This window comes from Ranitomeya variabilis, chromosome 5 (genome assembly GCF_051348905.1).
Source record: "Ranitomeya variabilis isolate aRanVar5 chromosome 5, aRanVar5.hap1, whole genome shotgun sequence".
Lineage (NCBI taxonomy): Eukaryota > Metazoa > Chordata > Amphibia > Anura > Dendrobatidae > Ranitomeya > Ranitomeya variabilis.
Window position 1 is genome coordinate 85,118,292 of NC_135236.1, and position 72,089 is coordinate 85,190,380.

The following is a 72,089-nucleotide window of genomic DNA, read 5'->3' on the forward strand; positions in this document are numbered from 1 at the left end:
CGTTTCACTGTTCTGTCCTCACTAAATGAGACAGGCCCAAGTAGCTATCCAGTCAGCTAAACCGCTATACCGGGGTCCAATAAGGAGACTGTGGTTGAGTCTGTGCTTTATTAAACGTATTGGTATATTGATGCGGTGAAACTGTGAACAATGATATACATAGAATCAGTGCATGGTAGGGAACAAATACATACTACACATGATAAACGTTATGCATTACATTTAGAAGGCTAGTAACTGAACTAGGAGTACAACTGGTTAGGCTAGGCTAATATAGAGCAGGAATTATCTAGAGAAAAACATAAAGACATACCGGCAATGCAATCGCAAGGGGAATCAAGTGTAAGCGTCTTCCCTGGAAGGCAAACTAGAGGAAGTGAATGAAAACTGGAGGGAAATGTGGGCTGAGCTACCATAATGCATTGCAAAGGAGGATCAGACATAAAAAATACATAGCAGAAAAATAGAACAGTCAACATGTCTCTGACCGCTAGAGGGAGCCAAAAGCACTACAGATAAAGGTATGAATATATCAAGTCCTGTATACTGGCTGAGAAACTGCAAATTATACAAACAGATAATGGAGGTAACAATTTAGATGGCGGAGACAGAACACAAACATAAAATGACTTTGATTAGTTAACGTGATAGGCCGCTCTGAACAAATGTGTTTTGAGCGAGCACCTAAAACTATGCAAGTTGTGGATGGTTCTAATATCTTGAGGTAGAGCATTCCAGAGGATTGGTGCAGCTCGGGAGAAATCTTGGAGTCGGGAGAGGGAGGTACGGATTAGTGCAGAGGTTAGTCGAAAGTCATTTACAGAGCGCAGTGGTCGGCTAGGCCGATAGACCGAAATGAGGGAGGAGATATAAGGGGGTGCCACACTGTGGAGAGCTTTGTGGGTGAGAACAAGTACTTTGAATTGGATCCTGTAATGAATGGGCAGCCAGTGTAATGACTGGCGAAGAGCGGATGCATCTGAGTAACGATTAGCCAGATGGACAACCCTGGCTGCCACATTAAGGATAGACTGGAGAGGGGAAAGTCAAGTAAGGGGGAAGCCAATTAATAGAGCATTGCAGTAGTCCAGGCGGGAGTGGATTAGGGCGACAGTGAGGGTTTTTGTTGTCTCCATGGTGAGAAAAGGGCGGATTCTAGAGATGTTCTTTAGCTGTAAGCGGCACGAGCGGGCAAGAGATTGTATGTGGGAGGTGAAGGAGAGATCGGAGTCAAACATAACACCCAGACAGCGCACCTACTGCCGGGGTGTTATTATGGTGCCACCCACGGAGAGGGAAATGTCAGATTTAGGGAGGTTATTAGAAGGCGGGAGCAGAAGAAGTTCAGTTTTGGAGAGGTTGAGTTTCAGATAGAGAGCGGACATGATGTTGGAGACTGCAGACAGACAGTCAGTGGCGTTCTGTAGTACAGCGGGGGTAAGGTCAGGGGATGATGTGTATAGTTGTGTGTCATCAGCATAAAGATGGTACATAAAGCCAAATCTGCTGATGGTCTGTCCAATTGAGGCTTTGTAGAGGGAGAAGAGAAGGGGGCCAAGGACTGAGCCCTGAGGTACCCCAACAGTGAGCGGAAGAGGAGATGAAGTGGAGCCAGAGAACAGAACACTGAAGGAGCGGTCAGAAAGGTAGGAGGAGAACCAGGAAAGAGCAGTGTCCTTAATGCCTCGTGGCTGGAGCCTAGAGAGTAGGAGAAGGTGGTCAACAGTGTCGAAAGCTGCAGAAAGGTCGAGGAGAATGAGCAGAGAGTGGTCACCATTACATTTTGCAGTCAGAAGGTCATTGGTCACCTTGATGAGTGCAGTTTCTGTCGAATGCAGGGGGCGGAAACCGGACTGTAAAGGGTCTAGGAGGGAATGAGTGGAGAGGTAACAGATAAGGCAGAAGTAGATCAGGCGCTCCAAGAGTTTTGAGATGAAGGGGAGATTGGAGACCGGTCTATAGTTCTTTGTGCAGGATGGGTCAAGGGTGGGGTTTTTTAGTAATAGAGTAATGATAGTGTTTGAAGGAGAAGGGGAAAATGCCAGAGGAGAGGGAGAGATTAAAAATTGTAGTTAGGTGAGTTGTGACGACTGGAGAGAGAGACTGGAGGAGGTGTGAGGGAATGGGGTCGGTGGTGCATGTAGTCGGATGAGAAGAGGAGAGGAGCTTGGAGACTTCTTCTTCTGTGATGGGATCGAATGTGGAGAGTGAGCCAGGGGAGCTGCAGGGAGGGATGGGAGTCACTGCACTTGGTGTCTGGGAATGGATTTCCTGATGGATATTATCTATTTTTCCTATAAAGTGGGAGGCCAGGTCATCAGCACAAATGTCTGTGATAGGGGCTTGTGCTTTTGGCCTGAGGAGGGAGTGAAAGGTGTTAAAAAGTTTCTTGGGGTTGTTGGATAGTGAGGAGATCAGGGTGGTGTAGTAGGTCTGTTTGGTAAGGTGAAGGGCAGAGTTCTAGGTCCTTAACATAAATTTGAAGTGTATGAAGTCTTCTGGTGTGTGAGTTTTCCTCCATAAGTGTTCAGCAAACCTAGAGCATCGCTGGAGAAATCGGGTTTGTGATGTGAGCCAGGGCTGTTTCACTCTGTGTTTGGAGGTTCTGAGGGTGAGGGGAGCTACTTGGTCAATGGTGCTTCTAAGAGTGTCATTGTAGTGATGTACAGCCAGATCAGGACAGGAAAAATAAGAGATTGGGGACAATGATGAGTGTAGGGAGTCTGAAAGTGTATGAGGGTTAATGGTATGTAGATTTCTGAATGTGTAGTAGGTAGGAGAGTACTAGGGTGAGCGAGGATTTGTGAGCATGAAGGAGAGAATGTTGTGGTCAGAGAGGGGAAGCGTTGAGTTATCTGGGTAGGAGATTGAACAGAGCTGGACTCTAGTATCTAGAGTGGCCACAGTCATGGATATACATCAAACAGTGAGAAAATCGTACAATGCAACTGCAGCGCCCCAGAGTTCTGGTCGTTGCAGTACTGTGGCTCCGCCACTATGGGGAGCTATGGTACGTCTGATTGCACTAACGGAGTTTCTCTGACCAGGTAACACCTCACTACACTTCACACTCCGGCCACCAGGGGGGTGGTTCTATCTACTAGGCCACTCCTCACATTCTGGTAAAACTGGGGGTTGGACAGGAAGACGGGGAGAAGTAGCTGGGAAGAGCTAGTGAGAGGACCTGTCAGGGATGGGATCCTGGCAGACTCCTCAGAGCAGGACTAACCAGTGCACAACGGGAATACAGTAAAGAGGAATTGGGACCAGAAGGAGTCGTGCTGTTAGACCGAGGCAACATCCTTCTGAGGCGCAAACAGTCGGTGGCCGGAACGCCGAGCAAGTAAGAGACTTTAAGTACTACTGCAAACCACGGCCGGACAGCCAATTACAGGTTGGCTGTCTCACTTAACACCTAAGCAGACAACGGAGGCAGCTGTGGGAGAGGGGCGACTCTAGGGTCCCGGAAGAACTCCAGGCCTACCCCGTCATACGGGTGCGTCCTACCATATCACCTGGAGGACGGAGAGAACGAACATTAGAGAAAGACAGAACCAGTTGTGAGGACTATCCCGGGAGCTCAGCAGGGAAGGACTACAACACCCAGCGCTAGAAGGTAGACACTGATCCCCACCTGTAAAGAGAACTCCTGATGTGCCTTTGGACCGGCCGGTCTCTGACAACCCTGTTAACAGCGCTCTGGACTGAGGACTCTAAAACCTTCAGTAAAGAGGTAAAGAGACTACAACCTGGTGTCCTCATTATTTACCGCGACCTGCACCCCACAACCGCACCATTATCACCACTTATTGCACCGGACGTCCCCCACTGATAGACAGGGCCACGGACCGGGTCTAGCCACCATGACCACTCCAGGACTGAGACTCAGAGGCCCGGTACCGGGTACCCCTCGGCCCTGCGGCGGTGTGGGGGCGCTCCACAACCAATGAATTATACTAATCATTAAGCAGGTGCAGCGCCCCAGAGACCTGGTCGTTGCAGTACTGTCGCTCCGCCACTAAGGGGAGTGATGGTACGTCTGATGGCACTAAAGGAGTTCACCTGACCAGGTATCACAGTCACACATTATGCAGCGCCCCAGAGTCCTGGTCGTTGCAGTACTGAAGCTCTGCCGCTAAGGGGAGCTATGGTACGTCTGATGGCACTGAAGGAGTTCATCTGACCAGGTATCACATACACCAATACATTTCACAGTCGGGCCTCCAGGGGGAGCTAAGGGTGCTATTTATTAGGCCACTCCTCACCATTGTGGGTAAACTGGGGGTCAGGCAGGAAGTTAGGACAGAAAGCTGACTGGGTTGGAACCAGGCAACACCTTGTGGCAGCGGGTGTTGTGGGGGAAGATTCGGTAGGGTCTCTGTCAGGTTTGGGACCCTGACAGAGGCCTGGCAACAAGGAAGAACGTCACGGGACCGTGCCTGCTCAGCATAGCGGCGGTGCCCTAAGAAAGGATCAGAAGCGAGATATATTGTGCTGAGTGAGAAACGAGATCAAAGCAACAAGGAGAATACCAGTAGAAGTCGTGCTGTAAGACCGAGGCAACATCCTACTGAGGCGCACAACCGGCGGCCGGAACGCCGAGGAAGTATTTATATATCTAGCTCCAAGCAATACTTCAAACCAACGGCAGGACAGTCAGTCATAGGCGGGCTGTCTCACTTAAATCACCTAAGAAGACATAGGGGGCAACTTGTGGAGAGGGGCGACTCTAGGGTCCCGGAAGAGCTCCGAGCCTACCCGTCATACGGGTGCGTCCCTACCATAACACCGGTAGGGATGGAGGATTAGCAGAACATCATCTAATCGAGTTGTGAGGGAACATGAGAAACAGACACAACAGTTGTGGGGACTTTCCGTAAGCACAGCAGGGAAGGACCACAACACATAGCGCTAGCAGGAAGGCACAGTTTTCCACCTGCAAAGAGGACTCTGGAGGTGCCATTGGACCGGCCGGACTTGCGCAGCCTGGTTAACCGTATTCCGGACTGAGGACCCAGAGATCTTCAGTAAAGAGGTAAAGAGACTGCAACCTGGTGTCTTCGTTATTTACTGCGATCGGCACTTCACAACTACACCATCATTCACCACTCTTTCACCGGACGTCCCCCTGACAGGCAGGGCCATGGACCGGGCCTAGCCACCGTGACAACCCCCCAGAACAGGGACTCTGAGGCCCGGTACCGGGTACCCCTCGGCCCTGCGGCAGTGGGGCGCTCCATTTTGGCGTCACGAACAGGATCTACTTAAGCCTGAAGAATCGGGTCATGTGTGCCTTGAAACTGTGATTTATCGTGCTTGGACTGTGCTTTATTGAGAGGACTGTGTACTGCTGCTTGCCGCCAGAGGTTCCCGCCAAAATCGCCGCCATTGCAGCGCCACGGGGAGCGCAGAGGAAGAAGGAGGGCGTGCCATGGGAGGAGACTACCAAAGCGGCGCCAAAAATGGCGACCGCCCCCTCCGACTCCTGCTGCGAGATGATGACCTGCCCAGCAGTGGAGGAGAACGGCCCCTTGATTTGCAACCGCGGGAACGAGGTGAAGAAGAAGCTCGCCCCCGGAGAAATGGCGGAGCCCGGTGCATGCATTGCCACCGGATGTCGGACAGCGATGATGACCAGCAAGTGCCCGAGGGACGACGAAGTGATCCCGGCTTGCCCTCACCCACCAGAGGCGGACCCGCGGCCGCCGCAGCGGGAGAATCTGAACTCCTTGGAGCCGGCGACAGGGGAGCTGAGCCCACCTATCCCGACATCGGAGCCAGCAGAGGAGGAGCCATGGGGAGCGGAGCCGCATCCGGAGGCCGCAGAGGAAGAGCCGCGGTCCGGGCTGCAGCCGACTCCAGCGTCCTCGTCAACGGACCGGATCGACATCGGTGGAATCACATCAGGCGCAGGTATGGAAGGCGCCCCTGCTCCCCCGCTCGATCCCGCTCCCGCGACCGACCCTCACCCCAACAGTAACCGCTTATTCACGGTTGAGCGGGTGGTCCTCACCCCCGACCTAATGGGGAGGCTGGTACCGCCACTGCCGACCAAGATGGGAGAACCCATAGATGTGGGCCCAGACGGGGTGATCCTCCGGTGGGACACCCCCTGGATTGAGCCGGATGGGGCTCCGGGGGATGGCCTCACCCTTGCTGTACTTACCTGGGAACAGTATAAGCAATGTTTGATCCAACACTGGAAAAATCGAGACAAGACCGAACAACAGGATACACAACGTAGGAAGTCTGCGCATGGCAGGAAAGACGTGGTAAAGCGGGGAACTGTGCTGGCCTACCACCCGAAGAGGGGATGGGGCTCCATACAGGAACCGGGACTACCAACTGATGTCTTTGTTACTAGTTACAACGTGAAAACTCCCTGCTGCAGCCGAGATGGGGATCCATTGCAAAAAGGGGATCAGGTGACCTACACCCGTCATCGGAATGCACAAGGATGGTGCGCCCGGAATGTCCGACGGTGTGAGCCTGAGGGGGCGCCATCTGTTGCCCCGATCATGATTGATCCAGATTTGCCAGATCTTGTTACTATCACCACCGTACGCCTTGTAGCGGCTACTGAACTTGCAAGCAGGGTTAGCCTTCAAATCCAGACGCCAGGTGATCTGATTGCACCTGAGGGACCAACCACCGGTACTGACATTGCATCGGCCGGGGATCAGAGGCCATCCCCTGCACCACAAGAGTAAGATCTTAAAACTCTGCATAACATGTAAATAGTTCTTCAAACTGTTTTCTGCTACGTTGCTGCTAAAACCCGTCTAGGGTTAACTCTTAAAGGGATCCCTTTGTTGACCCGGGATCCCTATTGCTTTTTGGTTGTTTTTTCTACTTTTTGTTTCCTGTTGAAAAGAACTGCTGGAATCATGAACGATGCATGATACAAACTGCTTGTAAATAGTTGCACCTTCTTAAAGGTGCTCCTTACTGGTTTTACATAAAAGAAGGACTCTTTGCGAAGATACCGCACCGGAGTCCTTACTGTGTACGGACTGGTAGCTGAAGAAGCTGCGCTACCTCATAAAGACTTGGTCCCCTCTTAAAGGGGATGTTCACACGTTGCACTTAGGAATGGTATTGCCTTAAGACAGCTAGAGGGCAATAATGTCTTAGAAGAAAGAAAGTAATAATGTTGATATGTAAACGTTAAATGTAACCAACTAGTTAATTGTGAAAAATGTTTGATAATGTTGATGGAAGAATGAGGACAGAAAGTGAACCCGGACGGGGTTGGTTGGTGAGTCCTCCTAGGAGCCATATAGAGATGGCCCATTGATCCTAAACTGAAGGAAAAATGATATGTTCTATACTGTGTATAGTGGTGGAAGGGCAGTAGGCCCGGGCTGAACGGGGCGGTCCTGCATAGAAAGGAGAGGCAGTAGGTCTGGAGCCGTTAGGACAGGCGGTCCTGCAGACTTAAAGAAGGAGAATGAAGTTAATTGCCTTATAATGTGATTATAAGAAGGTCTTTTGTGGATGCAGAGTGTACGTCCTTAAAGGCAATGTTAAATTATTGTTCGAGAATTTGCACTAAGTAGAATACCCGGTTGGGTAAGAAGAGTTATTTATACTAAGTTATTCAAAGTATTTAATCAAGTTTGTAACGTTCAAGTGTCCTCACCTCCCATAAAGGGAAGCTCTGTTAAAGTTTACTTGTTATTGCACTCGCAAAAATTGTATGTCTTTTTGCTAACCTGTATTGTTGTTTTCTTCCCAGTCCAGGAGTACTGGATTTAACCGGGGGGGAGTGCAGCGCCCCAGAGTCCTGGTCGTTGCAGTACTGAAGCTCTGCCGCTAAGGGGAGCTATGGTACGTCTGATGGCACTGAAGGAGTTCATCTGACCAGGTATCACATACACCAATACATTTCACAGTCGGGCCTCCAGGGGGAGCTAAGGGTGCTATTTATTAGGCCACTCCTCACCATTGTGGGTAAACTGGGGGTCAGGCAGGAAGTTAGGACAGAAAGCTGACTGGGTTGGAACCAGGCAACACCTTGTGGCAGCGGGTGTTGTGGGGGAAGATTCGGTAGGGTCTCTGTCAGGTTTGGGACCCTGACAGAGGCCTGGCAACAAGGAAGAACGTCACGGGACCGTGCCTGCTCAGCATAGCGGCCGTGCCCTAAGAAAGGATCAGAAGCGAGATATATTGTGCTGAGTGAGAAACGAGATCAAAGCAACAAGGAGAATACCAGTAGGAGTCGTGCTGTAAGACGGAGGCAACATCCTACTGAGGCGCACAACCGGCGGCCGGAACGCCGAGGAAGTATTTATATATCTAGCTCCAAGCAATACTTCAAACCAACGGCAGGACAGTCAGTCATAGGCGAGGTGTCTCACTTAAATCACCTAAGAAGACATAGGGGGCAACTTGTGGAGAGGGGCGACTCTAGGGTCCCGGAAGAGCTCCGAGCCTACCCGTCATACGGGTGCGTCCCAACCATAACACCGGGAGGGACGGAGGATTAGCAGAACATCATCTAATCGAGTTGTGAGGGAACATGAGAAACAGACACAACAGTTGTGGGGACTTTCCGTAAGCACAGCAGGGAAGGACCACAACACATAGCGCTAGCAGGAAGGCACAGATTTCCACCTGCAAAGAGGACTCTGGAGGTGCCATTGGACCGGCCGGACTTGCGCAGCCTGGATAACCGTATTCCGGACTGAGGACCCAGAGATCTTCAGTAAAGAGGTAAAGAGACTGCAACCTGGTGTCTTCGTTATTTACTGCGACCGGCACTTCACAACTACACCATCATTCACCACTCTTTCACCGGACGTCCCCCTGACAGGCAGGGCCACGGACCGGGCCTAGCCACCGTGACAACCCCCCAGAACAGAGACTCTGAGGCCCGGTACCGGGTACCCCTTGGCCCTGCGGCAGTGGGGGCGCTCCACATTACACTTCACACTCTGGCCACCAGGGGGAGCAAAGGTTTCTATGTATTAGGCCACTCCTCACACTTTGGTAAAACTGGGGGTTGGATAGGAAGTTAGGGAGAAGCTGACTGGGTTTTGCCCAGGTAACATCTAGTGAGAGAAGAGCATTGCTTGGGAAGATTCAGGGGGGTCTCTGTCAGGTGTGGGATCCTGACAGAGGCCTAGCGAAAAGGACAGATCGTTACGGAGCTGCGCCTGCACTTCATTGCGGCGGCATCTTAAGAAAGGACACGAAGCGAGGTATATTGTGGAGAAGTGAGAAATGAGATCACAGCATAAAGGTGATAGAACCAGTAGGAGTCGTGCCCCGAGATCGGCAACATCCTACTGAGGCGCGTAGCCGGTGGCCGGAACTCTGAGGAAGTATTGGGCTCTACGCATTACTTCAAACCAACGGCAGGGCAGTTAATTTTAGGTTGGCTGCCTCACCTTAATCACCTAATGAAGACAACGGAGGCAATTGCGGGAGAGGGGCGTCTCTAGGGTCCCTATAAAATAACTACAGGCCTACCCCGTCATACGGGTGCGTCCTATCCATATCATCTGGGGGACGGAGGGAAAGAGCAGAAACATACACGACAGTTGTGAGGACTATGCCGTGGTGCTCAGCAGGGAAGTACTACAACACCCAGGCGCTAGTAGGTAGGCAACTGATTTCCACCTGCAAAGGGAACTCTGGGTGTGCCTTCGGACCGGCCGGTCTCAGCCAGCCCTGTTAGCAGTGCTCTGGACTGCGGATGCCGAAGCCTTTAGTAAAGAGGTAAAGAGACTGCAATCTTGTGTCCTCGTCATTTACTGCGACCTACATCTGCACCCACATCTTTAATTGGACGCCCCTTAGCAGGGCCACGGACCGGGTCAGGCCACCGTGACATCCACAGCACCTAGAGATAGACCCAGTACCGAGTACCCTTCTGCCCTGCGTCTGGGGGCCGCTCCACAGGCACATTAAAATATGTTGCTAGATGGTAGAGTGGCAGATGACAGACAGCAGACAGGAAGCAGAGGGAGTTTATACCATTAGAGTCTATTGCAGCAGATGAGACAGCTATCAGAGGTAGGAAGTTGCACCATTTGAATGTGGAGCGCCCCCACGTCAGGGCAATGGGGTACTCGGCACCAGGTCCTTCGGTTCGGGGGAATGTCACGGTGGCCCGACCCGGGCCGTGGCCCTTTGAGGGGCGTCCAATTAAAGGTGTAGGTTTGTACGGTGTTCGTGACGCCACCTGTGGTACTCGGTCAGGATGACAGACGCTGCTTAGGGGTCCACTGGGGTGATGTTATGGCAGCTAGATGGTATACCTTCCCACAGGTGAAGTGTATCCCCAGGGCTTCCCTGAAGTGTAGATGGTGATGGTAGAAGATGTAAGGCGCAGTGAATAACGAGGACACAAAGTTGCAGTCTCTTTACCTTTTACTGGAAGCTTCAGCATCCGCAGTCCAGCGTACAGACCACAGGGTAGGCAGAGTCCGGCCGGTCCGAAGGCAAATCCAGAGTTCCCTTATCCAGGTGGAAATCAGTAGCCTTCCTACTAGTGCCTGTGTGTTGGAGTACCTCCCTGCTGAGCAACTCGGTAAGGTCCTCACAACTTTCGTGGATGTTTCTGATGTCTTCCTCTCTGTCCCCCACACAGTTCTCTTCGTGTCCTTTCTTAGGATGCTGCCGCACGTGGGGCAGGCGCAGCTCCGTAGATTTCTATCCCGCTAGGCCTCTGTCAGGATCCCACCCCTGACAGGGACCCTCTGTCTGCAGCTCAGATGTTCCTCCGTCTCCCCCTGTCTGCCTGACAGGTACTTACTGGGTCAAACCCAGGTAGCCTCTGACTAACTTTCTATCCAAACCACCAGTTTTACCCTTCTGTGAGGAGTGCCCTACTAGATAGGAGCGTAGCTCCCCCTGGTGGATTGGAGTGTGAAGTGTGGTGTATGTTTGGTGGTACCTGGAAGGATGAACTCTTTTATTACCTTCGGACGTAATATCACTCCCCCTGGTGGAAGAATGACATTACTGCAACGACCAGGACTCTGGGGCGCTGCAAATGTACTGCAGGAGACAGAAAGCAGAGGGAGTTTATACCATTAGAGTCTATTGCAGCAGATGAGACAGCTATCAGAGGTAGGAAGTTGCACCATTTGAATGTATTGCAGGAGACAGAAAGCAGAGGGAGTTTATACCTGTGTGAAGAGAGAAGATGGATGTTAGTTCTGTGCCATGGAATAACTGCTGTATCACGACGCCTATCTTCGTGACGCTTTGCTTCTGTGATGCGTGCACCCCCACATGCGTTACATACAGTACAAAGGCCCCACAAAGTGCTCCATACTGTATAATGAGCCTCACATAGTGCTCCTTAAAGTATAATGGGTCCCCTCCATACAGCATAATGGCCCCACATAGTGTTCCGTACAGTATAATGGCCCCACATACTGCTCCTTATAGTATAATGGCCATATATAGTACTCTGTTTCATAATGGCCCCCACATAGTGCTCCATACATTATAATGGGCCCCCACCATACAGCGTAATGGCCCCACATACTGCTCCATACAATATAATGTGCCCTGCATAGAGCTCAAAGAAGCATACTAGCCTCCACATAGTGCTCCATACAGAATAATAGCCCAACATTAATAAAATAATAAATACTCACCTTTCCTTGTTTCCAACTGCTCCCGTCTCTGAAGCGCATCTTCTGATCTTCTGCACTGCTCAGCACAGCAGTTTACTGTTTTACTTGACTCTATTAACCCCGTTTACTCCCTGCGAGGAGAATTTTACCCCTGTTAATAAATCCCCTTCAACAGTTGGTCTGTCTGTTCCGTGGTGACATACGCAACCCTGCACTCTATTACACCCGCATCAAAGCGGGGCTTCTGACCTCGAACGTACTATCCCGTCCGAGGTCAAAAAGGGGTTAAAGGGAATCTGTCACCAGTTTTTTGCTATCTGATCTGAGATCTGCAGGGTGAAATGGCAGAGACCCTGATCCCAGCAATATATCACACACTTGGATGGTTGCTGCAATCTTGATAGAATCACAGTTTTATCTGCTGCAGATCTAGTAGTTTTCTGAATGCTGAGCTCTGTATAACCCCGCCCACACCCGATTGGCAGCTTTCTGTGTACACTGTGCATAGACAGAAAGCTGTCAATCGATGGTGTGGGGGGGTTATACATAGCTTATTAATATGGAGGACTAAACGGCAGCCAGTTTACCAGCCCTCTAGTGATGATCTCCTGCTGATTAAACCATGATTTTATCAAAACAATAGCAAGCAATCTATTAAGTGACACATTGCTGGAATCAGGGTCTTTTGTCTCTACATTTTGCAGCTGTCAAATCTGCTGTCAAAAACCTGATGACAGATTCCCTCACTACCTTCTTGGCCCTCTTGTGGAGTTCAGCATGTGAACATAATCCTCACTATATACTCTAATACTATTCAGGGGTAGAATCCACCTGGCTTTCCTCTCCAAGAGATGCTTCCTCTAATTGCCCCTTCTTACAGGAAATTTAAGGGGAACATATCAGGAGAATTTTACATCTCAAACTAATGACATGTATGTACAGGCGCTTTGATATTTATTAAATCCATACTTTGTTTGTAGAAATCTGTTTTGACGTTTCTTAGCAATCCAACATTGAATTCTTGAATGCGTCGCTAGTGCTTCGGGTTGGACATTGCACTTGCAGTTCATCTGCACTCCCTCCCTATTCCCCGGTCGCCACCTGCTTCCTGTCAGAATGATGGGTTACTCTGGTACATCTGCCTCCCTTAACTGAGATCTCTCCAAAGTGCTGTCAGTGCTTTGGGCGTCACAAGTGTGACACAGGTAATTGGATGCAGTGACACAGCGGCACACAGCAAGGGTTAATAGGGGAAACACAATTACTGGTTTGTTACAGGGATAGACCTCCTCGCAGGGAGCAACAGGGAATAAATCAGGTGAATGCCGAGGGACACAAAAGGGAGGAACAACTCAAGGGGCAGTTTTTTAAATATCAGCTTCACTTAGCGTGGCTCGGGTGCCTGTCTCTTCTGCTGGGTTGGGTGGCTGGCTGCCGGCTGAGGCCGGTGTTGAATTCTTCCGCCTTCCCTGCCTAACAATTCGATCTTCTTCTGGCGGCAGCGGGCGGTCACCGGTCTGACCCGCTGAGCCCCTAGTACGTTATGCTGCTGCGCAGCCAAGAGTAGTCCGTGGCAATTCTCCTCTCTGCATGCGCTTCTCTGCACGAGGTCTGGGAGTCCATGCTGCACCCGACCTTTATCGCTGCCGAGTGGCCTATCACTACCCGCGGCTCAGCGCCGGTCCTCACTGACTCTTCTCTCTGGCGGGAAGCCCTTCTCTTTCTTCCCGCGCAAACCCTCTTATCCTTCGATGGTTCACCATGCCCCCTCTACACAGGTCAAGGGTCTGCGTTGTCCTCAATCTCCTTCCCCCTGCAACAGTAGGCCCGGCCCCAGCAGTTACAAACTCAGAGCCCTGTCAGCACCCACAGCCTGGTCTCCTCTACACCAGCGCAGATCTACTCGCTGATCCTAGTGACGTCATGAGGTTCTCACTGCCAGAATCACTATTTTTTTCTTCAACCTTTGGGTGGTGCAACTCACATATAGTCGGCTTCAACAAGTGTGCATAAGTACGTAATATGGTGAGTATCAAAATTAATAATTTAATCTCACCAAGAGCTTCATGACTCAGGTTTCCATGGCATTCATGCCTTACATCACCAAGCACAAATACCAAGTGTTTGATAGAGTGGTGTAAAGCCGCAACCACTGGTCTCTGGAGCAGTGGAAATGTGTTCTGTGCGGTGATATGTAGTATCCCTGGAGTGCAGCGTGGATGGAAACCCTCCAGTACACCGGGTATGGATTGGATCTCCTCTATGTGGTCCCTGGTCACAAGGTCAGTGATGGCCGTGCGCATGCATGCAGGTGCGCAGGGACTAAACGTTGTTGCTACTGTCCCCGTCTGCTGATGCGTGATGTGTTCGACGTTCCCCATGGTGTTTGGTGCAAAGGGAGACAGTAGGAGAGAGAGATATGAAGCCAGGAGACTTTAGTAATGGTGAAATGGATGGGAAGCTTTTACTTGTACACAGCACAGAGGTTTAACAGCCAGAGGTGGAAGAGTCAAATCAAACAGGTGCAGATGACAAAGGTTCCATTTCACAGACAGCATTTGGAGGCAGAGAGACGGTACAATTGAGGAGTGATATCAGTAAGTCCCTCCAGTGTCTAAAGCTGGTGTCCAGTACTGATGCTATGGAACTATCTTCCACCCGTTCAGGGCCTGGTGACCCCATGATGGCCTCCTTGTCCCACCCTCACTAATCTTCATTGACGTGTGGGTCACTTTAGTGTACGTTATCCCCATAGTCTCTATGAGTAACCACTACTGGCTGAATGTTCTCCCTTACTTCTGGGCACACTTGCAACCACAGTAGACCTATGTGCTCTGCTGAATCTGGGCATCACTCCCCCAGTAGCGTACATTTGCATTCCCTCGCGCTTTCTCCTAATTGCTCCAACACGGCCTGGATGGAACAAGGGAGACATTCCCTCACAAGTTTGGCTTGTAGCTGTTCCTGTAGCTCACGGACCTTCTCTAGACTCCCATTCTGGACTCTCACCCAATTCGGATAATATTATTTCTTCTGATCTGACTGTCCAGACTAAGTTCATGTAAACTATATTTTTCTGTCTGTAAGACTACACCCACCAAACTTTGGACGCAGCAAAAATACGCTGCGTCCAAAGCGCTGACGGTTCCGGATCGTCGGCACATACCCTAACTGTTTCTCTAGCAACTAGTGTAATAAGTGCTGCCTCATACTGACATTAATATAATAACTTCATATACAATACATAACCTACAGTTTATAGAGTTTAACTAGTAATACAACTCTGGGGCATTACACATGGATCACTCTTCTCTATCTGGCAAGTCTGGGTTTGGCAGTGTGCCAGTTGTAAAAAAAAGAAAAATAGACAAAAAAATATGAAAATTCAATAATGAATCAGGCCCTTGATTTAACAGGAAATTGTGAATTAAATGAGCATTTGCATCACACTACAATCTGTGGCGGCCTGAGGCGGCGCACGCTTTGCTGGTCATCAAGGACCCAGCCAAAATGATCTGTTTCAGCATTTTTAGTGTTAAAACTGATGCCCAAAGTGTCACATATTGTAGGTACAAGCAAAAAATTACCTCATCATTGAGGATCGCTAGTCCACAGCGCTCAGGCAGCATTTAAATTAAAAGAATACCAGGGGGCGCCGTAACAAGCAGCAGCTTTTTATGGTTATTCCAGTAAAAGAAATGGCGTGCAAGGAAAAAATATCAAGGGAGCTCGACCGCAAATGACAATCGGCGTTATTACTTGTTATATAGACTTTTCTGAGCGTTCGCATTAAAGTCAGTGATGTCCGGATCTGCCACTTTACTGGTCTAAGGGAACCTAGTGGATCTTTTCTCTTTCAGTATTTTAGAAGTTGACGTCAGTGGGGAGCACAAGGCACAACTGAAGCACAGTGTCATTGTGTGTGGTGGTCTTTGTGGTATGGTGGGAAGTCTAAGGCTGTCCCCACGATGAGCTCTTGACGTTGTGGATTTTCTGCACCCATTAATTGTAATAGGCTACTTACATTTATATTAAAAAATGCGCAGCGTAAAAAAAAAAAAAAAAAAAAAAATCACCAAAAACTCATCATGTTAATGTAGCTTAGAGTCATTGGCATTTTTTTCATGTCACTTTTCTTTTAAAGTCTCGTGCTATTCTTCTAACCCGTGCATGTGTGTTCATGAATTCTGTACAAAATAGAAATTCTCTTTATTTTTGTCTTTAACCTTTTAGCACATAAAATCAATTGTTCTGCTAAAATACTGCAAGAAGGGAAAAGGTGTCTGTATGTGTGGGGGGGATGGATTATTGCACATTTGTAAAAAAAAAAAAAAAAGTTCCAATCTGGAAGCCCCAAACCTTGCCTATCAAGGCAAACAAACAAACAAAAAACGAAAGTAATAAACAGGCAAAACCATAAAAAAAGAAGACTTTAAAAAAAGGCAAAGTAAAAAGTATAATTAAAAAAACACTAAAAAAAAACTTGCACAAATACAATAATGATTTGGACTCTTAGTGCTTTGTGATATGGTAGGAAGTCTTCGTTGTCTCTGCCATAGGAAAATATTGGATTTTTCTTTTCTTTTTATAGAAATTTGATGTTCCTAAAACAAAATTGATTATATAACAATATTACAGAGGGATTTCAATGTCCTGGGGATGTTACTTACCGGTAAGTCCAACAACCTTTCTACATACAACCATGAGATAGGTGTAAGAGATGAACATCTCATGTAGAACCTCTTTGTCACAGCGCCCCTTCAGTCTGGGAGGTGAATTGGTCTCTGAACTTCTCATGTGAAAACTAGTGCAAAGCCACAGATAAGGGGGACAAAAACCCTGAACCATATATACATATACAACAAAAAAACCTCAAGGTAAAAATGTCTACAAATATTTTTTATTTATAGAAAAACATTTTTGTATCACAAAAACAGGAATTTTCCCAGTTGGGGATCATTTACAGTGTTCCTTTCCATGACAGTTTCTAAGGTCCACAAATAGACCTCATTTATTACAACTAGAGCATTGTATTGAGTTCATATTACCAAAAAAAAATCACAAGTCAAATCTCACATTTCAACTGTCAGAAAAAAACACAACAAAAAAACAAATAAAGAAATAATAATAATCAGGCACTAGAGTCCCAAAATGGTCCTTGCCCCATGTGAATGACACATGATAGCTGGGATGCATCAGATTGTCCATCAGGAGCTTCAAGTAACACCTCCGCCCATAATGGACGCCCTGCCTGACCAGATTAGAGTGGTTCTACAGTATTTTAGAGTCAAAAAAATATCCATAAGTTTTAGATATGTGAGCATGATAAGTTCAGAAGCAGATTTTATTCCATGTACATCATTTTCTACAGCAATCTTTACGTGCCTTATGCTAGTCTATGGTTTTCATTGTCGGGATACATAGAAGTCATTGGAAACCAACACTAATAAGTGTCCAGACCTTTCTATTGACTTCTAGGGGAGAGAGAAAAAAAACAAAACAACACAAATATAAAATTTGTGTCAAAACAATAATTAAAATTCTGAAAATAAAATTACCTAGCACTAAGGCAGAGTTAGACAGTGATTTAAGCCAAGGGATAACGGACACAGGTCAGACACAAGTCTTAAAATATGTGTGATGTCTCCTATACCGAAAAGTTGTTGTTTTTTTGTCTGTTTGTTTTTTATATATTTGCATTCCTCATAAAAAAAACAAAAATATTCTTGAGCATCTTTTTTAATAATCTATTTGTGTCATTCCTTGTTATTCCTCCTGGAATCGTATGAATAATTTGACAACAGAACATCGCGATCCCTTTGTCAATCTGACACTGTTCACACTGTTTGGAGCGTGATACTGCAAGTACATCACCCTCCGCCAAAAAAAAAAAAAAAAATTAAAGTGTCACCTTTCTTATATTTCCAGGAGGACTAAAACAGTACAGAGTTTTAAAGTGTAACTGCAGTTTCAGGCGAACTTTCAGAATAAGCCGTCGTTTGTGTGTCCTGGAGCAATAAAATATTTAGGGCCATAAATGACTGCTATCTGGATGTTTCATTGGTTGCCCCTCTGCCTGCTCGACTAGCTAATTGTCAGTTTTCCCGTAAGGTTTATTCACACATCCAATGGACTGATTAATCAGAGTTTGATCAGAGAGTGGTCATGGTGTCAGCAAAATTTCTCGCATGTGGAGCAATAATAATAATAATAATAATAAAAAAAAAAGTTTCTCCGCCTTCTCCGTTCTGACAGTGTCAAAATCGTATCGCACTCAGATGTCATCAGAGTGTGGTTGATTTTTTTTTTCACAGGCCCATAGACATTGCTGATTTTGATCCGACAGGTCTCTGCGATATCCCGCTGACCGAAAATCATGGGCATGTGAATGGCCCCATGGACATCACAGGTAGGAAAATCACAGAGCCCTTAAGTTCTGCTCCTGAAGGTAGGAGTTTAACTGCTATAAATTTTAGTGATGAGCGAGTATACTTGTTACTTGAGATTTCCCGAGCACGCTCGGGGGTCCTTCGAGTATTTTTTAGTGCTCGGAGATTTAGTTTTTCTTGCCGCAGCTGAATGATTTACATCTGTTAGCCAGCATAAGTACATGTGGGGGTTGCCTCGCTGCTAGGGAATCCCCACATGTAATCAAGCTGGCTAATAGCTGTAAATAGCTGTAACCTGATCTCTCATCGAGCTGATAATCTGTCTCATCACTTTTTCCTTCGGACAAATAGTAGCAGTGAATTAAGTGAATGATTAGTATAGAAGACAGGAGAATGATAAGAATATTCTTATTTCTAATTTATGGAAAAAAGATTACTCTTAAAAAAAAAAAAAAATGTATGCAGGTTATTTATGCGGAGGATGTACTAAATAATATTTCGGGAGAGCGAGCAAGTGTCTGTGTACTCTCGTAGAACTAAACGTGTCCTGTACTGTCATCTAATAGGGGGCTGATCGCCAAAAGCGTCATGTGAAGTGTATTTTTCCTAAAGTGCGCTGGTTCTTGTCATTAACCTGCTTAATGCTGCGGAATTCAATCAATATTGTCCGACTGTGGAGCCAAAAACTAGGAATTACAATAATTTGTGAATGGTACTCTTACGTAGCACCTGTCTACATATTGTAGGTTATGCCATCCTTTTGGATTTTCAGTAAGTCCCCAGGATCAGGGCAGCACAGTACAGGTAATGATCCGGGTCGACCACAGCACAGGCACCACAAGTCCCAGACTATGACAGTGGACAAGCCTACATTCTGTTGTCAACTGGTTCAATTTCGTCTTCAAGGTCTATTTTTAAAGCTTCTTATTTTCCCAGCAGATTTGGGGTGTTCAGGGGCCTGACGATTACTCAGCCTTTTTGGCCTTGTTTTGGAGGATTTGTCGTTGCAGTCTCCTAAGGTCAATAAAGAGGTTACGTCCTAAGATTTCAGAGGCGCACAGTAACGCTGCATTTAAAGCCCCGGCAAATCCACATAAGAGGAGATCTTGACCTAAGAAGGTGGAAAAGAAAGATACTTTATTTAATAGAATAAGGGATCATGAGCTCGTTCTAAGCCATCATATAGTTAAAAAATAGAATATACCGTAGATCACTTTTTTGTCTTGGCAATAATTTCTAATATGAGACTTATTAGTTTCTTAGATGTTTTTTGTGGTTTTAGGAAATGACGCCTTCTGCTGCCCCTCACTCTATCAGCAACTTACAAGTGCATATTGTGCTGCGATTTACTGTATTTTACATGGCATTTCTACCAGACATTTGGAGAACATGATTATATTTCCATACAGAAAAAAACTAACAAACTAACTTTTTTGCTTGTCTCTAATTATAATGTATATTTATATAGCTTTACACAGACACCCTGGTCTACACGGGCCCAGAGAGGCATGGGGAGTGAGAAAATGTGCCCACTCAATCACTGATGTGGCACCACACTCGCTCACAACCCTGACAGGCTGAGAGGCCCCTTTTCCTAGCACCAGTGAAACAGAGCGCTTCTAGCCCGGTAGGACTGCTACCAGTTCCTTGTTAGATGTACAGTGAAGCAAATAAGTATTTGATCCTTTGCTGATTTTGTAAGTTTGCTCAGTGACAAAGACATGAACAGTCTATAATTTTAAGGGTAGGTTAAATTTAACATGGAGTGAGAGAATATCAAAAATAAAATGCAGAAAATCACATTGTATAAATTATATAAATGTATTTGCATTTTGCAGTGAGGAATAAGTATTTGATCCCTCTGGCAAACATGTTGGCAAGCATAGCAGTCAGACGCTTTTTGTAGTTGATGATGAGGTTTGCGCACATGTCAGGAGGATTTTTGGTCCACTCCTCTTTGCAGATCATCTCTAAATCATTTAGATTTTGAGGCTGTCGCTTGGCAACTCGGAGCTTCAACTCTCTCCATAAGTTTTCTATGGGATTAAGGTCTGGAGACTGGCTAGGCCACTCCATGACCTTAATTTTTGAGCCACTCCTTTGTTGCCTTGGCTGTATGTTTTGGGTCATTGTCTTGCTGGAAGACTCAGCCACGACCCATTTTTAATGTCATGGCGGAGAGAAGGAGGTTGTCACTCAGGACTTTACGGTACATGTCTCTATCCATTCTCCCATTGATGCGGTGAAGTAGTCCTGTGTCCTTAGCAGAGAAACACCCCCAAAACATAATGTTTCCACCTCCATGCTTGTCAGTGGGGACCGTGTTCTTTGGGTCATTGTCAGCATTTCTCTTCCTCCAAACACGGCGAGCTGAGTTAATGCCAAAAAGCCCAATTTTTGTCTCATCTGACTACAGCACTTTCTCCCAATCACTCACAGAATCATCCAGGTGTTCATTGGCAAACTTCAGACGGGCCTGCACATGTGCCTTCTTGAGCAGGGGGACCTTGCGGGCTCTGCAGGATTTCAAACCTTTACAGCGTAATGTGTTACCAATGGTTTTCTTGGTGACTGTGGGCCCAGCTGCCTTGAGATCATTAAAGGGAACCTGTCACCTCAAATTGGCGGGATATGTAAATGCCTTTTTTCCTGTCCTATGGGTGGTGTTTCGTCTTCATTTCTCCACCCCATCCGTCCCTGTTGTCCGCAATATGTAAGTGAATTAGAGTACTTGCCCTCCATACTTTGCACGTGCGCAATGCAATCGTCACACGCGCAGTAGTATGCTTTGCCTAACTGAGGGCAAAGCCAAGAAGCATTACTGCGCATGCGCCCACGCACTATGTCCCGGAAGTATTTCACTGTGTTCTGGGACATAGTGCGCGGGCGCATGCGCAGTAATGCTTTTTGGCTTTGCCCGCAGATGGGCAAAGCATACTGCGCGTGCGCGAGCGAAGATTGCATTGTGCACGCGCAAACTATGGAGGACAAGTACTCTAATTCTCGACAACAGGGACGGATGGGGGGGGGGAAAGAAGACGAAACGCCGCCCATCGGACCGGAAAAAAGGCATTTACATATCCCACCAATTTGAGGTGACAGGTTCCCTTTAACAAGTTCCCTCCATGTAGTTTTAGGCTGACCTCTCACCTTCCTCATGAACAAGGATACCCCACGAGGTGAGATTTTGCATGGTGCCCCAGATCGATGTCGATTGACAGTCATTTTGTATTTCTTCCATTTTCTTACTATGGCACCAACCGTTGTCTCCTTCTCACCCAGAGTCTTACTTATGGTTTTGTAGCCCATTCCAGCTTTGTGTAGGTCTATGATCTTGTCCCTGACATCCTTAGAAAGCGCTTTGGTCTTGCCCATGTTGTAGAGGTTAGCGTCTGACTGATTAATTGAGTCTGTGGACAGGAGTCTTTTATAAAGGTGACTATGTAAGACAGCTGTCTTTCATACAGGCAATGAGTTGATTAGGAGCGTCTAACTGGTCTGTAGGAGCCAGAATGGTTGGAAGGGGATCAAATACTTATTTCTCACTGCAAATAAATTTATACAGTGTGATTTTCTGGATTTTTTTTTTGATATCAAAGCGTCTTCATCAGATAGCGTTGATACGCGTGGGACTTTGTCTTCTTTTTCCCCCCATGGTCAGCACTTAATTACCGGTCATTGTATTTCCATCTGACCGCCCAGGCTTATTGGGTGTCCGGACTAACAACTCAGATAAGTGATTATAGATTATTTTGTCAACTCTGTCAACTTTCCGGACCTGATTTCTGTGCAGCATGTTTGAGAAATATGCTTACACCAATGCCCCTGGATTTAGGGCATGGGCGTTGTATTAGAGTAATGCTTTGTATAGCTGTCAGCAGACAGGCAGGGGATATGAGCGTCCCATTTTTTATGGAGATATTTACTGTCTGGACGAGTCTTTCATTATAAAGGTGCTTTGGTAATATACCTCTTTATCCACTATATAGTTATAGTAATCTTCTTAAAGGTCACACAATAACCTTTATTAGTAGTTTCATTTATTAAGCATAACAGAGAGAGAGACCACATGGCCTTACACTAGCCTTTATCCTCTTTGGTTCGCTGCGCTCTGGGCTGAACCTAAACCCCCTCCCCTTGCCTCTAGCAGCTAAAAACTCCAAAACTTAAGATTGGTCAAAACTCTTTAATGGACGGTCCTAGGGAGGCAGTTTTGATGCCATTGGATCTGGCCGGGCCCCTGCTACGCATTGAGTCCAAAAACAGCTTTGCTATCAGGCTCCTACTAGCCATTCTACGTATCTCCCCACCCTGTGGTACTAAAACGGATCGAAACCCTGGAAGGTGTTCAGTCCGTTGAACAGTTCTCAAAAGTGTAACTGGTGTGTGGCCAAGACCTACGGTAAGTCCATATTCGCCTTATGAAATCTAAGCGGTCTGAAAAAAACAGTTAAACTGCATGGTTTGGATCCACCTCTGTCTTCCTGTACTAGTTGGTGGGGATGTGAATTCCCTCTTTGAAGCCGAGAAGCTGGGCCACCTGCTGAGACTTGTGTCCTACTACGTTTTCAGGAGTACTGTAAGGTGTCAATAAATGCCCCCATTATATATATATATATATATCACTGTTAAAGTACTGGAGGGGAGATATGTGTCGCTACGCTTAATGGCATCAGTGATGTAAAACCCAGAGTATTTACCTCCAGCACACTACGTGCTGTGAGGTTTAAGCTAAGTTGCATAATGGGCTGGTTTTTTTTTATGTGGACATCCATAGAGTGGGTGGGAGGGTGTACACCTTATCTCCACCTGCAGAGCCAGCACCGCCGTGTACTGACAGGACCTGTGTGATGTCACAGTCATGTGATTAGTAACATGGGCAGAGAGGTGCATCTTTAAAGCCGCAGTGTTCCCGTGACTACTTTCGTGTGCAGCCGAGTGAGCTGATCTACCACAATATTGTTGGTTTATAACCCTCTGACTAAGGGCTCTCCCAGACAACCATATTAATTGGACAGAGATAGGAACCTAGTACACTGACTCCTCATGTATTTCTATGCAGCTGTTACACTAGGGTTTGGAGACTGACGGCCAGTTTGTGCTCTGCGTTCTGATCTCGGTCCGATTCATACAGCCATCTGACTGAATAGACTGAGCATTTCTGATTTTGGACTGCCGATCCCTTTGTTTTCCCAGAAAGACGGCACCTACAGAGATGTCTGTCAGCGGCTCTCTCCTAGAACACCAAGTGAGCGCTTCTGTGTAGAGACAGGAAGATGGTTGTTGGGCAATCGATCGACCCAAGCACCGCATGTCCAACAGCCATCTAATGTGTATAGCCGGCTTTAAAAGTAGGAAATGACTAGGGCTTATGTGTATGTTCACATATACCAAATATTCTAGGTATTAAAAGTAGCAACAAAGGGATTGAAATTGTCAAATCTGATCCAAACGCTGTGGGAAAAAAATCCTGTGTAAATGGACATGAGTAATGCACAGGATTTTCTATTTTCTTTTTTACTCCTGGACGTCCCCTTAATGTGCGTTTCTAATCATACAGTAGTTACCATTACACCACATCTCACCTGTCAAGTAAAGGCCCTTGATGGGAGTTTGGGGTCTGATGGCGATCGCGGTCTCAGGGCTCATCCTGACCATATCGTGGTCTGCTCCATAAAACTCTCCTCGCGGGGATCCGAGGTAATGTTGATTTGTGAGAGGGGATCCGCTCGTATAGCAGTCAATCTACAGAAGGAAGAAAATTGTATGAGGGCATCAAGGAATTATCAGATGGGGTGAAAAGGTCACCTCAACTCTAGGTAAAAAGCTTTCTGATAATGACGGGGGTCCCTAAAACTATATGAGGTGGGCGCTGGAGGTAGAAATCTAGCCCCAATTGAGATAAATGCGATGCTAAACAAAAGCCTTTCTGCCTTACTAGCTGCCTGGCATGTGGCCAAGAAGAAAGTAAGAACGTCAGGATAAAAATCAGAATGTAAGCAGACGTCTGTTATAGAGGAAAAATAATATTTGGATATTTGGAAATTGCCTTTTAGAGATTTTACAAGGAGCTTCTGGGTAAAGGGACTATTAGCAGGATAAACTACAAAAAAGCCCCCCTGCTCTGGAGAACCTGTCATGTCCTATATTGCACAGTTTTAGGGGCTTTGTGCAAGGTTTAGTTTCTCGAGTGGTGGTGCCGCAGGGGATTACACACTACCAGCCTCCCTAACCAATCACAGAGGATTACTGGGGTTCTCCGCAGTGGGACACATGAACAGAACCAATCATACACCAGTCTTAGGCTAGTTTCACATTTGCGGTTAAGTCCGCAGCGTATTGTCCGCAACCGCAGACGCATGCAAACGTCTGATAACGCAGCGTTTTTTATCCGCATCAGCTTACACATGATGGTAAAAAAAAGGCAGCGTTTTTACATATGTTTGCACTTTTTATGCGCATGCATTTGATATTTCCAGGAGGGTGTGTCTTTAATGGGCATGTCTAAATTAGTTCCTGGACATGCGTAGTCCGAAGTACGCAAGCGCATCAAACGCATGCGTACGCAAAGACAAGTGTACGCATGCGTTCCCATAGACTGTAATGCATTTTTTGGCCGCATTCCTAGCGCTAACAATCGCATACGTTTCTAGGTGGCAAATTGATGCCTCTAAAATTACTACATGTAGCGTTTACCGCGCCAAGCCGCAGACGACGCATGCGTCGTCAAACGCGACAAAACGCAACCAATCGCAGACACATGCGTCCCTAATGTTAAAGATAGGAAAACACAACGCATGCGGAAAATTGCGGCACAAACGCTGCGGACACAACCGCAAATGTGAAAACCGGCCTTAATGAGGGGCCTGCAGGAATAAGATGCACAAAATTCATTAAGAGGCCCCACACCAGTTAAAGGGGTTGTCCGGCCTTAGGGTACAAGCAGACATTATTTGACTGCGGACTTGCACTGTAAACAGAGGATTCTCTGGCGCCAAGAGCAGGCAGTCTTATAAGTCATAGAAGTATGAGATTTGCATACTTAAGTTCCAGCCACATTCCGACTAGACTTGTCCGGCCTCGATCAATACACTTGCAACAATCAAGGATGCACACATCTAGTAGGCAAGTGACCACATGTATGCAAATCACATCCTAGCCCTCACAGTGCAGATTCACATAGAGTGACTCTACCCTAAGCCCGGAAAACCCCTTAAATAAATTCAGCGCATTTTATCAGTGGTGTGTGCCCCACGGTCAAAGACTGGAATAACATATCTGGCGTAAGAAACGCTGCCACTTTTGAAAAATTTGACAGGCGGAGGCAGCCTCTCCTCCTCCCAAGTTCTGCCCATTTTGTCAGAGCTGCTTGAAACTTGCATGAAAATGCCGTAACTTGCAAAGTGTTTGTGCTTTTTCACCTTGCACAAAAATTTGTTGACTTAATGTGCTTTATGCCAGTTTTTTGGCCTGAACAGTTTAATGAATCAGGGCCTATATCTATAAGAAGGAGACTAAAATACAGCAGGTAACTCGCTTCACCCACCCGGCTCATTCTCCTTGGATCCATCGTGTTCCTTCTAGGACCCACCATTTTCCTTCTTTCTCAGTACCCTGTCCCCGGTCCTGTTGCTCTTCTTCTGCTGTTGTTCCACTCACCTTGTCTTTAATCTGAGGGAAAAGCTGTATGACGGTTTCCAACATGGACTCAGCAATTGCGTTCTTTACCCCCTCATAGTCTTGTCCACGTTTTTGCACCTTATTATTCTTCCACTCCTCAAACCACTCATACGGTGTGAAAGTCAGCGCGGTCAGAGTGGATTTTCCTGGAAGGTGATTTTTAGAAGTTCAGAAATTTAACTAAAGTTTTTCCATTCCGAACTTCATTTATGTCGCAATTATTAATAATTCTTCATGTAAATTTCCTATTTTTATACTCGTCAATGAGACACAACAACATAATCTCTCCGTGCAGAGCTGATCTATAGGATGGTCCCTCTGTGCCGCCATATGGCCGCTGATTAGACCGTCATATGTAACCGCAGAGGGTAGCAGTATACTACGATTTACTCTTTAAGGGTTATTGCAGTAGAAATCTCAGAAAGGCGTGAGAGTCATGACTGTATTGCCTTTGTGTCGATTATTTGTCCACCACACGGCGTTGTACATTTTCAGATGTTTACCAGGCATTCAGTGTATAAAATAATAAAGTAGAATAAATAGTCATATCTTGGGTGGAACATCAAACAATCCAGTTACCCTGAAGGTGCAGAGCGAGCCAGTCACTGATTATCTGATTGCTCTTTGCTCTCCATCCCATAAAAGTTAATTTTTTATTAATCAAGTCCAAATCAAACTATTGCAAAAGGAATATTTAGTGTGATAAGTGTGTACAGCAATTTGTACTATATGCTCATGCATTTACATAGCCTATGACTATGATACAATGCGTTCATAGGTTTCTATTCCAAAGTGAAATCAAATTTGGAGAAAATAGGATCCAACCCCCCCAAAAAAAAGGAATGTCCCCAAACTATACCCTACAGTAAAGAAATATCCCAGACCAAAAAAAAAAAATACACCAAATAAATAAAAATCTTAGAATAGTGACCCCAGACCTCAAAATGACAGGGCACCCCAAATCAGGCCTCAAAATAATTCGAGACCAGGGATGTGAGCAAACCGGAACTGTAAAGTTCGGGGTCTATATGGGACCCCTAATGTTCAGTACCGAACTCCGAACAGACTTTCTACTAAGTTTGTTTTACTGTTCTGGTTCGGTGCCAAATAAAGTTTGTTGAAAGGCTGCATCACAGCCAGTCAATAAGCTTTTAGGCAGTGGACACTTCCGGAGCCATCACAGCCATGCCAAATATTGGCGCATCTAGTGGAGCACCATTTCTAGAGTGGCTGGGGGCTGGTCTTATTAGGCTAGGAAGGGGCCAATATCCATGGACCTTCCCAGCCTATTAATATCAGGCCACTTGGACTTCGACCTCCTGGTTCAAGAGTGATATGATTTATTTTTTTTAATTTTATGTTATTTTAAGTCATTTCCCTATCCACATTTGTTTGCAGGGCAATTGCCCTGCTCTTACCCCCCATTTTGCAGCTATGTAGCCCTTACTATGACCATTTTGTAGCACCAAAGTTCGGGTCCCCATTGACTTATATGGGTTTCAGGGGTCAAGTAATGGGACCAAAACTGAACTTTGGACTAAAGTTCGGCTGAACCCTAACTTTAATGGGTCCGCTCATCCTTACTAGAGACTGCAAACCAGCCTCAAAATGAAGAACACCCATAATCTATAAAGACCACTAATGAGTACACAGATTAAATAAAAGATGCAAAAAAAAGACCCCAGACAAACACTTTATAAAATACAAACCCCATATCCCCTACATACGAACCTATAGATCCCAAAGCAAAGTAGTAACTACAGACTTCTTAAATAAGTTCAAAGCTAAGACCAGACCCCCTAAATAACTGTACAATAAGGGCTAGGACAGAAATGTGTGCAGAGAGTGACGATAAGTTGCATTCATTGTAGGGGACCATCTCCTAGACCTCATGTATGGGGTGAATTTATTGTAGAAGACAAATATACAGATAATACACTAATCCCACAAGCCTCTCTAGGAGCCTACCTGGACAGCGCTCCTCGTGGGTTGGGTCTTTAGCAGATGGGGAGGAGACATATAACATTGGAAGGTGCTGAGGAGCATCATCAACAGAAGCTGAAGAGTAGTTTTTCTCTCTGTGCAGGAATTTAATATATTTCGTGAATTAGGACGTGTAGACACAAAGAGAATGATAATAATCTGCAGTATAAATGCTGGTTGAGAGAATTATAGAAGCCAAAATGATTCTGTATGTACATGGGTATTCTGCATGTGCCAGAGCTGGTTTACAAGCTGGAAATGCGTCAGAAATCATCCATCACATTGTATGGAAAACAAAGGGTTTATCCCACCAGGTATGTAGGATAGATCATACATTTATGATTAGTATTGGTCCAGCCAATGGGGCTGGCACTGATCACAAGAACTGGGGGCCCATGTTCTCTGTGTGAATGAAGAGTTAGCGAGTGCTTGTCACATATGGGCACTACAACCTCATTCACACAGGACTTAGGACCTTTGGGATCAATGAGGGTCGCAGTTATTGGATCCATTGCTTATTATGGAGGGTCCAAGCCTCTGGGACCTGTCAAAATTGAGAACTTGTATCCCTGTTACAAAGTGAAGTGGCCGGTCGGACGCTCGATTCATTTTCTAGGAGGCTGCCGGGAAAAGCCAAAAGGCAGTGCTCGGTAGCCCCATATGGAATGAATGGAGTTGTAGGCGAGCATGTGCACTGCCGTTCCATACTAATAGGGATAACAGTGCCTTGTTCAGCGGTCGAACCCCCCCATATTAAAATTCTCATTCATTTTAATATCTAATTTAATATTATTGGCATTTTATGTCATACACATACAGATGGATGAGATATGAGGGGATATACAAGATGACAAGCGGAAGTTTTAAGATCGAATAGAACCCAACATTGGAGAGCAAATGATACTAGCGCTCAGCGATGAATAAAGCCGCCAGGACATTTGTTATGGCTCTCCACAGTGTAAAAACAAATATAATATACTGATTATTTCCGGGAGAACCCGACAACTGCGGAAATAGGATAAGAGTAAATTGGTGGTGACCACAATTAAGTAATAAAAGTTTTCATGTAAATGGCTCCATCATAAGATCAACTCAACCATAGGGTATGGGAGTCGCAGAGTTCTGATACACAGGAATCACATACTGTATACTGATAACGAAAAAGTGTTTGCAAAGGGCGATAGCAGTTACCTAAGAGATAAAATAATCCTGTTCCTGAGCATGGTGGTCCCACAAGTCCATTTGCATGTGTGACCACCGCTCCATTGACTTTTATGGGACTGATAGAGTTCATGTGTAAATAGGGGAAAAAAAAACTGATCTGCAGCAGTGCTGGGAAGAGCCGGCCAGGATTGGCATTGGACCAGTCTCATCTATTCCAGAACTGTAGAGAATGTTTTATCTCAAATGCCAGAGCGTTTCAGAAAAATAAATTATACTTGGTTATAACCCACAGACACTGAGTGGAGCGGCAGCCTGAACACTCAGCTGTCCTCCTTTCATACGCCTCCTCAATGAGATTTTGCAGTGAAGAAGAACAGAAGACTTGAGATCTCTGTCCTAGTGATTATTGGAGAGTTCAACAATGGAGACCCCAACGATCACTTAGCCTCTCATCTTTGCGTAGATTAAAGGGTGGGAAAATATTACAATTTCACTGTGCCATCAATAGCTTGGGGATGAACTACAGAGGAACAGTCATTTTCTGGAGTTACTCCCCGACCACGGATGGTCTACCCCATTCCATCTACGAACGCGTTATAATGGCCAGAAATGCTAATTTTGGGGAAAATTCTCATGTTCCCCACCCCTATTTGAGGGACAGCTGACAAGTACAGTATGCCTCATATATGCCCCACGGTATACAGAGTTAATCCGGGCTGGTACGTACATTTTCTGCAGGTCGTTGCCTGGTATGTAGATGTAGTTTGAGGCAGGAAGTTGGAGTTCTTCTTTTGAGCCTTTTATGCCAACGAAGAGGCTGAAGCCCCCCGTTCCGTGTCGCAGCATGCCCAGCTGAGATTGGATCTCTGGAGGGAGAATACAGGGCTCAGGATTAATTACTAAGAGCACATATAGAAGCGAGAAAGTGAATACGGGGGATTATTCTATATCGTACATGATCCACACATACAGGACAGATGTGCCGCTGTAATCCCGATATAAGCCGATGGCTATATACTAGAAAAATGCAAGATCACGTAGGAATCATGGAGACAGGGATCTGCTGGACTTTGGCTTCCCCCGCCTGATATACTGTATAGAAAGTTCTGCTGGTAAACAGCGATAAGGGATATTTGCTTCAGTAATTGTCACCCGCGCTGCCAAGGAGAAGTTAAACATTTCCCCAGATAAAGCTCCGATATTCCTGTGTCGGGATATATTAACTCTGTATTTTAGCTTTTTAAATCTATGTGCTAAAGACTTTTTTAACTCTGCTTTTTTTGCATTATTTTTAGCCTGCCTGCATACACTGACTATTTGCAGCAGATTTTTCTGCAGCAAAAGAAAAAAAAAGTGTTGGCAGGAAAACGCTGCATAAAATACATGCATTTTTAAAGCTTTTTTCCCCTATCCATTTGAATGGGTGAAAAATGCTGCGAAAATGCTCAAAGAATTCACATGATGCAGATTTGAAGGGAAAAAATGCTCTGATGGTTCAAATCTGCCAGGAAAAAAAAAATTGGAGCATGTTCATGAGATTACAGAAATCTCATTCATTGATTTTGCTGGTACTGTAAAACGCTGCATTTTTTTTTTTGCGGCAAAAATGCACAGAAAATAAACACTGTAAAAACTCATATTGTGAACAAGTCCTTATTGTGATTTTGTTCTGTACTTGCTTATGAGACCAGTCAATATGGCCGAGCTGTGAAAAGTACTTGTCTTACGCTGGAGACCAAAGTCAGAAAAGGACTTTTTGATTTCCAGGGGAGAGGATTAGGGACGCGCTCTATGGCGTGCAGAAAGGACTTTGAATAGTCTCTACGTTTTCAATAAACTTTGTATAAAGCAACAGCACAAGCAAACATGAGAAACTTTAATAAATCTTATTAAAGTAGTTTGCATTCCTCTCATCTTATGAGCCATTTGTCCCCCTCATCACTCACTGTAAAATACTAGTAACATCACTCCTTCTCAAGATAAGGCAGACTGACACCTTTCTGTCTATTACAGCAGAGAGAAGCATGTATGGACACACTTACTCAGTGCTGATACTTTCTAGTAAGTGTTTCTCTCACCCCGGAGCTGGATTTACAGCTACACTGCTCAATGCTGTTGTATAATGTACTCCTTGCAGCAACTGCTTCTGAACATGTGCTATACAGAGATAGAAGAGCAGGAATCCTTCATGACAGTGTATGGGAAACATCATAGCAGCTAGCGTCAACTAGATCAGAGACAACTGAAAATTAGAGATAGTCCAGAAATAGTGTACATGCAAATTACCGTATGGCTTGCTGTGAAAAGGTCACGAAACCCAATAGGTGATTTCTGATAAATTCCCTTACAAAAAAAAATTCCCATGAACTTTTTCTGCTTGCCACATTCCTAGTTTTGGACTAGAAATACTGATGGAGAAAATTGACATGTGGATGTGGCCTAACTAATAAGGTCTGTCTGCAGCAGAAGCCTCTCCCCACCCTTTTGTCTCAGTGATTCCCTTTCTTATTATTTTTGTGTTCCTTTACCAAGAGATTAACAAAAAATAAATAAATAAAATAAAATATAGTGCTTCCATTTACCTGGCATTGATTTAACCTCAGGAGGCAGAAGCTTCTCATATGTGTTAAAGATCCCGGCATCAGTAATTACAATTGGAGCAAAAATATTCATGGGGTCCATGCCCTTTCCTCTGACAACAACACCTACAGAAACACCAAAAAGAAGTAAATTATTGACAATTCCTCTGACGCTCTGACGGCACTATAGATATTACTACGATTTACATTACCCTTATTGCTTGGGATTTAGAAGCAAGACAAAGACCTATGAAAGATAAGTGACAACCAACATGGCTGCCATTACACTTCTCATAGGACTTGCCATCCAGCTAGAACAGTTGGGTGATAACTCTTAGAGAGCTGGAAAAGGTGGCCATATTTCAGAATATTCGGTTTTTAAAAGGGATGTGTTATCAGAAAATGACCAAATGTTTTCATCAGCTTTTTGTGTTAAATGTATTTTATTTTGGCAAAGAAACATTGTTCCATATAATAATTAAAAATGTAAAATTAAAATTTCTCATTATTGAAAATTAAAAATGAGAAATATTGCAATTTTCACACCGGCCACTTGGGATTTTGTAGACTCAAACATCCTGTTACAGGAAATGCACATGTGCATTGTCCACAATGAACAGACTCGGACGCTATGTTTTGTATTGAAGAGTCTAATGAAAAGAACGAAAAGAGGGGGGGACTAGGTCGGCTGTGACATCACTAAGTGTGATTGGTAGATCCCTTGTCACCAGCCGTGTACAGAGGTGCGGTCAGTCATTGTAACCTCTGAGGATAAATGAAACTGCTGAAAACTCATCCTGAAAGAACAGCAAGTATGAGTTTAAAATAGCCCTAGTGGTCAATGTGAAAATAGGAAGATTGCAATTTTATTTATTTATTTATTTTTTAAGAGATCACGATATAGAAAAAAAAATGTAAGAAAAATACTGTGAAATATATATATATTTATTTTTTTCACAGTATTTTTCTTATATATATATCTGTAAGAAAAATAGCTATCTATCTATCTAATAGCAAAAATTGGAACAGCACAAATCCTTTACTTATCTTCGGGTGCAAAGCCCCCAGACTACCCGTCCACTGGTCGTCTCTAGTCCATACGTTTCCAAAAAAGCAGGCAGCACTCCATTTTCTTACAGATAATATGTAGGATTTTAATGAACCCACATGTCTCTGCGACGTTTCGGCTCTGAATGAGCCTTTCTCAAGCAGTGAGTGTTACATCTTAGTGCATATATATAGAGACAATCCCATCATCCCTCACTTACAGCCAATTAAAGTGCAATTCCAACCTTTTGTCATACATATTCTCATTGGTTACATAAAGTGCTTAAGTGCTAACTAGTGTCCGGTGTTCACACATCTCCACATTCCGTCTAGTAGATTATTAATGATCTGAACCATTGTTCCTGCTTACCTCTGCAGAGACATGCCGTCGATGGAGGATATCGGCGTTCTAAATTAGTCACTGCGCATGTCCCAGCGCTTACAATTCCGTCATAACCACGTGTATGATTAAAGGCCAATCAGACACCAAGGGGCGGTATCCAGAGTCAGGCGCATGCGCTGTAGCGTCTATTGGCGCCATATTGGATGTGGCAAAACACACAGGGTTAGCTACCGCCATCTTAGTTGTGGAGTATCAAGGTGTTAGCGATAAACATATATTGTTAACAGGGAATCAAGTACCTCTATGCCGCATCTATAATCAGGCGCACGCGCAAAGCGCCTGTTACCGCCATATTAGTTGTGGCATATCTCCCATAGCCATAGTGGTTGTGGCCTCACAGGGTGCTTTATCCACACTAATCCATTTACTTATTGAGAAGATTAATCAGCGCTTATGGTACAAGCTTACTCAGCCTTTTCTAGCGCCCTACAAAATGAATAATTCTCACTAAAGTGTAGTTCACTTTTACACAGCACTCTTTCACTGCCGCATGGACCTTTTCATGCCTAATCCCGCCCTGGCAGCCAGAACTGGCCTTATTACAGACCATCCTCCAGTTACCAAGCAGGGTCTAGAGGCTGCACTAAGCCTTTCATGGCAAACTGCCTCACCTCCTGACTCCTGCATAGCGGTAGCAATACAGACCGGCTACCACCTAAACCGCAGCTGTGTGAACAAACACTTGGTCCTTTTGTGTACGAATCATAAAGGAACTATTAACCCTTTCAGGCAAAAGCCACAACCCCTGGACTTTATACACCACATCACAATCTATTAATATAGCAAAAAAATACTAAAATATCATTTTGCAAAAATGTATTCATTGGCCTTCAATCACATCACATGTATGACTAATGTTATTAATTATTTCACATTAAATTTATGCTTCATTTCTTGAGAAGAATCTTTTAAAGAAAAGGAAAACTCTATTTCTCTCCATCTCCACACGTCCCCCCAGGCAAGATCTTATGACCGTATGCAAGCGGCAAAATCACCTAGATAAAACAGATATATAAAATTAGGAACATAACCAAAGCCAATCAAATATTCCTAAGTGTAAAATTACAGTAATAGACCATCACTTCTGTATCTTCAACAACACAGTACAAGATGAAAAACCGTACATTACAGAATTGCATGCATTTTGAAATCCACATTTAGACCTTTGGGCCTGAGAGTATTCAACTTATATATCCACATTAATTCCCTCTTCTTGAGGACTTGCTCCCTATCACCTCCCCTCCTATCCACTGGTACCGTATCTATAATTTTACATTTTAGATCTCTCTCGGAATGATTACATTCAGTAAAGTGTTTAGGCACAGGGAGATCAGTTCTCTTCTTCCTTATGGTATATCGGTGCTGGTTCATTCTAACCTTGAACTCACAGGTCGTTTCACCGACATACCACAGATTACACGGACACATCAGGAGGTAGATGACATAATCTGAGTTACATGTCAAGTAGTGTTTAATTTCATATGTCTTTCCCGTTATTGGGTGTTCAAATGTTCCACCCTTGACCATATGCGTACAATTCACGCAACTCAAGCAAGGAAAACATCCATTTTTTCTGGAGCCAGTCAGGAACAATTGTCTGCTCGTCTTGCTTGGGCCTACATCAGATTTAATCAAAAAGTCCCTAATATTCTTATTCTTTTTATATGAATATAGAGGTGGTAATTTCAACTCTTTTATATCAGGCAGACATTTCCCCAGCATCCCCCAATGTTTAGTTATGACAATTGCTACCAACTTACTCTCCTCTCCCTATGTGGTAACAAATGGGACACGTCTTTGTTTTCTTTTGCATTCATCTTTTACATCCTTCTTTATAAGTTTTACTCTATTTTCTTGTAATACCTTATTTTTGGTTATTTCCAACAAATTTCTAGGGTAGCCCCTATCAAGAAATTTTTTAACCATTAAGTCCACCACTGTACCTAGATCTTCCTCTTTTTTAACAATACGTCTTACTCTAAGCAGTTGACTTAACAGAAAAGACTTTATCATAGACCGTGGATGTTGACTATCAAACAACAGAAGATTGTTTCTATCAGTATTTTTTACAAACAGTGTGGTACTTAATTCCCCTCTATCTAGACTGACAAGTACATCAAGAAACTAGATATTCCTTCTAGACGTGACCAGCATGAATTTAATGGTGTCATCGATAGTGTTTAAAAATAGATGGAAATTCTCCAACTCTCTCTGAGACCCTGTCCAAAGGAGGAAGACATCATCTATGTACCTCCACCACACCAAAACATGTCGGAAGTGGTGGGATACATAGATGAGGTCCTCCTCCAGGACCTCCATGACCAAATTTGCATACGCGGGGGCCATATTGGCCCCCATGGCGGTTCCACGTTTTTGCGTGTAAAACGTATCACCGAACATGAAGTCGTTTCGTTTCAAAATAATTTCTAGCATTTTCAATAGAAATGTTTTACCTTCCAGTGTGAACCTTGATGGATCTAACTTCCTTTCAACTGCCCTCAAACCCTGTTCATGGTCAATAGATGTATAAAGAGACACTACATCGAAGGATGCAAGTATGACATCACCCTCTAAATGTAGTGCTTCCAATTTATTTAGAAAATCCGTTGTATCTCTAATATATGACTTACATTGTTTAGCCATAGGGTTGAGGATTTTGTCGAGGAAGATACCCATCTTATTAAAGATAGAGCCCACCCCCGACACTATAGGTCGCCCTGGAGGGTTGACCATCGACTTATGTATCTTCGGAATTATATACAGCACCGGAGTGCGTGGGTGATTCTCAAATAGGTAATCATACAGATCCTGATCTATCACACCCGCATCCAACGCTTCTTTTAAGCAAGCCTTGATCTCTTTACTTATATCAAACTTTGGATCACAATCCATTCTCAGGTACACATTGTCATCATTTAATTGTCTCATAACTTCAGCAACGTACATTTCCTTGTCCATGATGACGACTGCTCCTCCCTTATCTGCGGGTTTCACCACAATATCGTCGTCATGGACAAGTTTCTGCAGTGCCTCAAACTCTTCCTTCAAAATGTTCGGATGTGCGTATTCTTTTACTACATTATTCCTTATTAGTCACATCTGTGTGACCAAAACTTCAGAAGAAGAAAAAGGCGGGGAGGCAGGCGCCAACATCGGAGGCAAAAAGAAGACAGAAAAAACCAAGGCACAACCCCAGAAGACAATAAACCTCAGGAGGAGGGAACAGAACTCATAGTAAATATTTCGAAAAAGGTACTAACGGACATGCAAATTTCTGTATTAAGTAAGGGACTAAGTTTCAGCCCATGTGCGCATAAAGACTGGTTCGAGTCACAGCTGGATCTTGAACATTTTTTTAGACAGATTAGACTGAGAGAATGGTTCAATGATAAAGACATTAGCAATGAATTTGACTTGAATGCGGTACAATTAAAGAAAAACAGTAGATTTATTCCACCAATCAACTCAGCAGCAATTGAGGCCTTTGAAATAGCAGTGAAATTAGACATTGAGCAAATAAGGAATAATGTAGTAAAAGAATACGCACATCCGAACATTTTGAAGGAAGAGTTTGAGGCACTGCATGAACTTGTCCATGACGACGATATTGTGGTGAAACCCGCAGATAAGGGAGGAGCAGTCGTCGTCTTGGACAAGGAAATGTACATTGCTGAAGTTACGAGACAATTAAATGATGACAGTGTGTACCTGAGAATGGATTGTGATCCAAAGTTTGATATAAGTAAAGAGATCAAGGCTTGCTTAAAAGAAGCGTTGGATGCGCGTGTGATTTGCGTATGCAAATTTGGTCCTGGAGGTCCTGGAGGAGGACCTCATCTATGTATCCCACCACTTCCGACATGTATTGGTGTGGTGGAGGTACATAGATGATGTCTTCCTCCTTTGGACAGGGTCTCAGAGAGAGTTGGAGAATTTCCATCTATTTTTAAACACTATCGATGACACCATTAAATTCACGCTGGTCATGTCTAGAAGGAATATCCAGTTTCTTGATGTACTTGTCAGTCTAGACAGAGGGGAATTAAGTACCACACTGTTTGTAAAAAATACTGATTGTTTCTATCTTCTGTTGTTTGATAGTCAACATCCACGGTCTATGATAAAGTCTATTCTGTTAAGTCAACTGCTTAGAGTAAGACGTATTGTTAAAAAAGAGGAAGATCTAGGTACAGTGGTGGACTTAATGGTTAAAAAATTTCTTGATAGGGGCTACCCTAGAAATTTGTTGGAAATAACCAAAAATAAGGTATTACAAGAAAATAGAATAAAACTTATAAAGAAGGATGTAAAAGATGAATGTAAAAGAAAACAAAGACGTGTCCCATTTGTTACCACATAGGGAGAGGAGAGTAAGTTGGTAGCAAATGTCATAACTAAACATTGGGGGATGCTGGGGAAATGTCTGCCTGATATAAAAGAGTTGAAATTACCACCTCTATATTCATATAAAAAGAATAAGAATATTAGGGACTTTTTGATTAAATCTGATGTAGGCCCAAGCAAGACGAGCAGACAATTGTTCCTGACTGGCTCCAGAAAAAATGGATGTTTTCCTTGCTTGAGTTGCGTGAATTGTACGCATATGGTCAAGGGTGGAACATTTGAACACCCAATAACGGGAAAGACATATGAAATTAAACACTACTTGACATGTAACTCAGATTATGTCATCTACCTCCTGATGTGTCCGTGTAATCTGTGGTATGTCGGTGAAACGACCTGTGAGTTCAAGGTTAGAATGAACCAGCACCGATATACCATAAGGAAGAAGAGAACTGATCTCCCTGTGCCTAAACACTTTACTGAATGTAATCATTCCGAGAGAGATCTAAAATGTAAAATTATAGATACGGTACCAGTGGATAGGAGGGGAGGTGATAGGGAGCAAGTCCTCAAGAAGAGGGAATTAATGTGGATATATAAGTTGAATACTCTCAGGCCCAAAGGTCTAAATGTGGATTTCAAAATGCATGCAATTCTGTAATGTCCTGTTTTTCATCTTGTACTGTGTTGTTGAAGATACAGAAGTGATGGTCTATTACTGTAATTTTACACTTAGGAATATTTGATTGGCTTTGGTTATGTTCCTAATTTTATATATCTGTTTTATCTAGGTGATTTTGCCGCTTGCATACGGTCATAAGATCTTGCCTGGGGGGACGTGTGGAGATGGAGAGAAAGAGTTTTCCTTTTCTTTAAAAGATTCTTCTCAAGAAATGAAGCATAAATTTAATGTGAAATAATTAATAACATTAGTCATACATGTGATGTGATTGAAGGCCAATGAATACATTTTTGCAAAATGATATTTTAGTATTTTTTTGCTATATTAATAGATTGTGATGTGGTGTATAAAGTCCAGGGGTTGTGGCTTTTGCCTGAAAGGGTTAATAGTTCCTTTATGATTCGTACACAAAAGGACCAAGTGTTTGTTCACACAGCTGCGGTTTAGGTGGTAGCCGGTCTGTATTGCTACCGCTATGCAGGAGTCAGGAGGTGAGGCAGTTTGCCATGAAAGGCTTAGGGCAGCCTCTAGACACTGCTTGGTAACTGGAGGATGGTCTGTAATAAGGCCAGTTCTGGCTGCCAGGGCGGGATTAGGCATGAAAAGGTCCATGCGGCAGTGAAAGAGTGCTGTGTAAAAGTGAACTACACTTTAGTGAGAATTATTCATTTTGTAGGGCGTTAGAAAAGGCTGAGTAAGCTTGTACCATAAGCGCTGATTAATCTTCTCAATAAGTAAATGGATTAGTGTGGATAAAGCACCCTGTGAGGCACGCCACAACCACTATGGCTATGGGAGATATGCCACAACTAATATGGCGGTAACAGGCGCTTTGCGCGTGCGCCTGATTATAGATGCGGCATAGAGGTACTTGATTCCCTGTTAACAATATATGTTTATCGCTAACACCTTGATACTCCACAACTAAGATGGCGGTAGCTAACCCTGTGTGTTTTGCCACATCCAATATGGCGCCAATAGACGCTACAGCGCATGCGCCTGACTCTGGATACCGCCCCTTGGTGTCTGATTGGCCTTTAATCATACACGTGGTTATGATGGAATTGTAAGCGCTGGGACATGCGCAGTGACTAATTTAGAACGCCGATATCCTCCATCGACGGCATGTCTCTGCAGAGGTAAGCAGGAACAACGGTTCAGATCATTAATAGTCTACTAGACGGAATGTGGAGATGTGTGAACACCGGACACTAGTTAGCACTTTATGTAACCGATGAGAATATGTATGACAAAAGGTTGGAATTGCACTTTAATTGGCTGTAAGTGAGGGACGATGGGATTGTCTATATATATATGCACTAAGATGTAACACTCACTGCTTGAGAAAGGCTCATTCAGAGCCGAAACGTCGCAGAGACATGTGGGTTCATTAAAATCCTACATATTATCTGTAAGAAAATGGAGTGCTGCCTGCTTTTTTGGAAACGCATCTATCTATATATATATATATATATATATATATATATATATATATATATATATATATATATATATATATATATATATATATATATATACACACACACAGATGTGTAACAAAAAAACCTGGTTTAAACAATAGGTAATTTTCTAATGACATTACATATAAGACACAAAAAGAGTTGTGAAACAAATAGATGAAATACTAACATTTTGGGTTTTGAATTCCAGTATTCTCTGAACGGACCTCGTGGCAGGGATGGGTCCGTACATGCCCATTAGGCCTGGATAGCAGTATATAACTCTTTTTTTTTTCTTCGAGGTGTGTCAGGATGTAGGGGCCCACAGAAAGCATTGTTACGATCTATGTACACAGCACATGATGCTTCTCGGTACAGATGGCCGGTACTCACCACAAGCTCTCTTATCACTGTTCACCAGGATTTGCTCTACAGTTGCTCTTGACAGAACAGCTCCTCCAGCTTTTGCAATCGTGGGCGCAAGGTGGTAGGTGATTTCACTGGCACCACCGGTGGGATACCAGGCTCCATTCATGAAATGATCGATCAGTATGGCATGCAGAGAAAAGCTGGCCTTGTCTGGGAACACACCTGAGGAGACAGGAGAGATACCGTTTCTTATTCCCTGAGGCATATGACTAACATTAGGGGCTAAATAGATACTAGAAAAAAATATATATATATAAAATCTCCTCAAGTACGAACCCCAAATAAGAATGTCATTGTTCTGTGAGATAATAGAGTTTGACAGTTCAAGGTCTACACCCAAACTCATGTCAAACCAGATCACAATGCTCCACTGGGTACCGGCCGCACCTTACAGGGCATTTCCAGATAAACTAAGAAATATCAACTCCTTGAGACGTTCTCTTCCGTCAGATGATATGGGGTTCAGTATAAGAGTAGATTACAGAGAATCAGTCTTGTTACAGGCCGCATTTCAATGAAGCCTACTGGATATGGATTACTCAGGTTCGGCCAACAATCTAATGTATGCGAGTGTCTCCAGACAACGCTCCTGAAGGCAAATGATGGTGGAAGGGGGAGAGGAATCATGGACTTTAATATTGTAGATTCTTTGTACATTTGGGGGGGACAAACCACAGTCAGAAGGGTCTTCCGACAGCTTAAGGATACTGTATGTGCACATGCCTTGAGTGTCTCCCTATAGCCAAACAATGCAGGTACCCTGGCATCTACAAGGTGCCATGTGCACGAACCCCAAGGCTGGTTTCCCACATCGGCACGGATAGGTCGCAGGTCTCCTGACCTGCACTCCTTAGCTTCACAGGCATATACGGGTCAATAAACTCGCAGTCTGTCTGTGCATCACATAAACCCGGGCCCTATATCAGTTTTCGCGGGTGATCCGCAGGTGCACATAGTCGCACAGTGGACATGAGATTTCTAGAAATCTCACCCACTATGCTGTCACAGCTGGCCGCTGCGGGTTTGGCTCTACATAAATACAAGGTACCAAACCCGCAGCAAATCCTGATTGTGGGCACGTACCCTAAGAGGAGAGGTTCTGTAGTGAAATGTTATGTGATCCTATAACGTACAGTTGCCGCTGTACCTATATATGCTCAGCTCCCCTCTGTAATTATAGGAGGAAACGCTCCAATTATTTACACTGCAGTTTCGGCTTATCTGCCATTTGCCAAATGAACACACCCTTACCATTATCAGGAAATTCTAACAATGTCACCATTCATATCTTGTGAATGCAGTTCATACATTGCATGTACTCTTGTCCATGAGCCGCTGCTAGCACTGCAGCACCAGTCTGAGCTGCAATACCAGTCACAGCCTGGGGACAAGGGTGTCGTTGTTACTAAGAGTAATAAAACAGACATGTTTTGCTGAACTGGACAACATCTGTATACATCTTTGGGTTTTAAACACAGTGACATGTTAATAATATTCCACTAGTCAGTCTGTATATTACGTATGGGAATGTTAAGAAGCCCAAATATTACTCTTAACTACTGTACATAGATTTCTGGCCACTTACCATAGGTCCCAAATATGTAGCTTAGTACGGCCTGTAACTCCTTGTTCTTGGTGAATTCGCTGACAACCTCGGTCACACTGCGTTTAGCGTAGCGGAAAAACGGGGAGAACCAATTCAACAGTCCGGTGCTACACAAGAATCGGGAGATCGGCAAAGGGAGCACCTTAATGATGACCATGTCTGGGACCCGACCAGCCACTTTCTAGGTAGTACAAATGATAGTTAGATTTAGCCGACACTTAAATCCACCTTTTTTTTTAACCAAATATTTCATGACAGCTAAAAGGGGTTGTCCATGATCAAGAGAAAATTGCCCAATGGTGAAGAATGTAAAAACATAAGAATTTAAAGAACCCCTGTAGCCTTAGCACATTTGCTTGTATTTGATTGCTTGGCTGTGAGACGTATGTGACTACTGCATCCAATCCCTGCCAGTGACCGGAGGGGGTACTGCAATAGAAGCACTGTAAGTGAAGCTACCTTTATTCACTTGTCCAATATTGGCCCAATTTCTCTTTTAATCATAGACATCCCCTGTAAGACAATTTATTTGCAAAAGAAAGTACAAACAATATGACCAAATAAAGGGACGCCATCAATTCCTATCCCAGTGGAGATCTTTGTGCCAGAATGAGGGTGTTTGAGCAGATTATTAGAACTTATTGTATGTGACAACATAACATTTTTGTCAAGTCAGTCAGCCCCTTTAAATAGGGTCAAAAATAAGAGCTCCGTTTATCTGATAAAGAGCTTGAAATTCCTTTGCATTTGGCCGGGAACACACAACGTATAAAAATACGGTCCGTTTTACACGGCCGAGAATCGCACAAATGTTTACAAAACAGTGATCCGTGTGCAGTGCGAGGATGCGATTTCCTCGCATCAAATTATCCGTGTGTCATCCGTATGGCGATATTTTCTCGCCGGCTTGTAAAACGGACATAGAATGGATCCATGGCCTCAAATATTAGTAAAAACATATACACAGTCTAAAAATATAATAATAATAATAATAATAATATTTATATTTTTGTAGCTACCTAGACTTGCGGTACTGCGCCCCCTGCTGACATAAACTCATATGAACTCGAGCGTGGGAATTTTTCTGAATCTTTTCTCACGCTCGAGTTCATATGAGGTTATGCCAGCAGGGGGCGCAGCACCGCAAGTCTAGGTAGCTACGTTCCCCTGCTTCCCATTCATTCCCCAGATTTTACAGTCAGGAGCACAGCTGCATTAGCAGAGCTCCTGGCTGTAAAAATCTTTAACCCCTTCAGATGGATTTACATCGTGGGACAAGACTGAACAACGGAAGGTATGGAATATTGTTGATTTGTTATTTTAACTTTGTTTCAGGTGACAAGGGTCTTCAATTGGATTAAGAGTATAATAAACTATTACAACACCCTGGGTCTTTATTTCATTAAAATACTTTTTTCCAAATGTGTGTGTTTTATTAACCATTTACTACTATTGGATTAATAATGGATAGGTGTCTTATTGACACCTCTCCATTATTAACCTGGCTTAATGTCACCTTACAATAGCAAGGTGACATTAACCCTTTATTACCCCATATCCCATCGCTACACGGGAGTGGGAAGAGAGAGGCCAAGTGTCAGAATAGGCGCATCTTACAGATGTGCCTTTTCTGGGGTGGCTGGGGGCAGATGTTTGTAGCCAGGGGGCTAAACCATGGTCCCTCTCTAGGCTATTAATATCTGCCCTCAGTCACTGGCTTTACCACTCTGGCGGAGAAAATCCCGCGATTTAACCCTTTATTTTAACAGCTAGAGTCCCCAAATTTTGCACACATACACTTCAAACATTAGAATTGAGGAATATGTAAAAAAAATAAGGGATATGAGATGGTTTACTGTATGTAAAGCATGTCTCATATCCTGTCGGGTTTGGGAAGGAGATAGCAAAAGCCAGCAATTGAATTACCGGCGGCTTTTCTAGCGCTATATGAGATATAAATATATGTATGTATATATATATATATATATATATATATATATATATATATATATATATATATATATATATATATATATATATATATATATATATATATATACACACACACACACTCACCGGCCACTTTATTAGGTACACCATGCTAGTAACGGGTTGGACCCCTTTTGCCTTCAGAACTGCCTCAATTCTTCGTGGCATAGATTCAACAAGGTGCTGGAAGCATTCCTCAGAGATTTTGGTCCATATTGACATGATGGCATCACACAGTTGCCGCAGATTTGTCGGCTGCACATCCCAAAGATGCTCCATACAAGGCAGGATGGATCCATGCTTTCATGTTGTTTACGCCAAATTCTGACCCTACCATCCGAATGTCGCAGCAGAAATCGAGACTCATCAGACCAAGCAACGTTTTTCCAATCTTCTACTGTCCAATTTCGATGAGCTTGTACAAATTGTAGCCTCAGTTTCCTGTTCTTAGCTGAAAGGAGTGGTACCCGGTGTGGTCTTCTGCTGCTGTAGCCCATCTGCCTCAAAGTTCGACGCACTGTGCGTTCAGAGATGCTCTTAGGCCTACCTTGGTTGTAACGGGTGGCGATTTGAGTCACTGTTGCCTTTCTATCAGCTCGAACCAGTCTGCCCATTCTCCTCTGACCTCTGGCATCAACAAGGCATTTCCGCCCACAGAACTGCCGCTCACTGGATTTTTTTTCTTTTTCGGGCCATTCTCTGTAAACCCTAGAGATGGTTGTGCGTGAAAATCCCAGTAGATCAGCAGTTTCTGAAATACTCAGACCAGCCCTTCTGGCACCAACAACCATGCCACGTTCAAAGGCACTCAAATCACCTTTCTTCCCCATACTGATGCTCGGTTTGAACTGCAGGAGATTGTCTTGACCATGTCTACATGCCTAAATGCACTGAGTTGCCGCCATGTGATTGGCTGATTAGAAATTAAGTGTTAACAAGAAGTTGGACAGGTGTACCTCATAAAGTGGCCGGTGAGTGTATATATACCTATACTATGTGTAGACATTAATTTTATTTGTTCTATTCTAACATGTCAGTGTGATTTTACTGTACACCGGGGTGAAGTGCCGGCTTTTCTATAGACCACCGCTGCGTATTTCTCGCCAGTCACACTGATGGTCCGTGTGTAATCCGATTTTTCTCACCCCCATAGACTTTCATTGGCGATTCTCGGCCGAGATACGCTGACAATCACAGCATGCGGAAGCCGAGAAAACAACGGATAATAGGAGCTGCCCCATAGATTAACATTGAGAAGAGTGCTATGCGATTTTTTATCGCATTGCACTGGGTCATATTACGGTCTAGTGTGACTCCGGCCTTTAGAAGATCACTTTCTGGCTTTCTGCGGCTGCTACTAAGGAGGCGCTTAAGAGCTTACTGCTTTCTGCTGAACTTAAAGGGTTTGTCCAACCAGTGAAAAAACGGCTGTTTCTTTTAGAAACAGTGACACTCCTATCCACAGGTTGCAAATGGTATTGCAGCTTAGCTTTCTCACTTCATAGGACTGAGTTGCAATAAATGACAATCCATTGTCAAAGATATCACTATTTCTGATGGAAAAAAAAACAGCCATTTTTTTTTTTATTTTTAGGGGCTATCCAACATCCTGGAAAATCCCTTAAAATAATAATCCAGTAGGAAGTTTGTATGTGGATATAATGGAGGTGTGGGCTGATTTGGATCCCTTCTAGGAGTGCTGTGAAGATTGCCTTCCTCTCCAGAGGACCTAGCGTTGTGTAGCTTACTAAGGTAATCACTGATATGAGGCCTCATACCGCACTCTACTAACCTTAACCAGATGCAAAAAATCATCAATGGCCTTCTCCTCCCCTGGAAATGCCTTTTTCAGTTCATCAGCATAGGCTTTTCTCCCAGCTTTCATGTTGTAACGACGGCCATTGTTTGGGTCCCCCAAGACCACCACATCAAATGGATTGTCCATTAAAGACCACTGCAGCTGACCATCCGTCAACTGGTCCACCAAAATCCGAGAAGGAGATTCCTCATTCAGCTGTCCAATGTAATGAATTCCTGAGAGTGAATGTAAAGGATATGGTTATAGGGGTCATCCGGTGAGAATATTCTAATTGTTGGGGGTCCAACTGCCGAGATCCGCACCGATCAGCAAAACGGAGAAGTTTTATCTCTGATGTTGCACCTTTCTCCTTGTTACAAAATAGAGCGGCAGGTTGGCTCCCAACTGATGCTCCATTCATTGTCTATTGGGCTGCCGGAAAAAAAAAAAACAAAAAAAAAAAAAAACACAAGGGCAGAGCTCAGCAGCCCCATAGGGAATGAATGGAGCGGAGGTGCCACTCTATTACAACCTGGATAAAAGTTCCCCGTTCTGCTGGTCGGTGTAGGACCTAGTGGTCAGACCTTCACCGATCAACAACTTATCTCCTATCTTATGGATAACATGTCTGGTGAAGCATGTTATGTATTGGTATCTGTCTCCATTATTTCATACTCACCCACATCAAACTCATAGCCCTTCTCATTGAAAGTATGGCAGCAGCCACCCAATTTTCCCAGTTGCTCCAAGACCAGTACCCGTTTTCCAGCCCTGGCGAGCAGTGCAGCTACTCCTTGTCCTCCGATTCCACTGCCAATAACTATGGCGTCCAGTTTATCCGGAACTTTTTCAGGAGAGAAAGCTATTTAAAAAAAAAATGGAGAATGTATTATGGGAATGAGAATTCTGCATATCATCAAAAATAATAGATTGACTAGTGAGAAGAACTTTTGGAAGACAATTTCCCTTTGACCATTTCCATCAATGTTAAATCCACCACTGTTTTTTAGGTTTTTTTTATGGCATTCTTTATTCAGTAAAAATTACCTGGCAGTATGAGGTGTATACGGGTATGGAAATGCTGAACTTATAAAAGGTTTATGTTGTATATATTTCAGTGGGTTAAAGCGAACCTGTCAGCAGGATTGTGCACGGTAACCTACACACAGTATCAGGTCAGCGCCGTTATACTGATTAAAATGATACCTTCGTTGATGAAATACGTCTTGTGGTTGTTGTTTTAGCTTTATTTTCAGTTTTGCCCGCGGACACTGGCAATGGAGAAATTAATTTCTCCGTCTCCTCCAGCAGCTGTGCTGCGATCCTCTTGCAAGAAGATCGGAGCACGGACACTCGGATCACGCTCGCAGCAGAGCAGGAGCCGCATCACATCCGATGTGATACGCTAGTGTGTCTCCGGCCTATGACTGATCTTCACAGCAGGACCAAAATGGCAGTTAAAGGCGCTTTCAGCAGAACCCCGGCTTCCAACAACCTACCCGTGTGATGCCATTGCGCGGGATTGATGGGGGCCGATGCACATGTGCAACGACAATGATATTATTTACACCCCACTGTCGTTGATTGAACATCTGACCGCTAATAAGACAGGCTGATGCTGGCTGTGTAACAAAGCCATCATCTGCCGGGTACAATACCGGTGCAGGAACGTCATACACCCGCCGCCACCATATGACATCATTTTACGCTATGTGCACATTGAGGGGGTTAATGGCCTAACAATAATTATAATATCGGAAAATCACTTAAACTTGACCTGATTGCACTGTGTGATATTTCCTGTGAGAAACAGACAGACAATCTGTGCTAAGGCGGGCGAACAAAATTTTGGCCATCTCGCCTGTCTCTCCCATACACAGGAGCGCTCATTACAGGGTTAATAGCGGCGGTAACGGAGTGAGTTACCCGCGGCATTACGCTGTCCGTTACCGCCGGCATTAACCCTGTGTGAGCGGTGAGCGGAGGGGTGTATGCGGGCGCCCGGCAGTGAGTGCGGGGAGTAAGGAGCGGCCATTTTCTTCCGGACTGTGCGCGTCGCTGATTGGTCGCGGCAGCCATGACAGGCCGCTGGCAAGACCAATCAGCGAACGAATAACCGTTACAGACAGACAGGACAGACGGAAGTGACCCTTAGACAATTATATAGTAGATCATTGTGTAATAATATGTTCATTTATGGTCTGTTGTCGTCTGCAATGAATCAATGGGGGAGATTTATCAAAACTGATATGATATGATCTACCTGTTTCCATTTTTATTTATTTTTTAAGGCCTGACTGGTTGTACTTGGTAAATGCTCTACATTTCTAAAATTTGGATAACTCTCCCTCATTGTGCAATTTAGGGTAGGCAGAAATGTGTTCACCTCGGATTTAAAGGGGTGTTCCCATCTCCAAGATTATATCCCAATATGTAGTAGGAATAACATTATTATTATCATCAAAAACCTCCAATTAGAAATCTAGTATAGTTCTCCTTATTCGCTGTGTCACTTACCCAATGTGCAGGGCATTGCAGTACCTTAGATAGCCATGGTTACAACCCATATGAGTGGTGATAACCATGGATACATAAGACTATTTGCTGACCAAGTGTGATCTGACAAAACATCGGACCAGTGTTATTCTACGGGGCTGTGCACATGTCCGATGTTTTCCTCGGACACAGACGGTCTAAGCAAAAAAAAAGGAATCGCTGCATGCCGAGTTTCATCACATATTTGGACGCGCTTGGCCATGCACATCAATGAGTGCATGGAAAACACTGAACTGCACTCGGATTACATCAGACTGCAGTAAGATTTACTCACAGTGACAATGGAGAAGATGGAGAAATTTTATATAATCCAGAATTTTTTTGTGCAATTTTTTGCATCATTTAGTAATAATAATAAAAAAAAAAAAGCGCAACTTTTTGCAGTTAAAGACAAAAATAAAGACATTTTTTGACTTTGCGCAAAATTTATGAACCAGGTGCACCACTCGCAAATGATGAATCAGGGCCTCGGTGTGTGTGTGTGTTTTTTTACCTCTAGAAGATTTTCAACTAAGAAACAGTTAATAAAAACTTCCAACAACATGACAGCGACAACTTTTTATCCACTGGTGATTTTACCTTCCTTGCTGTAAACGGTCAGCCATTATTCCTAGGAAGACATTACCAAATCCATTGCCGTACATTTATGCAGAGGGAGATGTGCTGCCAATAACATGCCGAACAATCGTATTAGCAGCGTTCGTAAAAGAGCAGAGATCGGCTCGATTGTGAAATGTCAGCCCCTTGCGATGCAATTTTAGGGCATGTTCAGACTGGGCAGATTTTTACAGTACCAGCAAAGTGAATGAGATTTAAGAAAAAAAAAAAAACAAGTCATGCACACACTTGGTTTATTTCCTATCCTTTTTTGAGCTGCTGGGCCTTTTTTTTTTAAATCTACAGCATGTTAATTTTTTCAGTGTATATGCATTCTAATGAATGGAGAAAAAAAAAAACGCATGAATTTTACGCAATGTTTTTCTTGCAGAAAAAATGAAAAAAACTGCAAAAAAAAAAAGCTGTATGTGAACATACCCTGACTTTCAGTTAACTCATGATCTGGCTGGATTACAAGTGAGATCTGCTGCCCCCTGTGTTAGACACAGGAACTGCACGCACAGCCCATAATGCACTGTCACCCAGGAGTCAGCGCTCCTCGTCACATGATTGTGTGATGGATACCAGAGTGTGGGTGTAACACACGGGAAGTGCTCTATTACTTATATATGCCCGACCTCCCATGGTTACAGAGGCAGTACGTGCAGTCTCAGCATTAGCGATGACACCCAGAGTTCGCACGTGTAGCAGAGCTGTGTTTGTCAGATGTAGCAGAGCTGTGTTTGAGTTGATTATACAAGCTTTCTCCTCAGGAAGCACTGTCGACACTTTGGGGCCTATTTCCCTTGTGTTATGAGCAGCCTAAGGCCGGTTTCACACATCAGTGTCTCCGGTACGTGTGGTGACAGTTTCCTCACGTAAAGGAGAGACTGACACACGCAGAGACATTAAAATGAATGTGTCTCTGCACATGTCAGCATGTTTTCACGGACCGTGTGTCCGTGTGCAAAACAAGGAGACATGTCAGCGTTCGTGGGAGCGCTGGATCACACAGACCCATTAAAGTCAATGGGTGCGGGTAAACACGTACCGCACACGGATGCCATCCATGTGCGTTTTTAAAGTCATAGGGTTAAAATTTAAACATTGTTTCAATACACGGACATCACACGGATCCCACACGGATGGTACCACGTGAGCACACGGACACGGATAACTCCGGTACCGGAAATATCTGGAGGTGTGAGACTGACCTTAGACGATCACCGACCAGCATCACGTTTGACCTCCTGCTTACGCAGGCTGACCGCTGCTCTGGTGCTCACACAACGATCAGTAATAGATCATTGTGGGCTCATAGGCTGCCATTGTTCTCGACAGCGCAGGTCCTGTTTACATTGGAGGATGCGCTGCCCAGAACGATGATCTTTTGTGATCCTCTCACCCGAAGATTGTGCATTTTCTTCGTTCTTTGGGTGATCGGGTCAACCTGATTAGAGCGAACGATCATTACTAGGAACGATCATGTCCGATAATCGTGCAGTGTCAAAGTGCTAAGGGGTTCCCCGAAAGACCTGAATCATAACACAAAGACAGTGATGGGTACAGGCGTCGTCGTCTTACCATTCTTTATCACTTTCCTCTTCATTGCCTTATCAAACACGACCGGTCCTGGGGGTCTCCGGGTGTCCACAGCAAATGGGTTCGGACCCCGACTTCCCAGCCATGACTTTACGATGATGAAGATGAGGATGACCCCGGCTATAACATAAAGCCACATGTCTGTAATAACTGTGCAGAGCCTGTGAGAAGCTGCCTGTCAGTGTGCTGCTCTTGTACACAGAGAATGGGGCTGGCCCTGACCCTATAACTCCACCAATCGCACAGTACGGGGCTGGCCCTAACCCTATAACTCCACCTGGTCCACATTCCATGCTGCCATTCATCCAGTGCAAACACTATAAGCATACAGTGCCAGCCTGGGCACAGGGGGACGAGGGCCAACTGCGGATCAGACAGTATTACGAAAGTCATTGTAATATTCGCCTTCTCCCCGCACTGTGAAATCCTGGCACCCTGGGTAGGATTATTAGTATATTCACTGCAGTCTAATATCACTCCCCAGAATCAGTAGGGAACGACCCCTATAATCATTATCTGTGTCGCCAACGCTAGCGGTTACTTATTGTAAGATAATGTTTGACCTTTAATAGCTTATTGCTAGAACTGATTTCATTTTATAGGGATTGCAAAATTTTAGGTTATTTGAAGCTTGCACTAATAAATCTCCAATATATCACATGATGGATACAGAACTATGCATTGTCCTACGGTTCTTACACACAGTGTAAAAATTACATTATAAAACCGTCCTAAAAATCCGCACCTAAATCCACAATTTGCTGCTTGTAAATTTAATTGCTGATTTTGGTGGAGTTTTTTTTTCTGCTGATTTCACCTATTGCACAGCAGTGGATCAAATCTAAGTAGGAAAATATGTAGGATTTTAGGGTATTCTGCTGATTTTTAGAATCTGCTGCAGTTCTATTGTACACTTTTAGTGAATAAGGTGTGCAAATAAGGGTGCGTTATATTTGTTATACATGCAACCTAGTGGCGGACACAGACTGAAAAGGGCCCCTGTGCAAGATCAGTATATGGGCTCTTTGCAGTCCAAGAGTTCATCATAATGCCTAATTCCGCCTGCTTTGGAGCTGGTAGTGGCCCCCTTACCTCTTGGGCCCCTGTGCACAATGATACGTCTGCCCCTGATGCATTTTTAGGGTCACACAACCATATTCTCCATATCTGAGAATACCGGTCCAATTATTCTGAACAGAGTGACATTAGTTTTTATCAGATATAGAGAGATTTTTTTTTTCTCCATTGTGGTCTGATAGACTTGCATTGCTGATTTTGATCCAGCATTCGGATCAATATCAGACATATCTCCGAGTCTTTCTGCGGACCACTCGGTCCAAGGAAAAAATCAGACGTGCACAGCCCCATAGAATATCATAGGTACAAGATCTATCCGTGAGAACCATGGATAGCCCTTGTCCGATAAAATCAGTGATGGCATTGTGCAGGAGATTTTCAGAAATCTCATCTACACACAGCAAAAAATATTCACAGCGCAAATCGACCAACGCTGGGAATTTCAAATTCACACATGTAATTTTATCCAGCGTATGTCAGTGTATATTTTGCAATTTGCGACCCATCTGCAATATTTTCAGACATGCAGAAATGCATGTGAGAACATGCTCTAAGGGCTCTTTCACACGTCCATGTCTCTGGTACGTGTGGTGACAGTTTTCACACATACCGGAAACATTGACACACATAGATACATTGAAATCTACGATGTGTCCTTGTGACCCACACATAGTCATGTCAATTGTTTACGGGCAGCACGGGCTACTAAACGTCCCACACACGTGCACATGGATGACACACTGAGATGTCATCCGTGTGATAAGTCCCAGCGCGTTAAAAGCAGCGCTACAGTAAGGGCTGTTCCCCAAATGCTGAAGATGGCTCTCATCATTCTCCCCTGCTCTGCCGGCGATCAGCGTGCGCAGGGGAGAATGATGAGAGATATGTACAAGTGAGAACGATGACAGCAGGCGGCAGCTGATGGGATTATTAGTCCCATCAGCCCACACCTGCTGCTGCTAATAACAGTCACAGCAGGAGCAGCTGATGAGAGTATTCTCCAGCAGGACTTGGCACCTGTCCACACTGCCAAAAGTACCAATACCTGGTTTATAAGCAACAGTATCACTGTGCTTGATTGGCAGCAAACTCGCCTGATCTTAACCCCATAGAGGAAGATGAGAGACACCAGACACAACAATGCAGACGAGCTGAAGGCTGCTATAAAAGCAACCTGGGCTTCCATAACTCCTCAGCAGTGCCATAGGCTGATCGCCTCCATGCCACGCCGCATTGATGCAGTAATTTAAACAAAAGGAGCCCAGACCAAGTACTGAGTGCATCTACTGAATATACATTTCACTAGGCCAAGATTTCAGATTTAAAAATCATTTTTCAAGCTGGTGTTATAAAGTATTCTAATTTACTGAGATAATGACTTTTGGGTTTTCATTGGCTGTAAGCCGTAATCATCAACATTAACAGAAATAAACACTTTAAATAGATCACTCTGTCTGTAATGACTCTATATAATATACGAGTTTCACTTTTTGTATTGAAGAACTGAAATAAATTAATTTTGTGAGAAGCACCTGTAAATGATGTGACTCTTGATCTACCACCTACAGCTGGAAAGTATTGTCGCTAGAATGAGAAGAATGTCAGGCTGTCATTCAGGTTTCTATTACAACTAGTTATTTTTTGTACCGGAGACTTTGCTGCTACGAACCCTGTGCTGGTAACAGGCCTCTAACAAGAGCACCATGCAAATAATGAAAAAATAATTAAATAACCTTTCATAGGATTGATAGTTCAGCAATTGTGGTATGTTGACATTTTGTTTACAATGCACGGTACATGATGTAAAAAATGGGACAATTCACCAGTATCCTATTCATTTCCCTACCAGAAGAGTTTTTTTTAATAAAAAATTTATACCAGTACAGAAAATACAGTTAACAGATTTACACAGGAATCCAATTTACCTGTGAATTTTTAATGTTAGCTCCCTCCTCTCTCATTCTCCCTGCGCATCTGACGTCTCAGTGCAGCAGGCACGATGACGTCACTACATCGAGACCACTGTCCCGAACAGGGCAGAGCTTCAGACAACAAGCTGCAGAGACCGGAGCAGTAGAGGGAACGGGGAGGTGTGAGTGTTTTATTTTTTAATCAAGAAATCCTTTGTGGGTGCCTTTATACTATTTGGAGGCCTATCATACAATTTGGAGGACTATGTGGGGGCCATCAAACTATTTGGAGGACTATGTGAGAATCATCAAACTATTTGGAGGACTATGTGAGAATCATCAAACCAGGGGTGTCAAACTGCATTCCTCGAGGGCCTCAAACCATGCGTGTTTTCAAGATTTCCTTCTCATTGCACAAGGTGCTGGAATCATTCTGTGCAGGTGATTAAATGATCACCTGTGCAATACAAGGAAATCCTGAAAACATGACCTGTTTGCAGAACTTGAGGAATGCAGTTTGACACCCCTGATCAAACTATTTGGAGGACTATGTGGGGCCATCAAACTATTTGGAAGACTATGTGAGAATCATCAAACTATTTGGAGGACTATGTGAGAATCATCAAACTATTTGGAGGACTATGTGGGGCCATCAAACTATTTGGAGAACTATGTGAGAATCATCAAACTATCTGGAGTACTATGTGAAGATCATCAAACTATTTGGAGAGCTGTGTGGTGGCCATTATACTGTTTGGAGTATAATGGCCCCCACACAGACCTTCAAACAGTACAACATTAAAGGGGATGTCCCACAATTAAAGCTCACCAACTAAGAAATAGATATATCAAATTATGCTAGAATGTGAGTGGGAGGTTGCTATTTATCGCCAGTGATTATGTACCTTGCTCTAAAATAAGGCAAGTCATTTATAACTCATGTCCTCTGATATCGCTTGCAACATCACAGAGTTATCATTACCTCTGTCTTTTAATAGACTTTATTTAACTCATTCCTTTTTTTTTTCGTTCCATCAAAATAACAGTATACTGTTGTTTTTTGCAGAACAATTTGTAGTTTTGAATGATTTACCGTACAGTATAATCTGGAGAATAGGAAAAGATCCCAAATGCAGTGAAATACAAAATACACCTCATACCCGCCCACAACTCTGCTATTGCTTTTTTGGGGTTTTGTTTTTATAGTGGTAAGTTTGTGATTTTGGGTTCGCTGCACGCTGTCAGTGCATTTGTTTGGAGGCCTGAGCAGGTAATCATCTCTGCTTTTTTTCTGTGATTTTTCAAATTTTTGGAGGATTTTTTAAGTCTTTTTGTGTCGGTGAGCTCTAATTTTGTGTTGACTTTGACTTAGCAATATGATTTTCCAGGTCACTATGATTACAGTGATTCCAAACATGCTTTATTATTTTTTTATGCGCTTAAAAAAAAAATTGGAAATTTAAAAAAAATAAAATAAAATAATGGTGTGTGTCGCCATTTTTGGAAACCTGTAATTTTTGTCCTTTTGCATTTTCTGTCATTGGAGCTTAATGAGGGTTTGTTTTTTGCATGGCAAGCTGCTGCTTCTAATCTCTTTTTATTTAATTTTTGGGGGGAGGTGCAGCGACTGTAAAAATCGTATTTCTGGCATTTCAGTTTTTCTCTTTATGTTAGTGTAGGGGATGTCAGTATATGTTGTTCCTTCTTCTCCTCAACCCCTTTAAATGTGTACAGTGTTTATTATTAATGTGTTCATACACTGTGGCACTGCTACACATAAAGTGTATTGTCACCGTACTACTCTGCATATTTGTATATTGTTCGCCATGAATTGCACACATTTTGGATAGGGAAAGTAAGTGCCTGGGCCCGTATAGTGTTAGGGGGAATAGTACCCAAGTTGGCCACTAGATGGGAGCATCATAGATAATAGATGTAGTGTTAGGTATAGTTAGGAGGGGCACAAGTGGGGATATGTATAGTGTAGCTTCCTGGCTTAGCCAGTTGGGGCCTGGGTGCCCGTGCAGCTCAGACAAGGGCTAGCTCGCCCAGGGCACTTTGTGCCTCGTAATGTTCCATTAGGAAGAAACAGGCCTGACAAGAGTATCCAGGGGGCCAGGACTAAGAACAGAGGGAGAGAGAAAGAATACAGCAGAATCAGCTGTGCAGGAATAGTGGGACTGTAGCTACTGAACAGAAGAAGGTTGAGCCATTTGGGAGAAAGTGCACCAAGATGTGGCAGATTTTTGTGTGGGCCGCCATTCTCAGAGCCGGGGCGAAACGGCAGGGAATGCCCTCACGAAAGGCAGAAATACTGGACATTGAGGACACTGAGGGAACGTATAATACGTACCGCCCTGAACACAGGCTAAGCGACAGGCAAGGGTCAGAGACATCAATGCCCGATGCTGTAACAATGTGAGCCCTAGATGACAAGTTGCTGGGTAAAGATGTTGAAATTGAAGTGAAACCGGACTGTGACTCTTTATTCGTGGAATCTTCTCTTCTACAGAGGTAACTGACCCGTACCGGGGAGGCCCTGATGGCGTAGAGAAGCAGCACTGAGGTACTCCGAATGAAACACGTGTTTGTATGCAGGAGGGGGTCCAGGTAGTGATACAGGAATTGCTGTCAGCCATGGCTACCTCCCTGGCTCCCTCTTCCTACATTAGTGTGGGGTTAATTAATTTTATGGATACCGTGATACCAAATATGTTTATTCTTTATCTTTAAATTTTTAAAGGTGGATGAATTGAGTTTTTAATTTTTTATGTTTTTCAATACTACATTTTTATTCCCCTCACGGTATTTGAACCTGAAATTGTTTTATCACTTTCTCTATTTACTACTGTATTGCAGTATATAGTCAATATTACTTTCTCATATTAATCCCAGCCACAGCCTTGCCTTCACAAGAGGACAAAATGTCAGCCATGGGGGCCTTTTGTAGGCCCTCGACTGCCATGAAAAACGATAGCCTGTAAGCACAAAGGGAGCTGTTTGAGCTGTTTTTGACGGGACACTTGGCGGGGAACGAGCTTGTGAGTAGTGAGACGGTTGACTCCCTCTCGACGGACCCACGCCAGCTAGCTGTGCCTGTATCCCCGGCTAGCGATACTGCCGACACATCTATATATATCTATATAGCTTCCCATAGGCAGGCGCCTGACCAGACAAACCCTGGTTCTGCTCTGCCCTTATCTACGTTGAACTCATCTGGCGCAAGGTGAGGTTTTAATATTAAAGGATAGGACTGTCCCAATTAGGGTACACCTTGTTGCAGTGGGATGGCTTTTACACTTTTTTTCAAAAACAGTGTTTACTAAGTACTCCATGTTATTTATATGTACTATTACTATTTACTTACAGCAGGATATATACTCATTTTGTTTCTATACCTAATACATGTATTCCAACTCATGCCCCAGCTCATTTATTTGGTTTTGCTGTAGTTTTTTGTATATTGTATAAACAGGGATGTGACTTCCTTTTTTCATCTAGACATTTTAGTCAGACCCTGATCCTGCTCTGCCCTTATCTACATTGAGGTCGTCTGACACGAGGTGAGGTTTTAATACTAGAGGACATGACAATTGGGGTGCACTTTGTTGCAGTGGGATGACTTTTACACTTTTTTTTAAATAAAAAACAGTGCTTGCTAAATATCACTTGTTATTTATATGTACTATTTACTTACGTACAGCAGGATATATGTTCATTTTGTTTCTATCTTAGGTTTTGTCTTTTAAGTGGCCACAGTGTGAACATGCTCTTATCAATTGCATGTTAACTAACTTATCCTTTGGCTCATTTCTTTGGTTTTGTCAGAGCATAGTGAGCACTGCAGCCTTTGGTGATTTTAATCACAGCAGGATCCTATCTACCAATATAATTGTAGTCTTCACCTTAGGAGAGGATACCCATTAGGATAGGTTCCCAGCAAAGAGAATTGTCTTATCGCCGCTGTTGAGAAAACATGAATTGGCCCGTATATGTGGATAGCCCCCATGGGGCCATGGGGTACTCTGTACCGGGTCCTGCGGTTCACAGGGGGGATGTCACGGTGGCTGACCCGGTCCGTGGCCCTGGGACGTCCGTGTAAAAGGGAAAGGTCTTTAAGGGGAATGTTCCTGATGCCACCTGTGGTATTCGGTCAGGGTGACCGACGCTGCTTTAAGGGGTCCACTGGGGTGATGTTATGGCAGCTATATGGTATACCTTCCCACAGGTGAAGTGTGTCCCCAGGGCTTCCTGGTTCGTAGATGGTGGATGGCGAGAGGCGCAGAGAAGAACGAGGACACAAGGTTGCAGTCTCTTTACCTTTACTGAAGACTTCAGCATCCACAGTCCAGGGCACCAGATCACAGGGCAGGCAGAGTCCAGACGGTTTGGAGGCAAGTCCAGGGCACTTGAGCTAGGTTTTTTTAATAAAAGAAAAAGGGGTCAAGTGCCTGAGACGTCTAGGATCAACGTAGGAACGTTCCCCGGCTGCTGGTATTTGTGGTGCTAGGATTAGTTATATGGTCAGCCCAGTTACCACTGCCCTATGAGCTGGTTTTCTGTATTTACAGACTTAGCATTATTCCTGAGACCCTCTGCCATTGGGGTCATAACAGGGGAGCCATGCACGCAGGGTGGGAGGATAGGGGAGCCATGCATGCAGGGTGGGAGAATAGTGGAGCCATGCACGCAGGGGAGGAGGATGGGGAGCTATGCACGCAGGGGAGGAGGATGAGGGAGCCATGCACGCAGGGGAGGAGGATGGGGGAGCCATGCACGCAGGGGAGAAGGATGGGGGAGCCAAGCACGCAGGGGAGGAGGATGGGGGAGCCATGCACACAGGGTGGAAGGATGGGGGAGCCATGCACGCAGGGGAGGAGGATGGGGGAGCCATGCACACAGGGTGGAAGGATGGGGGAGTGTAATGACCAGAGGTCCGAATAAGATCCAGTGAGTCACAAACCAAGACTAAGGCAGAAATCTCCAACGGTATTTACTCAAAGGCAAAATAATAAAGGTAATATGGAGAATATTAAAGTAGATGCACCCCAAAGATACAACAGCTCAGCAGCAGCTGAAATCACTGTGCCAGTCCAAGGTCTCCTGAGTACTGTATGCTACAACAGACTAGTAAGAAATTTACCTAACAGGGCAACTAAACAGGAACAAGTGTAAATTGATTGTAGTGTTATAAAGGGAGCCCCTGGAATGGCACACTGAGTATAACTTACACAACTCTAATATAAGATACACCTCTAAGTAACAATTAAACACTCTGAACAGGGATACCCGGGTATCTATAGCTATGGTACCGTATCCTGAGATGGATTTTCTCTCAGGCAGGAATCCGCACAGGCTGCAGCCCAGTCCAAATCGTCAGCGCCAATAAGTTACAACAAGCTCCTCTGTATTGTCGGCCGGTGCCGAGCCCAACCGCCGGGGATTTAGTTAGTGGTCTCACGATGTTGTTTCTGCTTCTGTAGCTCCTAGGGATGCTTCCACAACAGCCCGTCCGTCTCTGTATCCGCAGTCTGTCCAGGCTTGTTCCTCCACACGATGCACAGGGGATCCACAGACTTCCAAATACGTACTGGGTTTTTAGTCAAGTCTCAGTCTTTTTAGATAACGGATTAGCTCTTCTTCAGAATACGCTAGCAACGAAAGTCTCTCACAGGTTAACAAAAGGTTAGCTCTTCTCCAGGGGAACGTTAGCAAGACAAAGTCTCTCAACAGCTTCTTTTCTCCACACACTCGCAGTAAAGTCCACACACTGTCCCTTTGCAATATCACCGCAGCTTCTGTCTTTTCTTCCCGCACTTTCTCTCTCTCACTTCCTTGTTTCACTTTTACACAGAAGACACCAGACCCCACCCACCAGCACAGATTGTCTCCGGGATTCTGGCAGTGTCTGAATCTGTCCCTTGCTGCAGCAGGCAAAAACCACAGGGTCCTAGTGCTCTCTCAGTGGGACTACAGTTCACCCTCTTACAGGAGCCATGTACGCAGGGGAGGAGGATGGGGGAGCCATGCACGCAGGGTGAGAGGATGGGGGAGCCATGCACGCAGGCAGGAGGATGGGGGAGCCATGCACGCAGGGTGGGAGGATGGGGGAGCCATGCACACAGGGTGGGAAGATGGGGGAGCCATGCACGCAGGGTGGGAGGATGGAGTATAAATATGGAGTATAAATACTGGGCCCTATAGGGGGGACACAGTGTAAGAGGACAGTGTGAAGAGGGGGCCAGTATAGAAAGGAGAGGTCAGTGTGAAGAGTATGTACCATAAGAGGGACAGTGTGGGGGTCATATTTTGTGCAGACAATATAGTGAGGGGCAGTTTTTTATTCAGGAGCATTATAATGACACTTGTATCTTTAACGGCGTCATGTGGAGATTTTCTACAAAAGAGCGGAGAAGATGGAAGTCTGCAGAGACGGCTGTGGATGAGAAAACTCATCATGGGATCTGGACAAGATGAAGAAAAGAAGAACGGCTCCAGAGACGACGTCATCTATAAGGTACCTGGATGTAAATGTTATTTGTGATGCTAACTCTCCTGTTTTTATTTATGTTAGGAGCATTAAAGGGAATGTCCAGGTATGTAATGAGTCTGCAGTCATTCTTTGTGACTGCAGACTTCTGAATTCTCACAGGGCGCACTGCATGCTGTCAGGATTCTCTCGTGCTGGCGATTTACATACATGCGGTCACATGCTGACAAGACATGTGTGGCCTCCGTCAATGAAAATGAACTAAGCGAGGCCGGGCACGTCTAGTCGGAATGTGGTCAGAAGTATACAAATCGCATGCTTGTGCTGACATGACCGTCCACCGGCAAGGGAGAATCCTAAAAGTGTGCAGTGCATTAGCTGTGAGAATTCAGAAGCTGCGATGTCAGGATTCAGCTCTGCAGGTTCCAGTAGTCGTCACATGGACACTTCACTCATATGCGAGTGCAGCGCCCCAGAGTCCTGGTCGTTGCAGTAGTGTCGCTCTCCCACCAGGGGGAGTGATGTTACGTCTGATGTACTAAAGGAGTTCACCTGACCAGGTATCACAGTCACACATTACACTTCACACTCCAGTGGGCCAGGGGGAGCAAAGGTGCTATTTACTAGGCCACTCCTCACACACGGGTAAAACTGGTGGGTTGGATGGGAAGTTAGGCAGAACGCTACTGGGTTTGACCCAGGGAAGACCTGTCAGGCAGACAGGGGGAGAAGAAGGAACATCTGAGCTGCAGACAGAGGTCCCTGTCAGGGGTGGGATCCTGACAGAGACAGAGCGAGAGTTAGAACGTTACGGAGCTGCGCCTGCACTTTATTGCGGCAGCATCCTAAAAAAGGACACGAAGCTAAGTATATTGTGGAGAGTGAGAAAAGAGATCACAGCACAAGGAGATAACACCGGGAGGAGGGTCTGCCCCGAGATCGGCGGCCTCCTTCTGAGGCACGTAGCCGGTGGCTGGAACACCGAGGGAGTAATTGGCTCTACGCATTACTTTGAACTACGGCAGGACAGTTCATTCCAAGTTGGCTGCCCAACTGTTAAACCTAATGAAGACATCGGAGGCAAATTGTGGGAGAGGGACGTCTCTAGGGTCCCTATAAAATAGCTCCAGGCCTACCCCGTCATACGGGTCATGCTATCCATACCATCTGGGGGACGGAGAGAGAATATCAGAAACATACACGACAGTTGTGAGGACTATCCCGTGGTGCTCAGCAGGGAAGTACTACAACACACAGGCGCTAGTAGGAAGGCTACTGATTTCCACCTGCAAAGGGAACTCTGGATGTGCCTTCGGACCGGCCGGATTCAGCCAGCCCTGTGAACAGTGCTCTGGACTGTGGACGCTGAAGTCTACAGTAAAAAGGTAAAGAGACTGCAACCTTGTGTCCTCGTTATTTACCGCGACCTACACCATCACCATCTACCTTACTGGGAAACCCTGGGGACATACTTCACCTGTGGGAAGGTACACCATCTAGCTGCCATAACATCACCCCAGCGGACCCCTCAGCAGCGTCGGTCATCCTGACCAAATACCACAGGTGGCGTCACGAACACCGTACAAACTACTACAAACAACAACACTACACTCTTCAAGTGGACGTCCCCTCACTAGGGCCACGGACCGGGTCGGGCCACCGTGACATCCCCAGAGCAGCGAAGGACCCGGTACCGAGTATCCCCATTGCCCTACGCGTGGGGGCGCCGCACGACTTTCACACTTATGGTCCTGTGACACCGAGCTTCTCGTCTGCTTCTCTCAGTTTTTCACTGAACATTGAGCGCATTAGGGAGAAGAGCTCGTGGGCACATGACTGAGTGTGCAAATCGCATATGTCCTTGGCAGAGGAGGGGCACCAAAATGAATTCTTGCCCCTGGTGCCAGAAACCCTAGATACACCTCTGCTGGTATGCTACTGCGAGCGGCGATTACCGGATCCGGTGGAGGGAGGTCTGTGCACAGTGCAGCACAGGCAGTGAGGCAGGGACTGAGGGTGTGCACAGAGAGAATGGAGACCCGGAGACTGCCTGTCCCAGTCTACGCCGTAGCCTGGAGCCCTCATTATATGTCAATGGAGTATGTCAGTTAATAAATTGTTTTTCTAAAGCTTTACAGTGTAGTTTTAGGTCAGAGGGATGGTTGGGATGAGCTAGCAAGGTGCAAGGACAGGTAGTGATGGCTACTTGCGGACATGTGCGGCAATTGCGGTTTTGCACTTGCGGTGATACAAAAAACACTGCTAGCAGTGTTTTTTTCCATTGCTGCAAGTACCGCATTTGCCGGATGGCGGCAAAACCGCAAGTGCCGCACATGTCTGCAAGTCCCATAGGGAATGAATGAGGCCGAACGCAGTGTTGCCGTAAGTGATCCATTACGCGGCAGATGTGGAAAAACTGCCGGATCTGCTGCAAAAGGCTACTTTCACATCAGCGATTTTTGCCAAAGTCACTGCCGATAGTGTCATACTCACCAATAGGGGAGGCAGCACTAAAAGTGCCTAGGGCAGCAGAAACTCTAAATACGGCCCTGACACTGACACTGACTGATAGCCGGCTCAGCATTAGAGCTGGCTGTTAGTCACTGCCAGGGCTTGGTTATAGCTGCCACTTACTATGCACTTTAGCAGTGAATGAAGCCGAGCCGGCCCGTCCCTATATGACTGAAAGCCCGAGGCTGCCAAAAGGAATAAAGTTTACTTCATCCCGGTGACAGGGCTCTCTGTGCGGGCGTTGGGCAGCTTTCGAACACTATTAACTTGCATATTAACCCTATATCTACAGGTTGATATTTTTTTTTACATTACAAGTTCCCTTTAATCTCCATGATTATGGTGTGATTATTAATCTGTTTGTCTTTAGGAGAGATAACCCACTGCCAGGGAAGTCTGGCAGCATCTATTATTCCCTGATACCCAATGAAAATACAAGCACGCTTGGCCGAACCGTACCTCATTTGTATGGAGAGTTCTAGGAGGAATAGCTGTTGGCCTAAAGAGCATTCGGTAAAACAGCTGATGATGTGCGTCTTTAGGTGAGGATCGACCAGAGTTTCATTTTTCAACTTGACCATACGATATTTCTAGAAGGCCACAACACAGATTCTCCAGCCAAAGAATACTGAAAGTACAACGCAGTGTGGTGCAGGTGAACGGGATCACATTGAACTCTGCAGGGGACTGCAACAAGCAAATTGCACCATTTGTACTTTCTGGGACGTTCTTGTCACAATCACAATACCTTTTAGGAGGTAAAGGTACCTCAATCACCCGCATTATGCTGCGATGTAGCAGCGGCATGCAGCAATCTTTGGCCGTGGGACCTGTTTCAAAACCATAGGTGCCGTATGGCTACACTCTAAGGTCTCATCTAGATGTCCATTTTTCACGTATATGTTCTAGGTTTTTTGATAAAAAAGATAATACGAGTACCCATTGTAGTGTATCAAGAGCCAAAGAAGAAATCCAGCGTGGTAGCAGGTCAGTGAAGTAAAATCCAAAATTTATTGTAGAAAATATTAAAATGTAGTTACAGGCGGTTCCAACCAGAGTGAATGAAAAACTCTGCGTTTCAGCTCAAACCATGAATAAGGCACCTGCGAGGTGAAACGCGGAGTTTTTCATTCACACTGTTTGGAACAGCCTGTAACTAAATTTTAATATTTTCTACAATAAATTTTGTATTTTACTTCATGGACCTGCTACCACACTGGATTTCATCTTTGGTTCTTCATACATAGACGTATCCCAGGCTTTTCCGTGCGTGTTTCACAGCAGGATTTATGCTGCAACGACGTGGTGAGCTGACTCTCCTTCCCTTTTTCCCCAGTTGTTGATCATTGTAGTGTATGGTGCCGTTGACTTGTCTTTGTGTCTGCAAAAAAAGGATCACTGAGACATGTATGTGTAATTTTGATCCATGATTCGGATCAAAAAAGGTCTATGGGTCAGTGAGAATCATGGACAGCGCACGTTGTCATCTGTGTAGAGTCGCTTTTAATGGATGGAAGAAGTTTTACAAATTTTCTTCTTTTTTTTTTACATATGAGAAAATCACTGATTGTAAAAACTGACACTGACAGAACACTGATGATAACCGGTTTATGTTTTTATGTCTAAGAACAATCACTTACTTTACTTCTGACTGAAGCATATGGAGTCCGGACAAGGTCTACAGTCCATGAGGAATTTCATTCTCCATGTTTGTGGTGTGATGAAACATAATAAGATCTTGTGCTACACGTTAACCTCCTGTGATGTGGGCGTCCATTTTCAGCAGACCATGTGTGTGAAAGGTTTGCATTTCCTGTCAGTGATACTGAAACCCAGTAACCTGGCAGATCGAATTCTTTTAAAACATCACCACCACGAGTGATATTTGACAATCTGCTCTGAAATCACTTGTTATAACAGAAGTCACCTACAGTATGTCCTACTTTATAAAGTGTGTTTGACTAAAATTGTTTATACAGTACAAGAATAGGAAAAAAAAACCAATAAAATCAACATGTATTAGAATTTTGTGAAGCTGTGGTTATCTATAATACAGCACAAAAACTCAAAAGAAAATGACCAGCACCTGCTAAGAACGAACAGGTGAACAGGTGCAAGCTGCTGTGTCTATGCTATATGGAAACCACTGTAAGCGGGCTGCCACCAGGAATTTCAGGGCCCCAAACTGGCAATTTTTTTTGGCCCCCTTGAGACTCCACCCAGGCTCCACCCCAGCTTCGGCTTAACCCCTTGAACCTTTCACCACCCACTCTTGGAAAAACCCCACTTCTGCACCATGTCCTCAACAATCACACATTAATAGTTCCCATCGAACACCAGATCACATACATAGCCAGCAGCTTTTGTTTTGGTCAAAATATACAAGGTAGGCTCTATTGGCAGGGCCCTACTGTACTCTAACCTATTAAAAATGTGTTAAAATACCTAATTATCATTTTAGGTATATTGTGTCACATACATTTTTTTTTTAAATGATCACTAATGCCACATACAAGGTACAAATACTGTCACACCATGGCCAGACCACATATTACCACCACATAGTGAACAAATATTACCACATACACACATACAAGAAATAAATATCGCCACACCATGACCAGGCCGCATATTAGCACCACATAGTGAACGAATAATACCACATAAAGGAACAAATACCATCACACCATGGCCAGACCACATATTACCAAACCATAGTGACCAAATAATACATACAAGAGACAAATACCTCCACACCGTGACCAGATTCCATATTACCACCACATGGTGATCAAATAGTACCACCTACAAGGAACAAATACCACCACACCATGACCAGACCACATATTACCACCACATCGTGACCAAATAATACCACATACAAGGGATAAATATCACCACATAGTGACAGAATAATACCACATGCAAGGAACAAATACTACCACACCATGACCAGACCACATATTAACACCTCACAGTGACTGAATTATACCACAGACAAGGAACAAATACCACCACACCATGATCAGACCCCATATTACTACCAAATAGTGACCGAATACTTCAATACTGATGATTAATTTTAAAAAAAACTTTTTAATGCAAATTTCTGACTTTTTTTTTCTATCCTAAAATAATAAAAAAACTGGACATGTTTAGCCCTCATATGTCACAGATCTATGGGTCTATGAAAAACACGGACAGTACATGGATGCCATTCGTGTGTCATCCATTTGCTGTCTGTGTTTTACATTGCAAAGGAAAAGAGAAGCTTTGTCATATTTTTATCAATGTGTGAAAAACACTCATGACACACTGACCAAACACGGAAAGTAGTCTGATCCAAAACTATAATGACATTCCTACTGGTTTTTCATATGTGTTTAAATACAAACATCTGAATGTGGCCTAACAGTATTCTTCAATGTCACTGTAGGAATTTGCTCATATTTTGGGCTTTCTGTAAATAACAGAGACCAGTGCATGGGGTTTGTACAGTGGAATGGTAGATGCTCAACGTACAATTATGCTCCTTGAATATGGGTGCCATATTTATAGAGATGCTCCCTCCTTGAAGCATACCTATGCAATTCAAGGAAACCTGTCATCAGCACTGAGAGCCCCACTGCCAGAAAGAAATGAACTTTATTTCTGTCGGCAGCCTTGGGCTTTTAGCAATAGGGATGGGCCAGAGTGGCATCAGTCACTACTTGTGCCAGGGGCCACGGTTACATCAGGCACTTACTGTGCACTGAGCCGTGACTGAAGATGCGCCGATGCCGCCCTTATGACTGAAAGCCCAAGGCTGCCAGGAGGAATACAGTTCATTTCCTTCCGGCATCCATGCTGTCAGTGCCAGCAACTTCAGGACCCTATTAACCTGCAAATTAAAGGGAACCTGTCAGCAGGATTGTGCTCAGTAAACTACAGACAGTGTCAGGTTGGCGCCGTTATACCAATTAAAATGATACCTTTATTGATTAAATCTGTCTTGTGGTTGTTGTTTAATCTTTATTCTCAGTTTTCAATTAATGAGATTCTTGTGCTTCGGGGTGGCCTGTGGGGGTGGCCTTTATGTGGTGCTCTGCTTAGCTACTACCACGCAGGCACGGCCAGTGCCATTTTGAGACAATTTTTTTTAATGAATTTCGTTATAGTATCAAAGAAAATAATAAACTGCACATTACACATGCGTTCATGCTGCCTGCCTGCTGCAGGTGATTTTTTTTCTCAATATACACTGCTAAAAAAATAAAGGGAACACTTAAACGCAGAATATAACTCCAAGTAAATCAAACTTCTGTGAAATCAAACTGTCCACATAGGAAGCAACACTGATTGACAATCAATATCACATGCTGTTGTGCAAATGGAACAGACAACAGGTGGAAATTATTGGCAATTATCAAGACACACTCAATAAAGGAGTGGTTCTGCAGGTGGGGACCACAGACCACATCTCAGTTCCAATGCTTCCTGGCTGATATTTTGGTCACTTTTGAATGTTGATTCTGCTTTCACACTCGTAGTAGCATGAGACGGACTCTACAACCCACACAAGTGGCTCAGTTAGTGCAGCTCATCCAGGATGGCACATCAATGCGAGCTGTGGCAAGAAGGTTTGCTGTGTCTGTCAGCGTAGAGTCCAGAGGCTGGAGGCGCTACCAGGAGACAGGCCAGTACACCAGGAGACGTGGAGGGGGCTGTAGGAGGGCAACAACCCAGCAACAGGATTTTTACCTCTGCCTTCGTGCAAGGAGGAGCAGGAGGAGCACTGCCAGAGCCCTGCAAAATGAACTCCAGCAAGCCACAAATGTGCATGTGTCTGCACAAACGGTTAGAAACTGACTCCATGAGGATGGTCTGAGTGCCCGACATCCACAGATGGGGGTTGTGTTCACAGCCCAACACCGTGCAGGATGCTTGGCATTGCCATAGAACACCAGGATTGGCAAATTCGCCACTCGCCACTGGCACACTGTTCTCTTCACAGATGAAAGCAGGTTCACACTGAGCACATGTGACAGACGTGACAGAGTCTGGAGACGCCGTTGAGAGTGATCTGCTGCCTGCAACATCCTACCGCATGACCGGTTTGGCAGTGGGTCAGTAATGGTGTGGGGTGGCATTTCTTTTGAGGGCCGCACAGCCCTCCATGTGCTCGCCAGAGGTAGCCTGACTGCTGTTAGGTACTGAGATCCTCAGACCCCTTGTGAGACCATATGTTGGTGCGGTTGGCCCTGGGTTCCTCCTAATGCATTACAATGTGACTGGAGTGTGTCAGCAGTTCCTTCAAGATGAAGGCATTGAAGCTATGGACTGGCCCGCCCGTTCCCCAGACCTGAATCCAATTGAGCACATCTGGGACATCATGTCTCGCTCCATCCACCAACGTCACGTTGCACCACAGACTGTCCAGGAGTTGGCGGATGCTTTAGTCCAGTTCTGGGAGGAGATCCCTCAGGAGACCATCCGCCGCCTCATCAGGAGCATGCTCAGGCGTTGTACAGTAGGGAGGTCATACAGGCACGTGGAGGTCACACAATACTGAGCATCTTTTCCTTGTCATGAGGCATTTCCACTGAAGTTGAATCAGCCTGTAATATGATTTTCCACTTTGAGTTTGAGTATCATTCCAAATCCACACCTCCATGGTGTATTCATTTTGATTTACTGTACATTGATAATTCTTATGTTTCATTGTTCTGAACACATTCCACTATGTAATGAATAAAAATTTGCAACTGGAATATTTCATTCAGAGATATCTAGGATGTGGTTTTTTAGTGTTCCCTTTGTTTTTTTGAGCATTGTATAAAATATTTATTATGTAAAATATGGGGCAGGTCACTGACAGAGGCTATGTGTTTATTGTTGTGCTGTAATGTCTATTGTCTGCACAAGTCCCCTCTAAAATGTAAAGTCCTGCGGAATATGTTGGTGTGTATCAGCGGGGGCATATGTCAACCAAAACAAAAAAAATCTATAACCATCAGCAGGTTTGGAGTAGATATAAAACTTGACCTTTATTAACCCTTTAAAATTGTTTACTAAGGTGCAAAAAAAACTGCAATAAGGTGCTGGTGCCAGAAAACAGATAAAGTGCAAACAACTTAAAAAGCCGCCACAATCTAATTAGGGTCTGAACATATTTGTGTTTAGTCTCCCTTCAAATTTCAATATTCACTCTTATAACAGGTGATTCCCACCTTTTTTGAGGGTCACAAAATGTCCTATGAACAACCGTAGGATGTACTTTATGGAGGTATTCATTAACACTCTCCCGCAATACTTATCAAAACCTATGTTATTCTAACGACATATGGCTTAGCGCTCAATAGCAGTCAGACACAGATACAATCAGGAAACTGCTCCCTTGATACTAAATGGTGCGCTATCATTGAATATTCAGAGAGTGGCGGTATATAAAATTGGCAACAAGCTCAAAAAAAAAAAATGCAAGGAAGAAACAACCAAATTCCGTTCCTATGTGCATCATTAATCTCTCAAGACAGCCTGAATACATCTATGCCACTCTTATAAAGAGACTCTTAAAGACATAGGTTCTGTCCGCTGTTATGCTGGGTTTGATTAATTTTTAACAGTTTATACTCATCTGTATCTCTGGATGTATACACCGGTTCTGTCAGGCTGAGTTCGTAAAGACCCTTCTGTGGCCATGGATCATTCCCGTCTCTCTGCCATGAGGTCCTTTTCACGCATAATGTCTCCCAACGTGTTTCATCATGTAAAGAATCAATTAGGGGCATCGTGACATCTGTGTTATAATAAGGTGAGCATTGCGGAATATGTTGGCGCTATAGAAATAAAAAAATAAAATTATTACTATTCTTCTTCTTCTTCTTCTTCTTCTTCTTCTTATTCTTATTATATACCTCCCCCTCTTTAAACAGTGTTCACATTAAATACGTGCGGTTCCATAGATTATATAAATGTTAACGTATTCATTTACTTTTATTGTAATGTGTATGTATTTTACATGTATTGTTTATAGGATTAGGGAAAGATATAATATGGAATGGTAGCAGTAGAATAGGACAATTTTGGGAATAGATTAGTGGGGCACCATAGAGATAGAAAATGGGAGTGCCAGCACAAGTATAGTGAGCATAAGGGGTTTTCCAGACTGGGAGGAGTTAGAGCTAGCTGTAGTGCAGAGCAGTGGGATATAGTGATGGGACTTCCTGTTTAGTAAGGAGAAGTGAGGTAGCAGTGAAAGAGAGCAGACAGATAGCCGTGGGGGTGAAGTTGCTGAGGCAAGAAGGGACCCCAGGCTGAGCATCGTGCAAGTGGTCACCATCTTATAAAGTAACCATTCCAAGGAGGATCCGGGGCCTATGGCCGGGACTAGGCAGAGCTGAGCACGCATTTTACCTTTTCATATTGAAATCGGACAGGGGAATGAGAGGAAGTTGGTGGACCTAAGAGCACGGACGTCGCAAAAGGGAAAGGAGATTGTCGGAATAGGAAGAGATTGCCGGGAGAGACAGGAATTGTCAGAAGAGGCAGAGATTGCCAGACGAGACGGAAGTTGTCAGAGAAGGAAGGGAAAGCTCTAGGAATGCCATTGTGTAAGCTGTGCTTTGACTGTAACAAGTACCCTGCTGTCGAGTAAAGTTAAACTATTAAGCATGGACATGGAGTCTGAAGTTGTTTGTGCAAACCTGGAATCAGAAGCTAAAGAATATGGAGCCAGAGGGAATCCCAGTGTTTATTGTAAGTGACCTGCTGCGCACATTTCACACACAACTGATGGGACAATATGTTTCCTTTGTGGAGTGCCAGGGTATGGGAACACTTCAGCTCGTTGCCACAACTACCATCCTGGCCACCTTAAAAAATATTCCAAATTACTACAGATTCTCTCATCTCTTGGCATCACAGACTTGGCCCTGTCTTGGATCTCTTTATACCCAACAGACCGGACATTCAGCTTCTCCCACTGACACACCACCTTCTCATCTCATCCCCTATCTATCCATATCCCCTAACCCCTGCTCTTCTCCATTTACACCTTCGGCCTGGGACAGCTCAAAGAGTCCCAAGGGCTTTCAATATCATCTCTATGCTGATGCCCCACAGATCTAACTCTTTGGACCTGATATCACCTCCTTACTATCCAGAATCCCACAATGGCTTTCCTCTATTTCATCCTTCTTCTCTACTAGATTTCTAAAGCTTAACATGGACAAAACAGAATTCATTATCTTTCATCCATGTCACTCAACCTCCTCCAATAGACTTATCAATCAAAGCCAATGGCTGCTCACACTCCTCAGTCCCGCAAGCTCGCTGTCCCGGGGTAACCTTTGACTCTGATTTCTCCTTCAAACCACATATCCAAGCCTTTTCCACTTCCTGCCAACCGCAACTCAAAAATATGTACCCGGATCCGCACATTCTTTAATCAAGAATCAGCAAAAACACTGGTGCACACCCCCTTCTTCTCCCGCCTCAACTACTGTAACCTCTTGCTCTGTGGCCTCCCCTCTAATACTCACACCCCTCCAATCTATCTTAAACTCTGCTGCCCCACTAATCCACTAGCTCCCTGTCTTCCCCGGCCTCTCCTCTCCGTCAATCCCTTCACTGGCTCCCCTGTTATGACCCCAATGGCGAGGGTCTCAGAGGAACGTGGAAGTCTGCAGAATACAAAAATCCAGCTCATAGGGCAGTGGTAACTGGGTTGACCATATATCTACTCCTAACGCCAACACTAGAAGTAGCCGGGGATCATTCCTACGTTGATTCTAGATGACACGCTCCAGCCGGAGAATCTAGCTACCCCTAGTAGAGGAAAACAAAAGAACTTTCTTGCCTCCAGAGAAGGGGACCCCAAAGCTGGATAGAAGCCCCCCACAAATAATAACGGTGAGGTAAGAGGAAATGACAAACACAGAAATGAACCAGGTTTAGCACAGAGAGGCCCGCTAACTGATAGCAGAATAAAGAAAGGTAACTTATATGGTCAACAAAAACCCTATCAAAATCCACACTGGAAATTCAAGAACCCCCGAACCGTCTAACGGTCCGGGGGGAGAACACCAGCCCCCTAGAGCTTCCAGCAAAGGTCAGGATATAGATATGGAACAAGCTGGACAAAAATACAAAACCAAAACAAATAGCAAAAAGCAAAAGGCAGACTCAGCTGATATAACTGGAACCAGGATCAGTAGACAAGAGCACAGCAGACTAGCTCTGATAACTACGTTGCCAGGCATTGAACTGAAGGTCCAGGGAGCTTATATAGCAACACCCCTAACTAACGACCCAGGTGCGGATAAAAGGAATGACAGAAAAACCAGAGTCAAAAAACTAGTAACCACTAGAGGGAGCAAAAAGCAAATTCACAACAGTACCCCCCCCTTAGTGAGGGGTCACCGAACCCTCACCACGACCACCAGGGCGATCAGGATGAGCGGCATGAAAGGCACGAACTAAATCGGCCGCATGAACATCAGAGGCGACCACCCAGGAATTATCCTCCTGACCATAGCCCTTCCACTTGACCAGGTACTGACGCCTCCGCCTGGAGAGGCGAGAATCCAAGATCTTCTCCACCACGTACTCCAACTCGCCCTCAACCAACACCGGAGCAGGAGGCTCAGCAGAAGGAACTACAGGCACAATGTACCGCCGCAACAAGGACCTATGAAATACATTGTGAATAGCAAACGACACAGGAAGATCCAGACGAAAAGATACAGGATTAAGGATTTCCAATATCTTGTAAGGCCCAATAAAACGAGGTTTAAATTTGGGAGAGGAGACCTTCATAGGAACAAAGCGGGAAGAAAGCCATACCAAATCCCCAACGCGTAGTCGGGGACCCACACCGCGGCGGCGGTTGGCAAAGCGCTGAGCCCTCTCCTGTGACAACTTCAAGTTGTCCACCACATGATCCCAGATCCGCTGCAACCTATCCACCACAGAATCCACCCCAGGACAGTCAGAAGACTCCACATGACCCGAAGAAAAGCGAGGATGGAAACCAGAGTTGCAGAAAAAAGGCGAAACCAAGGTGGCGGAACTAGCCCGATTATTAAGGGCAAACTCAGCCAACGGCAAGAATGTCACCCAATCGTCCTGATCAGCAGAGACAAAACACCTCAAATAAGCCTCCAAAGTCTGATTGGTTCGCTCCGTCTGTCCATTAGTCTGAGGATGGAAAGCAGACG

The 72,089-nt window shown here is 44.5% G+C and overlaps 1 protein-coding gene across 1 annotated transcript; it reads right to left on the reverse strand.

The window, feature by feature from the left end:
* Nucleotides 1-16,473: 16,473 nt before the first annotated feature.
* Nucleotides 16,474-50,102, reverse strand: RETSAT (retinol saturase). Its single transcript, XM_077262810.1, has 11 exons — nucleotides 49,885-50,102; nucleotides 45,827-46,009; nucleotides 45,142-45,383; nucleotides 41,340-41,541; nucleotides 39,719-39,916; nucleotides 31,393-31,515; nucleotides 29,538-29,676; nucleotides 27,632-27,741; nucleotides 25,643-25,809; nucleotides 23,569-23,728; nucleotides 16,474-19,094 (listed from the first exon to the last, which is right to left on the reverse strand). Exons 1-11 carry the CDS (start codon nucleotides 50,039-50,041, stop codon nucleotides 18,949-18,951), a joined length of 1,827 nt encoding a protein of 608 aa, XP_077118925.1. The 5' UTR covers nucleotides 50,042-50,102; the 3' UTR covers nucleotides 16,474-18,948.
* Between the last annotated feature and the right edge of the window lie 21,987 nt (nucleotides 50,103-72,089).

What these genes read in the sequence shown, in the direction of transcription:
- RETSAT (XM_077262810.1), bottom strand. Translation starts at nt 50,041, where the DNA reads ATGTGGCTTTATGTTATAGCCGGGGTCATCCTCATCTTCATCATCGTA. An exon ending in GGGCTATGAGTTTGATGTGG is followed by an intron (nt 45,384 to 45,826) that starts GTGAGTATGAAA and finishes ATTCACTCTCAG; the next exon opens with GAATTCATTACATTGGACAG. An exon ending in GGCAACGACCTGCAGAAAAT is followed by an intron (nt 27,742 to 29,537) that starts GTACGTACCAGC and finishes ATTCCTGCACAG; the next exon opens with AGAGAAAAACTACTCTTCAG.